Here is a 72,089-nt window from a genome sequence, read left to right as displayed (position 1 = left end):
CATATAGGCATCACGTTCGAGACAAGTAAACTGATACTTTCTGGATCTACTACTATTACTCCACACATCGACCACTATCCAGCATGCATCTAGTGTATTGAGTTCATGACGAACATAGTAATGCCTTCAGCAAGATAACATGATGTAGAGGGATAATCTCAAACCAATAATCCAAGAGAGAGAATAAGCCATCTAGTTACTAGCTATGGACCCGTAGGTCTATGGTGAACTACTCACGCATCATCAAGAACGTGGCCCAGATGGGATCTTGCGGAGACAGAAGCTTCCGGCGGTGGAAAAGTACTTCCGATGATCTCCTGATTTTTTCTGCGATTTTAGGGAATATATAGGCACAAAACCTAGGGCAGAGGTGGCCGAGGTAGCCCACAAGCCAGGGATGCGCGGGCCCCCTGGCCACGCCATGAGGGCTTGTGGGGTCCCTGTAGGCCCCCTGCCATGATTCTCCGGGTTCCCGATCTTTTTTTGTTTCAGAAAAATCTTTTTGGCCGTTTCATTCCGTTTGGACTCCATTCAAAATCCTCCTATGAAAGGGGTCAAAAACATGGAAAAAACAGGAACTGGCACTTGGCAATGAGTTAATAAGTTAGTCCCAAAAAATATAAAAAAAGCCATGCGAAACATCTAAAGTTTGACAAGATAAAAGCATGAAACCATAAAAAATTATAGATACGTTGGAGACGTATCAATGATCTCCTGATTTTTCTGGGATTTTAGGGAATTTGTAGGCGCAAAACCTAGGGCAGAGGTGGCCTAGGGAGCCCAGAAGCCAGGGAGGCGCAAGCCCCCTCGCCGCGCCATGTGGGCTTGTGGGGTCCCTGCAGGCCCCGTGCCCTGATTCTCCGGTTCCCGATCTTTTTCTGTTTCGGAAAAAATCTTTTTGGCAGTTCATTCCATTTGGACTCCGTTCAAAATCCTGCTCTGAAAGGGGTCAAAAACATGGTAAAAATAGGAACTGGCACTTGGCACTGAGTTAATAAGTTAGTCCCAAAAAATATAAAAAAAGGCATGCAAAACATCCAAAGTTTGACAAGATAATAGCATGAAACCATCAAATATTATAGATACGTTGGAGACGTATCAGTGGTCTAAAATGTGGTGGCACTTCATAAATGACATCCCAACCTTTGAGATTTGGATCAGTTTGGCAGGCCCACGGTAGATAGAAAATTTGTGTCGCCTGTTGAGCCGTAATATAGACATCGGGAACATCTAAGTGGGTGTTCTGGTTTATTTCGACTAGTCCTATATGTTCATGAGTCCTTCTAGTCTCCCTCAGCTCAAACCAATAAGATTTGAAGACTACGACGACCGGTGGGTTTTCACCATAGAATAGAAGTTCATAAATTGCTTCAACTCTTCCATAATACTCGGTGGCTCCTTCACCGATAGCAGAGACAGAACAATTTGTAGTCTTTAGGTCGGGCATAGATAGCTCTTTGCCAAAGGTACGAAAGTGATACCCGTTGATGTTGTATTTGTCAAATGAATGGACCTTATAGTCAAAACCATTAGCGACTTGTCTCAACTCGGCGTCCATAGACTCTGCATCAGCCTACAAGTTTAATGGATGCATTAGCCGCAAATTATACCAAGAAATCAAATGGACCATTAATGGTAATTAATTACCCTTTGTTTGAACGCAGAGATGAAACCGGGATAGTTGCCTCCATGCTTTGCGAGAAGCTCATACTCTTCGATAGAATCGTTCTCGATGACTGCTCCATCCGAGAATTCGGTGACGTATTGACTATATCAAATATCCGAAAATAAGTGTAGTTGAAAGGAATTAGAAGTTGCGGAACAATAATTTACGGAGAACTTACTCGATGTACGGCCGCACTTCTGTTTGGTTGGTGAAGATATACAATGAAATGGTCCGCCATTCTTCGACATCCAACAACTTCCCTTGCGAAGCACCGGATGGTGCGAGCTTCCCTTTGAATAGGCTTCGGGTTATGAAAACGATGATTTTTGGCTTCGTAGTGTGATGTCACGAAGTTTGCCACCTCCTCAGTAATGAATGCCTCGGCCATGGATGCTTCAATTCTACGTTTATTTTTACACTTAGCTCGAAGCCTCTTCTACATCCTCTCAGTTGATTAGCACCATCGATTTTGAACGGTCCCCCCAATCTTGCCTCGGTCACGAGATGCAAAATCAAATGTTGCATTGGATTAAAGAAGCCCGGTGGAAAGAGCTTTTCTAATTTGCAGATCAACTCCGCCGTCAACTCTTCCATTTCATCTAGCATGCCAGGCGATAGTTCTTTCGCACAAAGAGAATGGAAGAAATAGCTCAGCTCTGCCAGTACTATCCATTCATCCTAAGGGATAAAGCCACGCAACATCACCGACATTACCCACTCAATCCATATGTGCCAATCATGACTCTTGAGACCAAATATTTCCAATTTCTCAAGACTCGCTCCCCTCTTTAGATTCGAAGCATACCCATCGGGGAACATCAACCACATTTTCACCCACAATAACATTTCCCTCATAGCTGGCCTTTCAAGATTGAACCATGCCTTTGGCTTCGCTATGCTTTGCTTTCCTTTCCATTGACGCAAGTTTTGTAACGGTCTATCACATAGAGCCTCCAGGTCGATTATAGCCTTAGGATTATCTTTTGACTTCCCCTCTAGGCCGAACAATGTACCAAAAATGGCCTCCACAATATTCTTTTTAGTGTGCATCACGGTGATGTTGTGTGGGCAAAGGAGGTCTTTGAAGTAAGGCAAATCCCATAAGCATGACTTGTGAGTCCAGGCATGTTCCGTATTATACCCTTTGAAGTATCCTGCACGCAAAGGATCAGGATCGAGAGCATTTAACTGATCAAGGGTCTGTTGGCCTATCAACGCAGCTGGTGCAGTGTTTTTGACAACTCTACCTTTGATGAAATTCTTCTTGTCTTTTCTGAACTTATGGCCAGGATCCAGGAATTGTCTATGCATGTTCAAGCAAGAGAACTTGCGACCAGCCTGCAGCCAACAGAACTAAAGAGTTGCCTTGCATGTGGTGCACGGGAACCTTCCATGCGCACACCAGCCAGCGAATAGTGCAAACGTCGGATAATCATGCGTCGAGTACATGTACCACACATGCATTTTGAAATTTGTTTTGGTAGTGGCGTCGTGGGTCTTGATCCCATTATCCCAGGCTTCTTGCAACTCATCCTTAAGCGGCTGCATGTACACATTCATATTCTTCCCCGGATAGTTGGGCCCTGGAATTATCAACATCAGGAAAAATTTCTTTATTTTCATAATCTCTCCGGGTGGGAAATTGAGTGGAATGACAAATACATGACAAAAACTGTATTGTGCTACCATCATACCATACGCATTGAACCCATCCGTGCTGATGGAAACTCTAGGATGCCTTGGATCTTCCGATTTATCCTTATGTAATGCATCGAAGTGCCTCCACACAAAACCATCTAAAGTGTATACCAGCATCTTGTTCCCATCCCATCTAGTTCGGTTCTTTTGCCCAATTTGTGCCATGTCATCTGTCTAGCCGTCTCTTCGACCATGAAAATACATTAAAGTCTTGGTACGATTGGCAGATACCGAAGAACACTAATGGGGGTTTTAGTCTGATTCTTCTCACCCATACCGTTATCTACAACAATATACCTGGAAGAATTGCAAATGGGGCAATAGTTCAAGGCCGCATACTCAAGCCTAAATAAGGCACATCCATTCTCACAGGCATGTATCTTCTCATAGGGCATCTTAAGTACACGGAGGATTTTCTCTGACTGGTACAGGTTTGCAGGCAGTACATGGCCTTTGGGTAGTAAGCATCCAAATATCGTCATCATCGCGTCGTAGCATTCTCTACCTAGGTTGAATTGAGCCTTCAGAGCCATTACTTGCATGATGGCATCCAGCTGACAAAGCTCAGTCTTCTCGTGGAGAGGACGTTTTGAAGACTCCAACATTTCATAGAAGGCCTTTGCAGATTCCTCCATATCATCGTCCGAATCCCGAGCATCATCAAAGTCTTGCACCATGTCTTCGATCCCGGTACCATGCTCTTCGGTGCGATGACGAATCAACTCAGCTCTGGTATGTTGGTCAGACTCACCGTGAAAAGTCCACACCGTATAATTAGGCGTAAAACCCCACTTCTGCAGGTGTTTACCCATTTCAAACTCTATCTGCTTTTTCCAGTTGTCGCAGTTGGGACAGGGGCACCATGTTTTTTGCTGGCCATTTGCAAATGCGGCTCTCACAAACCCCCTGGTTTTTGTTAACCATTCATTGGTCATGTCTTTCTGACTAGGGTGACCAGTGTACATCCAAGCACGATCACTCATGTCGCCTAGCTACCTATGGGCGCACAAGAAATAAATATATAATTCATCATCTATATTCATCCGCTAATCAAGTTTGTCAGTTTTATTACGTCCATGCAACCTACACGCTAATAGGTAAAGATTGGTCCTAATCCCACCCGAGTATGTGTAGATTGGGTTCGTTTTCCCATGCGCTGCTCCAGGTGCGACGCAGAATTTCGGCACCGCATCCCCGTTGTTCTCCTGATACACGTCTCAGCAATAAGCAGAGAGGATGTGTACCCGGAGAACAACTGGGAGGCACTGATGAAATTCCGCATCGGATCCGGAGCACAGCATACGGGAAAACGAACCCAATCTACACATACTCGGGTAGTCCATGGATAACGTTGGACAATTCGAAAGGATGGTAGTTATAAATATGCAAAGACATGCATATTTATAGATCTTGCCCTTTCGAACGGGAGACGCATACTGGTCACACATACTCATGACTGAAGAAACCTATAGCTAGCAAGTTTCATTGGCACGAAGACCGAAACATAGCAAATTAAGGGGGTATTAGGAGAAGTCATTTGTGCTCACTAACGAACGCAGGGGCGGAGCTCGTCCAACGCACGTGGAGGTCGTCGAACAACTGCACATTGAAATTCACCTGATCAACACAAATATGATGGTTTTATAATTAACATAATCAGAAAATATGTGACCTAACTCATAATTTACAAAACAATGACCCCGTCAGCCTCGGGGGTTAGTGGCGTCGGTAGTCGGGTGTCGGTGTCGTCGGGGGTCGAGGGTCACTGGCGTCGGGGTCGGGGGTCTTTTCGGTCAACAAGTGGCCGAAGCGGTGTCGGGGGTCGGTGTTGGGGGTCAGTGGCGTCGGGGGTTGGGGGTAGGGGGTCAGGGGTCTAGGGTCAGTGGCGTCGGGGGTCGAGGGTAGAGGGTCAGTGGCGTCGGGGGTCGAGGATCAGTGGCGTCGGGGGTCGGGGGTCGGTAGTTTTGGGGGTCGGGAGTCGGGGGTCAGTCGCGTCAGTTGTAGGGGGTCGGGGGTCGGGGGTCGGGTGTCAGTGCCATCGGTTGTCGGGGGTTGGGGGTCGGTGGCGTCTGGCGGCGGGGGTCGGGGGTCAATCGCGTCGGGGGTCGGCCACTACTTATTCTACTTTTCCTTCTTCTCCTTCATCTTATTCTTCCTCCTTCTACTTATTCTTCCTAGCACTAAACCTAGCACTAAAGCTAGCACTAACCTAATCTTATCTAAGACTAAACCTAGCACTAAACTACATACATAATATAATCTAACAATTAAACAGTAAAAAGAAGAAAACAAAACAAAAACAAAAAAAAGAAGAAAAAACAAACCGGAGGGTGCCGGGGTGGCAGGGTGTGAAGGATGGTGGCGGCCGGAGGGAGCAGATGGGAGGGGCGGCTGCCGGGAGGGGGTGGGAGGAGGGCGGCAGCCGGGAGAGAGGTGGGAGGAGGGCGGCGGCCGGGCGGGAGGTGGGAGGAGGGCGGCGACCGAAGGGAGCAGGTGTGAGGGGACGACGGCCGGGAGGGAGGTGGAGCTGGGCAATGGGCACATGGGGAGGGGCTCGTCGGTGCGAGGGAGGTGGAGCTTGGCGGCGGCCGCGAGGGAGCAGGTGGAAGGGTGGCGGTGACGCAGGTGGCTGGGTGAGAGAGAGAGAGAGGAGGGTGGAGCGGGCGAGAGAGAGAGAGAGGGGGTTGGGGGTGGGAGCGTAGGCCGTTAGGAGCAGGTGTGAGGGGAGCCCTTTGCCGTCTGGGTGCAGACGACAAAGAGGTGCGGGGGGGGGGGGGGGGGGGTAGAAAACGGCTGTTAGGAGCGCACGGGGCGCACCTCTTTGCCGTTTGCCGTGGTTTTTTTGCCGTCCGCCGACGGACGACAAAGAGCTAGCACCTCTTTGTCGTCTGCCTTTGGTCTCTTTGGTGTCTGCTAGTAGACGGCAAATAGAAGGCAGATGTCAAACAATCTCTATGCTATCTGCCTTCTCTTTGCTGTGTGCCACTTGTAAGCTGACGGCAAATGTCTTCTTTGCCGACAGGGGGCGGATGGCAAAGACTAGGCCCATGGCAAATTTCCTTTTTCCAGTAGTCCTTGCGTGTTTAACTTCTTGATTAAGTCCTTGGTGTACTTGGTTTGAGAGATAAACGTAGCTTCTCTCGTTTGTTTGATTTGCAAACAAATGAAGAATTTCAGCTCACACATCATGGACATCTCATACTTCTCGGATATCAACCTTCCAAATTTCTCAGTAAAATGTGGGTTAGTAGATCCAAAGATAATATCATCCACATAAATTTGGCACACGAATAGTTTGCCATTAACCCTTTCTGGTGAACAAGGTTGCATGAATTTTTCCAATACAAAACCCTTTTCAATGAGAAACTTTGTTAGGAATTTGTACCAAGCTCGAGGGGCTTGTTTAATACCATATAAAGTTTTATGAAGTTTATAAACATGATTAGGTTTCTTAGGGTTCACAAAGCCGTCAAGTTGTTTGACATAAACTTCCACATCAATTTCACCATTTATAAAAGCACTTTTGAGATCCGTTTGCTAAAGAGTAATATCATGGTGATTAGCATAAGTGAGAAGAATTTGAATGGCTTCAAGTCTAGCAAAGAGGGCATAGGTCTCACCGTAGTCCATACCTTCGACTTGCGTGTAACCTTGAGCTACGAGACATGCCTTCTTGCTTACTACTTGGCCATCTTCATATTGCTTGTTATGAAACACCCATTTTGTACCAATGATGTTGTGCTCGTGCTTGAGTTTCTCCACGAGTATCCAAACTTCATTCCTCTCGAAGTTGTGTAGCCCTTCATGCATTGCGTTCACTCAATCCTGGTCTTGAAGTGGTTATTGTACCTTCATAGGCTCAATGCTAGAGATAAATGAGTAATGCTCACAAAAATTAGCTAAATAAGTTTTAGAGCAAGTGATTCTCCCGATTTATATGTCATCAAAGATTTGGTTAAGTGTGTTCTCGAAATCGCGATAGTTTTCATGTTGGATGGTGGAGCTTGCTCCTCATCATATTCTTCTTTGTTCTCGTTGAGGGTATCATCTCCTTGAGGTGGTGGTGAATAAGTTTGAGGTGGATCATCACGATGTACTTCTTCCTCTTCTTCATCATGTCGTGTACCACTTCTGGATGCCTCCATGTGTTTTTGTGGTTCCCCTTGACACGTAGTAGGAGTTGCCACTGGTGTTGATGAAGTACTTTCCTTCACCTCCTTGGGACGAATCTTGCCGATGGACAAGTCTTGAATGGCTTCTAAAGGTTCCTTATCTCCTATATCATTTGCCAATCGTTTGACTTGCGAACCATTAGATTCATCAAACTTCACATCTATTGTCTCTTCAACTTTTCGAGCGAAGTTGTCATAGACAAGACAAGTGTGAGAGTTTGATCCGTAACCAAGTAGAAAACCTTCGTGTGATTTAGGAGAAAATCTGGAATGACAATGCTTATACAAAACGTAGCACTTTGAGCCGAATACCCAAGAAGTATATGTCGGGCCCCTGGGACCGGAGGTACCCAAGCCCGTCGACCTGCGGCCACACGCGCGATGCGCTATGCATGCCTAATTCGGCCCAATGATGGGCCCATCAAGCAAGACCCTCACGAGGGCCCTCAGCTCGCGAGGGAGGCGCAAGGGAATCGATGCTAAGGACCCCATGGAGAAGCACCCTGCCAACGTGTGTCCTGAGGCCGCCCCTGAGGCCCTCGTAGTGAAGACTAGTCACAGGAAACCGGGTGGGGTCGCACAGCCCTATGCCCTCACATGGGCGATGTAAGCCACACAGGTGGCGCAAGGGCGGTGCCAGCAAGCATGGACAGAGAGGCATTCCTCTTTGGTGCTACGAGAACAAAGCCAGCCGGCGGGTTCCCAAAGTAGCCCCCAAAGGTTTCCTACTTGGTGCAAGAGGACCAAGGTTGGGTGCCCTCCAGGACGGAGGTGACCCCCAAGCCCACTAGCACGTCATGGCAAAGAGCTTTAGCAGGCAAAGACCACCTTTTAAGGGTAGGCTACAGTTCTGTCCCCTTTCAAAATGGTCTCTGTGGCAACCGTTCTCGCCAAGTGTATTTTTGGGGAAGAGGACCAAGGCTTGTATAAGAGGGAGGTCTGGCTTTTGTATTTAAGGGCATCCACCAACTCCATTAAGGCAAGAACCACCCTCTTTTTGTACTCGTCTTCCACCTCAAGCAATCCAAACAAGCAGGAGTAGGTTTTTACACCGCAAGGTGGCCTGAACTTGGGTAAACTGCGCAAGTGTTCTTGTTCATCTTCCTTAGCTTGAGCCATCGGAGAGTCGCGATGAGGTTGAGAGGCCAAAAAGGGTAGCAGAGCGAGCGCACCCTAGTGTTCGGACCATTCTGGGTTTGTGGAGCACCGATTCCGATATTTGGCGCGCCAAGTAGGGGTGCGCAGCCATTCTCCGACTTCGGTTTTGCTTCGGCTTCACCGACCCCATTGCCGACACCCATCGTCTACGCATCAAGCACACGGCCGCTCGAGTCACTTGAGCCTCGCAGGTAGGCTGATGTGGTCGCCGCCACCTCACCAACGATGAAGCCACCGTGTTCACTGACCCTGCTGCCTGAGAGCGCCGGGCTTCCTCCTTGCGCCCTCTTAAGCGGTGGGACGGCAGCCACACCGTACCCCTCTCTCTCACATCGGAATCATACAGGCGAACGCTCAAGTCGTGCTGGTCAGGGTGCACAGGCCTCTCCGCCACCAATCGGCGGACGCCATCACCGGAGGGGCCAGGGTCCCCCCTCCACCGCCTTGCTGCTCCCTGCTGTGCGCGGGGGGTGTGGAGCACGGCGCCCAGCGCATTTGCCCGGACGGGTGTCGGCGTGATACGCCCCAGCTGGCAGAGGCACCACGGCGGGCGAGCGACAAATCACAGTGGCGTGTATCCTAGGCAGAGCCTAGGCACCAGACGCTGGCGGACACTCCAAGGCATCCTTTTGTGGGGCGAGTGCGGCCCTCGGGAGGGTGCGAACGTGTGGGGCTCCCAAGGATCATTCACCTACCTGACGGGCATTGCACGACATCACCTTCAACGCGGGGGATCACCCCAAGTTAATGGTTGCCACGGGCGCTCTCCCAATGGTGTGTGCCCCCACCATCAGCAATGTCGTTGCCACCAAGACCCTCATTGATGGGGGCGTCGGGCTCAACATCCTCAACGTCACGAGCTTTGAGGCGCTTGACATGCCTTACGGCCGGCTGAAGCTCACCGGGCCCTTCTTTGGGGTGGTCGGTAAGACTACAGCCCGCCCTCGGGAGATCTGTTGTTGTTGGCGCTGGAATCCCATGAAGGCAATTGGACCACTGAGTTCAAAGCCAACCTGCTTTGCAGCGACCGCCCCGCGAAAGAGGAGGGAGCAGTGGATGTCATTCTGCAGGCCACCGCTAACTTCATGCGGAAGGGGTGTTGTACCACACGCGACACAACAACGTCTTGTTGCGGTGCATATTGGAGCAGCAAGGGAGCGAGCTGCTCGCCGACATCCACGGTGGGGACTGTGGTCACCACTCCTCGTTGCACACCTTCGTTGGTAAGGTGTTTCGCAGTGGCTTCTACTGGCCCATAGAGCACTACGATGCCATCGAGGTGGTCTGATCTTGCAAGACATGCCAGTTCCATGGCAAGAAGATCCATGAGACCTCACAGGGGCTACAGACAATTCTGCTCTCCTATCCCTTTGCGGTATGGGGGCTGGACATACTGGACCGTTTCCTCGAATGGCTGACAGATATCGCTACCTCTACATCACCGTCAACAAATTCACCTAGTGGACAGAGGTCAAGGCCGTTTGTGCCATCTCGGCCGGCTCGACCGTCAAGTTTATCAAAGGCCTCGTATGTCCATTCGGCATCCTCAACCGCATCATCACCAACAACGGGTCCCTATTCACAAGTAGTCTCTTTAAGTCATATGGCACAAACCTTGGTACAAAGATATGCTACACCTCCGTAGCACCCGTGCAGCAACAGGCAAGATGAGCGCGCCAACACCGAGGTTCTCATGGCCGTCAAGACTAGGAGCTTCCAGAGGAAGCTTGAGGCGTGCAAAAAGGGCTGGCTCGATGAGCTACAGTGTGTGTTGTGGTCCATCCGTACCACCATGACTAAGCCCACCGACGAGGCCCCCTTCTTCCTTGTGTACGGGGCTGAGGTGGTCCTCCCCCCAGAGCTTAAGTATGGTTCCCTGCGGGTGTTGGCATTTAACAAGGCACATCAAGCCAACTTGTGGGAAGCCGACCTCCTGCTCCTCGAGAAGGCTTGCCGCTGGGCCGCCCTTCATGCCACGAGATACCAGCAAGCCTTGCAGCACTACCATAGCCGTCGCATCTGCCTCCTCCCCCTAGAAGTCGGAGATCTTGTCATGTGGAGGGTTCTCTCCAGTGGGCCTTCACAAGCTCTCCCGATGCGGGAGGCCCCTTCAAGATCGCCCATGTCTCCACACGTGGCGCCGCACACCTGGAGATGGAGGGAGGGAGGCCCCTTTACAATCACCCATGTCTCTAGGCCTGGTGCCGCGTGCCTAGAGATGGAGGGTCGGAGGCCCATTCAGGACCGCCCATATTTCCAGGCTTGGCGCCGCGTGCCTGTAGATGGAGGGTGGGAGGCCCTTTTAGGAACACCCATATCTCCAGGCTTGGCGCTGCATGGGTGGAGACGAAAGGAGGGAGGCCCCTTCAAGATCGCCCATGTCTCCAGGCCTGACACCATGCCGTGGAGATGGAGGGTGGGAGGCCCCTTCAGGATCACCCATGTATCCACGCGTGGCGCCGTGCGCGTGGAGATGGAGGGTGTGTAAACCCCACATTTTTAAAATTTGATTTCTTTGAATTTTGAGTTGTTTTAAAATGGAATTAATTTTTTTCTTTGATAAAGGCTCTTGGGGTTCATTCAAAACCTCTTTAAGAGAATCTTTTGAGCTTTTTTGCACTACATGTCTGGTTTAAAAAGGATTTTTGTTTGCCTCTTTTCAAAATGATTTGGTTTGAAACTTCTATTAATTATCTTAACAAACCCTTGGAATAAATTTCCATGAGTTCGCTTGTCCACCTTCTTCACATATTTTCCTATCCTCCATCCCTTCTGATCTCTAGCCTATGACACCTCTCCATCATCCAGGTTTTCATCATAGATGATTTCTCCAAGCTTTAGAAGAGTGTAAACCACCCTACATATTTTATTTCCACTAAAAGGGTGATGTGTAATCTGTTTTGACCCTAGAAAATTTTCAAAGCAACTTAAGGTTTCCTTTGGACTTTGAGACCCAAACTCCTATGCTTTTGAGACCTCAGTAACCTAAACCCATTTCACCAAAAACATTGGGTTCACAAGTTCGGAAATTTCAAATTTGATTTGACTCAAGTTTGATCAAAATATTCTGTTTATATTAAAAATTTGTGTTAAACATCCCCAAAAAATTATGAAAAATTGCAGACTGTCTCTGCACACAATGAGAGGCCATCTCATAAAATTTGATCTCCAAACACCTAATCCACGTGCCTATTTCAATTAATCAAGCACGTGGTGCGCATTGGCCATAGTCCGTGAAACTGGTTCAATCAAAGTTCAAAGCTTCCCTGATTCAGTGTTGTCGCCTCGTTAATCTTAACAGTATCAGCGGGGATCCCTCGCCCGTGTGCTCGAGCCTATCCACCCGTTGCACGCTCCTTTGGACGCATGCTGGCGTCGGTGCTGAGCTGGGCTGAGCGAGCCAGCTCTGGCAGCAGCTCCATGAGCGACTCCTGCGACCACTAGAGCCTCCTACTACAACCCTCGCCTTTTCGGCACCGCCCATCACCCATGTGAGCTCCGCGTGTCCCTTGCCTGCAGTGCGCATCATGTTTGCCGTCGCCACACCCCGGGCACCGCAAAGCACGCATTGTGTTGCTGCTATGCGCAGAGAGAACCGCAACGTCGAGCCGCGTCCTGCACCAATGATTGATTAAACTTTGACCGAAAATAGAGTCCCTACACTAAGTAGGTACAAACCCGACCACCTAACCACCTGATTTAGCCCTTGGATCACCAGAATTGATCGCCGGAGTTAAGCTCCACAACACCCCTCTAGGGCTTAAATAAATAGAGCCCCTCCATTGCTACCGAACCCCTCATCAGCTTCACCTCCTCCTTCCCTCCCTCCGAAACCTTGCCCAAGCTAGAGAAGGGCCTCAGAGAGGTCTTCTTCTCCAACTCCGGCCATTTCGATCTGCTCCTTTTATCGACGGCGTTCGAGCAAGGTAAGCATAGAGGTGAGCCCCCGAGCCTCTCAGTAGTTCCCTGGTGAACTTCTCTTCCTAAGCCGCTCTCCAATTTTGTCACACACCATTCCTTTGGTGAGATTCGGTGGTGACCGACTCCGTCGTCTGCCGGAGCTAGCTCACCGTCAACATAGAGCACCCTTTTTAGTCCAATCCACCTCTCACCAACGTGCGGGAACTCGCTGAGTCCATAGGTGACCTCAGCTTTCCCTTCCCCTTGTTCCATAGCCGCCGGCGACCATCGTACGCCTCTGGCGACGGTGAGATTCAAACCTGACAGGGTAGGACCCCCTCGTTAAAGTTCAATTCTTTTGGGAATCATTTTCTTTGAAGGCGCCTTCTCCAGAAGTTGTTTTATTGCGTGTTGGCTCATAACCCCTCGGGTGCTTTGAGTTTTCTCAGACTAGCCCGTGGAAAGATTTTGTTTTATTACACAAAGGTCCCTGATCTTGTGTTGATAATAACTATTAATCTATAACAGCTTTTGAGTTAATTCTTTTTGCAAAATCTTTCTCTGAGGGTCTAGTTTATTTTAAGATTTATTTGAAAATTGTTTGCATAGATTATATAGGCCTTAGATCTTACAAGGGTGTATGTTGTATGACGTAGATTCCGACGAAGGAAACGTCGACGTTAACCTCACCGAGCTTGATCCGGACTACGTGGAACCACGCAAACACGTTTGGAATTTTTTATGTGTTGCTTGCTCACTCACAAAAAATTAATATTCATCCATTGCGTAAATCAAGCATATTGCATCCCTCATAAACAAAGTCAAGCTATGGCTATGACAAGTTATGGTTGTGAGAGGAAGTGGATAACCTACTCATGCGAAACGTGATAGGTTGTGGCTTGGTCATGACAAGTGAATGACAGTGACAGAAAGAATGTAATAACTCCAGTATCGACCAAGATCGAGTCTTGTCAGTGTGTTACTTTCCTTATCGTGCTGCCACAGTTTCCTAGATGAGGATTCTGTATAGTCAGTCGTAGGCCTGTTATCACTTACACACCAAGTAGTGGGGCCGGGATGAAGGTATTTATGGCCCTAGACTAAATCCAGTCATCCGGCCAGGGGTCATTGGTTTTTCCGGTCTAGGACAGAGAGGGAGGCCATTCCCTTGTAGGGCGCCGTATAAATTTGATCCCATGCTAATCGAGGTCGGAGCCTCCCCGTCTTATGGTTTTTTTCCTGGCAGCGTAGTCCGGGTGAAGCCGGGATACACGTGGGTAAAAATTGGTGTGTACTTATTCTGAGCGTCTGCTTCTAAAAGACCGTACGTGGAATTAGTCATATTGACTATCGGGAACCTGTGAGCTATGGGTAAAGAGTACAGCCTTTGCAGAGTTAAAACTATTCGAGTAGTTGTGCACACAGTTAAGGACGGTCGTCGGGCAGGTCAAGTGTCGGTCTTAGAGTTGGTCCCTCGAGCACAAATATGGTCGAAAGGTGATGGTATGGACATCTAACGATGTTGTGGAAAAACTTTATTATTAAATATTTGGTTCTAAAATTATCATGAAGGTTGGTTGTACCACCCGGTTAATCCTTTAACTATTTTATGCCTTTTTTGTGGAATGAAACGGGAATCTTCTGGAGCATCGGTCTCGGGCTGTCATAATTGTCCTACACTAACAAGATATCTCACCCCGAGATCTAAGAATGAAAGGGGAAGAGAAAGTGCAAGAGAAATAGGTAAACTTAGTTGCTTCTTTGACAAACAAGTGAAACCAATGACTCTTAAGGTTGCAAAGAAATGAAGAATGATATGAGAAACAAGGAAGAATTCACACAAAATTTCGGCAGCACTTCGATAGGAAAACGGGAAAAAATTTAATAAGAGGGAAAGATCTTGAAAAGATTCACAACAAACCAACTAAATTGAATAAGCAAGGAGAGAGCATGATCTTGATAGGACAAGATGATAGATTGAAGAGAGCAAAATCACAACAACTCCTCAACAAGAGAATAGATACTAGATCATTGAGGAGAAAGAAAGAAGAAGAAAATGAGAACTACTATCAAAATTGAATTAAGAAGCACACCACAAAGGAGGATTGAATGGAGTTGTTGTGGAAACCAACAATGAAAGACCAACCTTGTTATGGGCTTATGGAAACCATCCCAACTAATGAGGTGACAACCAGCCACTAACAGAAACAAGGATTGGGAGCAACAAGATATGCATAACTTCTTACACCAAGAGGATATATTGAGAACTTGGGTCAACGATAATCACCATAATAGCAACAATCCTTAGACAAAGCTTTAGGTGAAGTCTAAACCAAGATAGCTCAATGAAGAAGTCATGGGTTGAAATATCTCATGATCAAAGAATCGGTGGGTTCAATTATCTCAATCTTGAAACAAACTTATTTCTTCGAGACTCCTCCACTAGCAAGAATGTTATAACACTACCTCAATGGATAAAGGAAAAGAAAAGATGGAGAAGTTGAGATAAGAATTGATATCATGAGCCACTCCGTAAGAAGAATTGAAATCGATATGAAACAAGAATAAGGATTATGTTATGCTTATCCTTCATCAAGTTAAATTGATAACAATCACAGATTTAGCATACCACTTATTCTTCTTGGAAGATTGAGGAGAGATATAAGCACAAACTTGAAGAAGTCTTGAAGGAGACACCGGAAAGAATTGAAATGAATGGGGATAACAATACTAAATGGAGATACATGAGAATGAAGAGATCATGCGCCACCTGAGAGAAAAACTTCAGTAAGGCACCGGAAAGAATTGAGAGACAAACGAAGAGACAACAATTGAGAAGAATTAGAGAATGAAAGCTGAGAACGAGGAAATCTTCTGAAATGATGGCCTTGGGAGGATCAAGAAATGAAAATAACTCGGAAATGCACCGGATAGATATGGAAGGAATTAATCATGATTGGAAACAATTGGAAAGAATAGCACCAAGCTGAAAGGACAATCTCACAAGGATGAAGCAAGATTTGAGAGAAACACTCCTTCGACTTCCAAGCTGAGAAAGATGGCAAGAAGCACCATCAAGAATTACTGAGACACTCCGGAATAATGAATAAGAAAAAGTTGAGCCAACGAAGGAAATAATTGAATAAATCTTGAAGAAGGAATATGACTGATGGAAATCATTCTTACGTCATACTTGAAAGAATAGAGATCTCCGAAAAAGATTAGAAGAGCCAGATAAGATAGTGGAAAAGCCTGTGGGTTATGGGCCCACTCAAAAGAAACACCTTTGAAACAATTGATTACCAAAAGAGAGAGATTGCACCGGTAACAATGAAAACTTACAGAGGTGAGACCCTCGAAATAATTGAAAGGATTGAAAACAAGAAAATTCTGAGAATCTTCAACACACCAGATAGAATGGAGAGGGATGAACAAATAAGAAAGGATTGAATGATAATTTCCCACACAAAATCATTATAGGAAGAAATGGATATGATGAACACCAAAAGTTTGAATTGAATCCATCGGAGAAGAAAATAAGAATGAAGAAAGATGCACACGAAACTCCTGAGAATCTTCACAATGAATCACCGGATAAGAGAGAAAGAAAAAATAGCGGAAGCAATAAGGAAAAGAAAGACACTTGGATGACAATTTATTCACTCAAGAAAAGGGCGGGAGGGTAGGGGAAACGAAGACAACTTGTGACACATGAGATGAACTCCGAAAGAAATGAGGGATTGATCTTGTAAAATTGGAGATGATTGAATTAACTTGAAGAGAACCACTCTGGTTAAAAAATAATTGTCATGACAACTCCGGTTGAGAAGAATTGAAAAGACAACTTGATTGAGAAAAACAATTTGCATTCCCATAAAAATAAGAGAGCACCTCTTGGAAAGATATGAAATCACCATCTGACATTGAAGCAACTCGAATTACCATACTCCAACAGAACAAAGGATGATACTTACAACACAAGCCAGAACAGATTCATGACAGAGATTTCGTCCGATATTTTCGTGGATAGGATCGCACGGGCTCGATCCTACAGTAGCCATCATGTACGAGGCAGTGCACACGACATACGAAATGTCCTCGAGTCATAGGAAGCTACAAGGACTCTTTAAGACACAACGTGAACCGTTGTAAGACGACTGTAAATAAATGAATCCACTAGATGTCGAACCCCAACCTCACATCATGCATATGTTGGAAGATTGTCCTATAAGTAAGTACTTGAATTCCCACCTAAGAACTCCCAAAATTTCTGGACATGCAATCGGGTCCACGGATACATGGAGTAAAATCCATCACTCAACTCATAGCAATAACACTAACGTCTAGTGTATCACATCCGTCAACACATAACCAGAGACCTCGGAAACTCATCTATTATAGACCCTTGTAATCACAATGATACCAAGTATGGTGCTACCCCCGAACTGTCTGCACCAGTACTAGGGATTTCGAGGTTATCTCGCCACTACTAGTATTGAAGCAATGTCGAACATCCTTCGTCCTGAGATACTAAGAAATCTGAATGATAACGATGTGTTCAAGAATCCCCTGGAGCACAACTCCCCGGAATAAAATCAACGTAGCAGGAGGCACCATGACAAAACTCTGTCACATCGACATCATATAGATTCCAAAAATATCCATGTGATCCTAAATTTTTTTGAGTGAGAAGAGGAGTAGGATTAAAATTGTTATGTAAAGATTCCTCCCAAGAGCATAGAAGAGGAGAAAAATGAATCCTACTCTTCGATATATAACTAGACTCAAAGCAGTTTTTCACTAGACTCCACTCGGCCAAGTTCGATCAATCAATGGGGTTCCTAGGTCGGTACTCCTCTGATACCAACTTGTAACTCCCAAGATGCGGTCCTATCCTTATTTTGGTGTGAGCGCCTTGACAGGGATATAAATGTATCTCGTCGTTTTGCAAGAATGGATACGTTACAAGTACATGTACTAAAAAGAAGAGTATAAAGAGTTGGCTTGCACTCGCCACGAGCTACATTAGAGTCACATCAGTACAATACTTACAATCATCATGAAGAAGAGTAGGGTCCGACTACGGATGAAAACAAACAATAAAAGAACAACACCTATGTCACGCCCAATATGCGATCCTATCCTCAGTTCGGCACGAGGGCCTTGTCAGGGATAGAAGCGCATCTCGTCGTTTTGCAAGAATGGATATCGTTACAAGTACATGTACTGAAAAGAAGAGATATGTAGAATTTTCTTACACTCGCCACAAGCTACATCAGAGTCACATCAGTACAATACATAACCATCATCAATAAGAGCAGGGTCCGACTATGGATGAAAACAAACGAGAAAAGAAGAATGGCGTCCGTCCTTGCTATCCTAGGATGCCGGCCTAGAACCCATCCTAGATCGATGACGAATAAGAAGAAGCAACTCCATATGAACAATCAACGCGCTCGCTCAAGTAACTTTTACCTGTACCTGCAACTGGTGTTGTAGTCATCTATGAGCCACAGGGGACTCAACAATCTCATTTCCAAAGGTATCAAGATAAGCAAAGCTTAATGGGTGAGGTAAGGTTAAGTGGTGAGGTTGCAGCAGCGGCTAAGCATATATTTGGTGGCTAAACTTACGAGCACAAGAAATAAGAGGGAGAAGATCTACGCATAGCGGGCGTGACTACTGATGACCAAATGAATGATCCTGAACACGTACCTACGTCAGACATAACCCCACCGTGTCCTCGATCGGAGAAGGAACTCATGAAAGAGACAGTCACGGTTACGCACTCAGTTGGCATATTTTAATTAAGTTAACTTCAAGTTATCTAGAACGAGGGTTAAGCAAAGTTTCAACGTTGCCACATAACCGCGGGCACGACTTTCCGAAAAGGTTTAACCCTGCAGGGGTGCTCCAACTAGTCCATCACACATTACCACAAGCCGCATAGAAATCCTCGATCACGAAGCTCGCAATCTCGTCGGACTCCTTTGTGGCAAATCTCAACTCTGAGATTCCCCAAAGCATCACCGGAATCGTGATGCACAAGATATCTTGTCAAAGGTAAAACTAAGCCAGCAAGGCCGCCCGACGTGTCCACGATCCCGATAGGAGCCGCGTATCTCGTTCTCAGGACACGACGGATGTGAAAGCCTATAGCTACCAAACCTCGAGTTGCCTTGTGGTGGCCCCACTGTCTGCCCATTTTGGACCAACACTCATGAGGAGCACCGGACCGGGGGTTGAATTAATTATCCTCGGGGTCCGAAAAGTCCCTATGCAATTTTATTAGGTTATTAGGCAAATGTAGTACCAAAATTGGGCCTTGCCAAACCAGCTTCAATCTAAAACGAATTATGAAGGGGTCCCCATAACAACCCCAATCGTGTTAGGAGCGCTCAAATATGGAACATAACACCGGTAGCCGAAACTAAGGGGGCAAAGGTGGAACAAAACACCAGGCTAGAAAGGCCGAGCCTTCCACCTTTTACCAAGTATATAGGTCCATTAAATTAAATAGCATTAATATGGTGATATAACAAGGAACCCGTGTTATCACATGGAAGCAACTGCACCTGCAACTAGCAATCCTAACACATGGTTAAGCAAGCAGTAACATAGCCAATCAGTGGTTGGCTAGGTTGTGAACAGGTTGAAGGTTTCATGGCATTGTTGAGAGGCTAATATTTAACAGGTGGTAGGCAACGAGACATAAGGATAGACACTTAAAACTAGCATCGCAATGATGGTAATGGTTTCTGGGGAAATGGTCATCTTGCCTGAGATCCCGCTTGGAAGAAGAACGACTCCGTCTAGCAGACACGCTTGCGGAACTCTATCGAGACGAAGGAAACCGGAAACAAAATCAACAAACGATATTCACCACAAGATGCACAACACATATGATGCATGAACAGCTGAACATGCAAGACATGGTATGACAATTCATCCAATCAAACACTACACATTAAGTGAAGTTCAATATGCAATGAGTTGCATATTGACGAAACTTCATGTTAAATTATTTAGTTCTATCCCGATTAGATACACGACAATATTAAACGTGGTTAAACATGGCAAGAGGTGAAACGTAATTAAACTACCTATCTAGGCACTATAAATGAGGTCGGAAATGACATATAACATCTCCGAGATGACCTCAGATGTTAATTTACAATTCTGTCCAGATCTGAACTAACACGTTTAATTAATTGTTAAATAGAAAAACAAATAGGTTCACGTGATTCTACGCGTCGTTACAAGCAGTTTACACATAGGGAACATATCCAACGGACCTACGGTTCAAAACATACGAGCACCGCAAGATGTGATGGCATGAATGCAATATGTGTGCAACGACAGTCACAAGCATTCCAAAAAACACAACCAACAAGCAAATATGAAACTACACGAGATTCTAAGCAAGTTTCATACATGGCACGATCAAATCGGAGCAACGGTGCAACAACTACGAACTAAACAAGAAATGACTACAATCTGCCAAAATCAGCCACATAGCATTTTCTACACCCCCCAACTACGAGCTACACAATTCCAATATGCTCAACCAAGGCATGAGACGAGAGAGGGCAAGAAGCACTGCAACATACAACTAACAACAGCTAGCATGGACGCGTGGATCACTAGGAAAAGAAGTCACAAAATGGCTTCTCACACACTATTTCAGACTTAGTGAAAATAACAGTTTATGAAACTGCAGATTTCGATCTGAATGCATATTAACAGCGGCAAAACCATAATCTATAGGACTCCAAATGGCATGGAAATTCACAGCATGCTAGAGAATCCTAAAGTCTACAACTAACTCCATTGCATTAACCTCAAAAGAGCTACAGATCACAAGATAAATTCATGCAAAGACAACAACAAAATATAACAGATTTCAGCATCTCTAAAACAACACTATTTCTAGCAAGTAAAGAACAAGAAAACCACACCTAAACATGGATTTCTAATGCAACCAAAATTACCAGGGGCTAGCATACATATCCAAGGGCAAAACTCTAATGGACAACTAACTCATATCAAGCACGGAATAAATCCCACGAAATAAACAAAGGGGCATCACGGCAAAATATCACACGAACTAACTTGCTCAAAAGCTAAAACTAAATGCACAGTTAAATCCTATGGATTTTCTACCCCGAAAACATACATAACATGAGGGGTTGCAAAATAAAATCAACACCACACGTATATGCGGGAATAAGTCCACGACACGGTAAAATAACAACCCTACGTGAAAAAATACCAACAACCACTCTAAAATACATGGCAAAGGTGTTCCTAAAACATGAACATTTTATCTACGGTATTCGGGCAATCCGGACACGCACGAGAAAATAAATACGGGACGTATCCTATTGGAACAACACGTAAAACTTTGCATTTGGCGCGTCAAACTACTTCAAACAATTATGCTAGTTGCAAAATCGTGATCTATGCGAAAAGCTACACAAGATCCATATACAACTCGCCTCGATCCGACACACTGTTAAAAAGATACGAACGTTTTAATATCGTCTATTTTTGTGGAAGTTAATTAATTCTGAAAAATTCCTAAATAACTAGCGGGCCAAACTGGGGGCGCAAGTTACTATCTAGCGCCTAGTGCGCGATTTAGGTGACAGAGGGGGCCTCACCTTTGCGGGCTTCGGCCCAAGCGACGAGGGGATTGATACGTCTCCAACGTATCTACTTTTCCAAACTCTTTTGCCCTTGTTTTGGACTATAATTTGCATGATTTGAATGGAACTAACCTGGACTGATGCTGTTTTCAGCAGAATTGCTTTGGTGCAGAAATCAAAGTTCTCCAAACATCCTGAAAATTTACGGGGAGCAGTTTTGGAAAATATCAAAAATATCTACGCCAAGTTCCACCTCAGGGGGTGGGCCAGTGGGCCACAAGCCCCTGCTCTGCCACCACCCACCTGGTGTCGGTGGGCACGCTTGTGGGGCCCACAGGCACCTGCCGCCCCCAATTCCAACTCTATAAGTTTCCTTTCGTCCCAGAAAAAATAAAAAGAGAAGTTTTCGTCGCGTTTTCGATGCGGAGGTGCCGCCACCACCTGTTCTTCATCTGGATGGCAGATCTGGAGTCCGTCTTGGGCTCCGGAGAGGGGAAATCGTCGCCATCATCATCATCGACCGTCTTCCCTCTCCAATTCCATGAAGCTCTTCGTCTTTCGTGAGTAATCTATTCATAGGCTTGTTGGGCAGTGATGAGTAGGATGAGATCTATCATGTAATCTAGTTAGTTTTGATGGGGTTTGATCCCTAGTATCCACTATGTTCTGGTTTTGATGTTGCTACTACTTTTCCATGCTTAATGCTTGTCACTAGAGCCCGAGTGCCATGATTTCAGATCTGAAATTATTATGTCGTCACCAATATATGTGTGTTTTAGATCCGATCTTGCAAGTTGTAGTTACCTACTATGTGTTATGATCTGGCAACCCGGAGTGACAATAACCGGAACCACTCCCGGTGATGACCACAGTTTGAGGAGTTCATGTGTTCACCAATTGCTAATGTGTTGGTCCGGTTCTTTATTAAAAGGAGAACCTTAATATCCCGTAGTTTCCTTTTGGACCCCACTGCCACGGGAGGGATGGACAATAGATGTCATGCAAGTTCTTTTCCCTAAGCATGTATGACGACACACGGAATGCATGCCTACATCACATTGACGAACGGGAGCTAGCCACATATCTCTCCATGTTATAGCTGTTGCCTGATGAATATCATCCAAACAAATCACCGACCCATTGCCTACGAGTTTGTCCTACTGTTGCTACTGCTGTTACTTGTCTTGCTCTACTGCTCCTACTACTGTTGCTACTGGTGTTACTTGTCTTGCTCTGCTGCTACTACTGTCGCTACTGCTGTTACTTGTCTTGCTCTGCTGCTACTGTTGCTACTACTATCGCTTGCTACTGTTGCTACTTGCTATTGCTGTCACTACTGCTGTTCCATGCAACTACTATTGCTCGTTACACTTCTGCTACCTGCTACATTGTTGGTTCACCTACTGTTGACGGGAATTGACAACTTCCGTCAACGCGGCAACGAAGGCGCCATTGATACAATTGATAGGACTAGTCTGCCGTCAACAGATTGTTTCTGACACCGTTGTTATCATACTACTTTGTTGTTACTACTGTGCTTGCAGATACTAATCTTTCAGGTGTGGTTGAATCCGACAAATTCAGCTGCTAATACTCGAGAGTATTCTCTCACCTCCTTTAGGCGATCTACAAATTTGGGTCGAATACTCTACCCTCGAAAATTGCATCGAACCCACACACTGGTGGGCCGTCAACAACATTCTTCTAGTTTCATTATCGGGGAGTGCTATCAGCATTCTTCTGGTGCCGTTGCAGGAGAAGGTTCGTTGTCATAAGCATTCGTCTAGCTAACGCCAGGGATTGCACGATCAGGGGTCGGTCGCAACCTGGGCTGGGGAGGCCGATCTGGGCGGCGGCCCACCTAGCGTTGGCCCACGCGGGCGAGGCCACGGCGTCCCGTCATGCTCCTTTGCGCACGGGGCTTCCAGCAGCCATGGAGGTGGCCGCCGGTGGCGAGGGCGGCCGGCCAAGGCGCGGAGGCGGCTGGGAGGCGGCGGATCCGGGCGGATCCGGGGCGGCAGGTCCCATTCCCGCCGGTGGCGGCTCGAGGCGGTGGCCGGACGAGGAAATCGGGCACGCTTCCATGGTGGTTTCCCGCGGGACACACAGAGAGAGAAGAAGAGTGAGAGGGAGGCCGAGATGAGAGGAGGGGATGGGGAGGAAGAGGGCGAAGCTCCGGCGTGTGCTGGGGCCTGGTCGCGGTTGCTCCAGCAAAGCGCTCCGGTGGTGTTTCCGGCGAGCGGCGGCGCAGGCAGGAGGTGCTGGCCGACGGGAAGGTGCGGTGAGGCGAAGCTGCGGGGAGGCATTGGAGGCGGCTTGCGAGCGGCAGCGCGGATGGGCCTGCCCTGGCCCGATCTGGGCTCGGCGGGCCCACAGAGGCTGGGGCTGGTGGGAGGAGAGAGAGACGTGGGATTAGGGTTTCGGGGGTAGGTGGTGCGGATTTCGAGGAGAGGGACAGAGACTGATAAAAAATGCATGGGGGTCCTATTTATAGACAAAGGGGGGGCTAGATTTAGCGAAATTTCGTTCCGGATCCAACCGCGCGGTCGGATTCGAATAATTCCGAACGCGGGAATGCTTAAGTGGCCGTGTAGAGTAGTTAACCGGAGAAGAGAGGGAAAACGGGCGACCCGGCAACGCGAATTTAAAACACCGGAAGACATCCGACGAATAACCAAAGACGGTGTCGCTACAGTCAACCGTTCGGGTACCAGACGGACTCCGATTGCGACGAAATTCGACAGGTGGCCTACCTATATTAAAATAAGACCGCACGTCAAATTCCAACCCAATAAAAGAAAGTTTTCAACACACTTTCAAAAACAAGATTTGACGGTGAAGCAGGCGCGTGCGTGAGTGGTCGGGCTCAGAACGGACAACGACGAGAACCAGTAAAACTAACAACGGATGCAAGTTTTGAAAATAGGCGGAAACGGAATGCTGATGCAATGCAAATGATGCGCATCATGCGATGATGATGCGACAAATAAAATAAATCACATGAAGAAAACGGAATACCAGGGGAATCTTCTCGAACGTTGGTCTCGGGCTGTCACAACTCTCCTACACTACAAGAGGATCTCGCCCCGAGATCCAAAAATGAAAGGGGGAGAGGATGAGCAAGAACAAGAGGTAAAAATTTAGTCGCTTCTTTGACAAACGAGTGAAACCAACAATCCTTGAAGGTTGCAACGAGATTAAGAATAATATGAGAAACAAGCAAGAATTCACGGAAAATTTCGGCAACACTTCGGTAGGAAAAAGGGACAAAAAAATTCGATAAGATCGGAGAAATAGACAATATTCATAACAAACAACTAAATAGAACAAGGGAACACCATGATCTTGATAGAACAACATGATTGACCCAAAAGAGCAACAACACAATCCCTCCGGAACAAGAGAATAAAACTAGATCATAGGGATCAAAGAAAGAATAAGAGAATGACAACTACTATCACAAGAATCTTGAAGAACACCTGAGAGTGGATAGAAACCTTGATGAACCACCATGAAGGACCTCCGTATACAAATAAATGATGCAAAGGTGTGAAGGATGAAAGAATAAGATTGAAGCCTTGCAAAGACTTCGATGAAGCTTCACTAGGAGATACTTGAGAAAACTTGGAACTCCGTAAAAGAAAAGATAAGAACACTTGAGAAAAAGGAATTGATATCATGAGCCACTCCCGAAGAAGAATTCAGATTACTATGAACAAGAATAAGAATTATGTTATGCTTATCCTTCATCAAGTTTGATTGATGACAAGCAACGGATTTAGCATACAACTTATTAATCTAGAAATGATTGAGGAGATATTAGAGCACAAACTTATAGAAGTCTTGATCAAACACCGGTAAGAATTGGATTGAATGGCAATACCAAGAATTAAAGGAGACACATGAGAATGAAGAGATCATGAGCCACCTAATAGAAAAAAGTAGAACAAGGCACGAGAATAATTGAGAGACGAACAAAGAGACAACAATTGAGATTAATTGAGGATGAAAGCTGAAAGCTAAGAACGAACAAAATCTTCTGGATGATGGCCTTCGGAGGATCGAGAATGAAAACAACTCAGAACACCACCAAGAATAACTGAGACACTCCGGAATAATGAAGAATGAAAGGTTGAGCCAAATATGAGAACTAATTCAAATGGATCTTCAAGAAATAATATGAGTGATGAAATTCATACTTACGTCATAGTTGAAAAGAACAAGATAACTCTGGAAGAACCACAGGAGTGAGAAAAGATCCTGGGAAAGAACATGTGGTTTATGGGCCGACTCAAAAGAAACCACCGTTGAAAAGATTGTCAGGAAGAGAGATAATGCACCGATATAAAGAAAACTTGATGAGGTTGAGCACCTCGAAATAAATGAAAGGATTGAAAACAAGAAACTAAGATATCTTCAACACTCCGGATAGAAAAGCGAGGAATGACAACAACAAGACTAGATAAGAATTTCCAACACAGGAAATAATTTAAAGGATGACAAGGGTATGATGAACACGGATAACTGAATTGAATTCACCAGAAAAGATGAAAAAATTGAATAAGATGAACACGAAGCTTCTGAGAATCTTCACAATGAATCACCGGCTACGAAAGGAAGAAGAGATAGGGGAAGCATCACTGAAAATAAAGGTACTTGAATGAAGACTGAAACATTGAAGAAAAGGGTGGGAGGGCGGGGAAAAACAAAGACAACTTGGGACAGATGAGACAAACTCCGGTAAGAATTGATAGAATGATCTGCAAATATTGGAGAGGATTGAATTCACTTGAAGAGAAGCACACCGGTTGGAAAAGAATTGACAAGACGGCTCGGGTTGAAAAGGAATTGATATGACAATTAATAGAGCAAAAGGATTTGCACTCTCATAAGAATAAGAGACCACCACTTAGGAAAGATCTGAAATCACCACTTGACATCGAAGCAACTGAATTACCATGTTCTAACAAAACAAGGGATGAGCCTTGCAAATTGGCCAGAACAAACTCATGAGATAGATTTTCGTTCGATATTTTCGTGGACAGGATCGCACGTGCTCGATCCTTACAGTAGCCATAAAGTGAAAGGGAGTGCACCCGACATACGAAGCGTCCTCGAGTCATAGCAAGCTACAAGGACTCTTTAAGACAAAGCGAGAACCGCTGTAAGACGACCGTGAACAAACGAATCCACTAGATGTCGAACCCCAACCTAACATCATGCATTTGTTGGAATATTGTCCTATAAGTAACTACTTGAATTCCCACCTAAGAACTCCCGAAATTTCTGGTCATGCAATCTGGTACACGGATACAAGGAGTAATATTTCACACAACTCCTATACTAACCCATCCAATGTATCACATCCGTCAACACATAACCAGAATCTCGGACCTTCATCTACTACACACCCTCGTGATCACAACGATACAAACTATGATAGTACTCCCAAACAATCTGCACCAGTACTGGGGACATCGGGGTTATCTCGCCACTACTAGTATTGAAGCAATTAAGTACATCCTTCGTTCTGTGATACAAAGAAATCTGAATGATATCGATGTGCTCGAGAATCCCCTGGAGCTCAACTCACCGGAAGAAATCAAGTCAGATAGGAGGAACCAAGACAGAACTCCGTCACATCGACGTCATATAGATTCCAAAAATATACGCATGATCCTAAAACAATTGAGTGAGAAGAGGAGTAGAATTAAAATATTACGTCAAGATTCATCACCAGAGCATAGAAGAGGAGAAAAAAGATACCTACTCTCCGATATATAACTAGACTCAAAGGAGTTTTTCACTAGACACGACTCGGCCAAGTTCGATCAATCAAGGGGGCTTCTAGGTCGGTACTGCTTTGATACCAACTTGTCATGCCCAAGATGCGATCCTATCCACAATTTGGCACGAGGGCCTCGTCAGGGATAGAAGCGCATCTCGTCGTTTCGCAAGAACGAATATCATTACAAGTACATGTACTGAAAAGAAGAGATATATAGAATTGGCTTACACTCGCCACAAGCTAAATCAGAGTCACATCAGTACAATACATAACCATCATGAATAAGAGCAGGGTCCGACTACGGACGAAAACAAACGAGTAAAGAAGAACGACGTCCATCCTTGCTATCCCAAGCTGCCGGCCTGGAACCCAGCCTAGATGATGAAGAAGAAGAAGAATCAACTCCAAATGAACAATCAACAGGCTCGCGTCAAATAACTTTTATCTGTACCTGCAACTGGTGTTATAGTAATCTGTGAGCCACAAGGGACTCAGCAATCTCTTTTCCAAAGGTATCAAGACTAGCAAAGCTTAATGGGTGAGATAGTTAAGTGGTGAGGTTGCAGCAGCGGATAAGCATATATTTGGTGGCTAAACTTACAAGGACAACAAATAAGAGGGAGAAGATCTACGCATAGCGGACGTGACTACTGATGACCAAATGAATGATCCTGAACACCTACCTACGTCAGACATGACCCCACCGTGTCCTCGATCGAAGAAGGAACTCACGAAAGAGAGTCACGGTTACACACTCAGTTGGCATATTTTAATTAAGTTAACTTCAAGTTATCTAGAACGAGTGTTAAACAAAGTTTCTATGTTGCCACATAACCGCGGGCAAGACTTTCCGAAAAGATTTAACCCTGCAGGGGTGCTCCAACTAGTCTATCACAAATTACCAAAAGCCGCATAGAAATCCTTGATCACGAAGCTCGCAATCTCGTTGGACTCCTTAGTGGAAAACCTCAACTCTGAGATTACCCAAATCATCACCGGAATCCTGATGCACAAGATATCTCGTCAAAGGTAAAACTAATCCACCAAGGCCGCCCGACGTGTCGACGATCCCGATAGGATCTGCATATCTCGTTCTCAGGACATGACAGATGTGAAAGCCTACAGGTACCAAACCTCGAGTTCCCCCATGGTGGCCCCGCAGTCTGCACATTTTGGACCAACACTCATGAGGAGCACTGTCCCGGGGGTTGAATTAATTATCCTCGGGGTCCGGAAAGTCTCTATGCCATTTTATTAGGTTATTAGGCAAATGTAGTACCAAAGTTGGGCCTTGCCAGACCAGCTTTAATCTAAAATGAATTATCAAGGGGGTCCCATAACAACCCCGATCGTGTTAGGAGCGCTCAAATATGCAACATAACACCGGTAGCCGAAACTAAGGGGACAAAGGTGGAACAAAACACCAGGCTAGAAAGCCGACCTTCCACCTTTTACCAAGTATATAGGTCCATTAAATTAAATAGCATTAATATGGTGATATAACAAGGAACCCATGTTATCACATGGAAGCAACTGATCCTGCAACTAGCAACGCTAACACATGCTTAAGCAAGCAGTAACATAGCCAATCAGTGGTTTGCTAGGTTGTGAACAGGTTGAAGGTTTCATGGCATTGTTAAGAGGCCGATATTTAACAGGTGGTAGGCAACGAGACATAATGATAGAAACGTAAAACTAGCATGCCAATTATAGTAATGGTATCTTGGGAAATGGTCATCTTGCCTGAGATCCCGCTTGGAAGAAGAACGACTCCGTGTAGCAGATGAGCTGACGTAGTCGAACGGGTCCTCACATTCCGACACGCTTGCGGAACTCTATCGAGATGAAGGAAACCGGAAACAAGAATCAACACACGATACTCACCACACGACATTCACCACACGATGCACAACACATATGATGCATGAACAGCAGAACATGCAAGACATGGCATGACAATTCACCCAATCAAACACTACACATTAAGTGAAGTTCAATATGCAACGAGTTGCATATTGACGAAACTTCAAATTAAAATATTTAGTTCTATCCCAATTAGATACACGACAATATTAAAAGTGGTTAAACATGGCAAGAGGCACTTTAAATGAGGTCAGAAATGACATATAGCATCTCCGAGATGACCTCACATGTTAATTTACAATTCTGTCGAGATCTGAACTAACACGTTTAATTAGTTGTTAAAGAGCAAAACCAATAGCTTCACGTGATTCCACGCATCGTTACAAGAAATTTACACATAGGGAACATCTCCAACGGAGCTACGGTTCAAAAGATACGACCACCGCAAGATGTGATGGCATGAAGCAATATGTGTGCAACGACAGTCACAAGCATTCCAAAACACACAACCAGCAAGAAAATATGAAACTACACGAGATTCTAAGAAAGTTTCACATAGGGCACGATCAAATCGGAGCAACGGTTCAACAACTACGAGCTAAACAAGAAATGACTACAATCTGCCAAAATCAGCCACATAGGATTTTCTACACCCCACAAGTACGAGCTACACAACTCCACTATGCTCAACCAAGGCATGAGACGAGAGAGGGCAAGAAGCACTACAACATACAGCTAACAACACCTACCATGGATCACTAGGAAAAGAAATCACAAAATGGCTTCTCACACACTATTTCAGACTTAGTGAAAATAACAGTTTATGAAACTGGAGTTTTCAATCTAAAGGCATATTGATAGCAGCAAAACCATAAGGTACAGGACTCCAAATGGCATGAAAATTCACAGCATGCTAGAGAATCCTAAAGTCTACAACTAACTCCATTGCATCAACCTCAAAAGAGGTGCAGATCACAAGATAAACTCATGCAAAGACATCGACAAAATATAACGGATTTTAGAGTTTGAAATATTTAAGCATCTCTAAAACAACACTATTTCCTAGCAAGTAAAGAACAAGCAAACAACACCAAAACATGGATTACTATTGCAACCAAAATTAACAGGGGCTAGCGTACATATCCAAGGGCAAAACTCTAATTGACAATTAACTCATATCAAGCACGGAATAAATCCCACGAAATAAACAAAAGGGCATCACGACAAAATATCATGCAAACTAACTTGCTCAAAAGCTAAAACTGAATGCACAGTTAAATCCTATGGATTTTTCTACCCCGAAAACATACATAACATGAGGGGTTGCAAAATAAAATCAACACCACATGTATATGCGGGAATAAGTCCACGACACGGTAAATAACTAGCTAGTAAACCCTACGTGCAAAAATATCAACAACCAATCTAAAATACATGAAAAAGGGGTTCCTAAAACATGAACATTTTTATCTACGACATTCAGGCAATTTGGACACGCACGAGAAAATAAATACGGGACGTATCCTATTGGAACATCACATAAAACTACGGATTTTGCGCATCAGATTACTTCAAACAATTATGCAAGTTGCAAAATCGTGATCTACGCGAAAAGCTGGACAAGATCCATATACAACTCGCCTCGATCCGACACACGGTTAAAAAGATACGAACGTTTTAATATCGTCTATTTTTCTGGGATTTAATTAATTCCGAAAGATTCCTAAATAACTAACGGGCCGAACTGGGGGCGCAAGTTACTATTTAGCGCCTAGTGCATGATTTAGGCGACAGAGCGGGCCTCACCTTTGCGGGCTTCAGCCCAGGAGAGGAGGGGGTCGGTCGCGGCCTGGGCCGGGGAGGCCGATCTGGGCGGCGGCCCACCTGGCGTTGGCCTACGCAGGCGAGGCCATGGCGTCTCGTCGTGCTCCTTTGCGCACGGGGCTTCCAGCAGCCATGGAGGCGGCGGCCGATGGCGCGGGCGGCCGGCCAAGGCACGGAGGCGGCCGGGAGGCGGGGCGGGCGGTCCCATTCCCGTCAGTGGCGGCTCGAGGCGGTGGTCGGACGAGGAGATCGGGCGTGCTTCCATGGTGGTTTCATGCGGGACAGATAGACAGAAGAAGAGTGAGAGGTAGGCCGAGATGAGAGGAGGGGATGGGGATGAAGAGGGCGAAGCTCCGGCCTGTACTGGGGCCTGGTCGCGGCTGCTCTTGCGAAGCGCTCCGGCGGTGCTTCCGGCGAGCGGTGCTACGTCTCAAACAACATCGCCAGAAATTGACACGTTGACGGAGATTAGGCTTGCATTGGTTTTTCCCTTGAAGAGGAAAGGGTGATGCAGCACAGGAGCAGTAAGTATTTCCCTCAGTTTGAGAACCAAGGTATCAATCCAGAAGGAGGGTCTCATCAAGTCCAGAGTACCTGCGCAAACACAAACAAGCTTGCACCCAACACTTCAAAGGGGTTGTCAATCCCTTCAAGATTGTTTGCAAAGTTAGATCTGAAGGCGGAAAGTGCAACGAGATAAAAAGGTGTAAGCCTGAAAAATGGTGTGGAGTAGACCCTCGGGGCCATAGTGTTCACTAGAGGCTTCTCTCAAAATAGTAAGTATTACGGTGGGTGAACAAATTACTGTCGAGCAATTGATAGAACCGCGCAAAGTCATGACGATATCTAAGGCAATGATCTAGCATATATGCATCACATCCGAGACAAGTAGACCGATACTTTCTGCATCTACTACTATTACTCCACACATCGACCGCTATACAGCATGCATCTAGTGTATTGAGTTCATGACGAACAGAGTAACGCTTTAAGAAAGATGACATGATGTAGAGGGATAATCTAAAACCAATGATGAAAACCCCATCTTTCTACCCTTGATGAAAACAACACGATACGTGCCTCGCTACCCCTTGTATCACTGGGTGAGGTCGCCGCACGGTATGAACCCAAAACCAAGCACTTCTCCCAATGCAAGAATCATAGATCTAGTTGGCCAAACAAAACCCACAACTCGAAGAGAATTACAAGGATATGAAATCATGCATAAGAGAGATAAGAAGAAACTCAAATAAGATTCATAGATAATCTGATCATAAATCCACAATTCATCGGATCTTGACAAACACACCATAAAACAAGGTTACATCGGATAGATCTCCATGAAGATCATGGAGAACTTTGTATTGAAGATCCAAGAGAGAGAAGAAGCCATCTAGTTACTAGCTATGGACTCGTAGGTCTATGGTGAACTACTCACACATCATCGGAGAGGTCATGGTGTTGATGGAGAAGCCTTCCGTGCCCGAATCCCCCTTCAGCAGGGCACCATGACGTGCCCAGATGGGATCTTGCGGAGACAGAAGCTTGGGGCGGCGGAAAAGTGATTACGATGCTCCCCTGATTTTTTTGGGAATATTTGGGAATTTATAGGCGCAAGATCTAGGTCAGGGGACCTCTAGGGGGCCCACAAGCCTGCATTGCGCGGCCCCCCTGGCCGCGAGGTGGGGGGTTGTGGGGCCCCTGGGGCTCTTCTGGCTTGGCCCCCAAGCTCTCCGTTCTTCTTCCGTTCCAGAAAAAATATTTTCGGGGATTTTCTTCTGTTTGGACTACGATTTAAAATCTCCTCTGAAAGGGGTCAAAAACATGGAAAAAACAGGAACTGGCACTTGGCACTTGACAAGATAATAGCATGAAACCATCAAAAATTATAGATACGTTGGAGACGTATCAAGCGGCGGCCGGAGGCGGGGCCGTCGGGGTATAGGCGGCAGCTCGGGCAGGAGGTGCTGGCCGACGGGAAGGTGCAGTGAGGCGAAGCAGCGGGGAGGCGCTAGTGGCGGCTAGGGCTGGTGGGAGGAATGAGAGAGAGGTGGAATTAGGGTTTCAGGGGTAGGTGGCGCGGATTTCGAGGAGAGGGAGAGAGACTGCTAAAAAATGCATCGGGGTCCTACTTATAGACAAAGGGGGGGGGTAGGTTTAGCGAAATTTCTTCCCGGATCCAACCGCGCGGTCGGATTCGAACAATTCCGAACGCGGGAACGGTTAAGTGGCTGTGTAGAGTAGTTAACCAGAGACGAGAGGGAAAATGGGCGACCCGGCTACGCGAATTTAAAACACCGGAAGACGTTCGACGAATAACCGAAGACGGTGCCGCTACGGTTGACCGTTCGGGTACCAAACGGACTCCGATTGCGACGAAATTCGACAGGTGGCCTACCTATATTAAAATAAGACCGCACGTCAAATTCCAACCCAATCAGAGAAAGTTTTCAACACACTTTTAAAAACAAGATTTGACGATACCGTGGACGCGTGTGTGACTCGTCGGGCTCAGAACGGACAACGACGAGAACCGGTAAAACTAACAACGGATGCAAGTTTTGAAAACAGGCGGCAACGGAATGCCGAAGCAATGCAGATAATGCGCATGATGCAATGATGATGCGACAAATAAAATAAATCACACGATGAAAACGGAATAGAAGGGGAATCTTCTGGAACGTCGGTCTCGGGCTGTCATAGCCTGTCCTTGCTATACTAGACTGCGAGCGTGGAACCCATCCTATCGACCAAGGAAAAGAGGACGAAACTCCAAATGAACAATCATCACGCTCACGTCAAAGTAACTCCTTACCTGTACCTGCAACTAGTGTTGTAGTAATCTATGAGCCACAAGGGGACTCAACAATCTCATTTCCAAAGGTATCAAGACTAGCAAAGCTTAATGGGTGAGGCATGGTTAAGTGGTGAGGCTGCAGCAAGCGACTAAGCATTTATTTGAGGTGGCCAACTTACGAGTACAAGAATGAAAGAGGGGGATGATCTACGCATTGCGGATGTGAACTACCGATGATCAAACGAATGATCCTGAACACCTACTTACGTCATACATAACCCCACCGTGTCCTCGATCGAGAAGGAGCTCACGAAAGCGACATTCACGGTTATGCACTCAGTTGGCATATTTCAATTAAGCTTACTTCAAGTAATCTAGAACCGTATGTTAAAGAAATTTTCCACATTGCCACATAACCGCGGGCATGGATTTCTGCAAGATTTAACCCTGCAGGGGTGATTCAACTAGTCCATCACAAACTACCATACAAAGCGAAGGAATGACCTCGATCAGGGAACCCCGTGATCTCCTTAGGTTCCTATTGGCAAACCTCAACCTCGAGATAACCCAAAGCATCCTCGGAATCCCTCGCACAAGATGCTCGAGAAAGGCAAAACAAATCCAGCAAGGCCGCACGACGTGTCGACAAACCTGGTAGGAGCCGTGTATCTTGTTCTCAGGACACGACCGGATGGGACTAGCTATGGGTAAAACCAAACCTCGATTTTCCTCGCGGTGGCCCCGCACGCAGCCTATTTGGGACCAACACCATCAGCACTGGCCCCCCTGTATTATGTTAAATTACTCCTCGGGTTCATGGCGCCCTATGTTTTTCAGTATTAACAGAATTATTATGTTGGGACAATATAGTACCAATGTTGGGCCTTGCCAGACGAGCTTTATGCCAAAACGAGAATCTAGGGGTCCCCATAACAACCCCAAGCATGTTAGGAGCGCTCATTTATGGAACATAACACCAGTAGTTGAAACTAAGGTGACAAAGGTGGAATAAAACACCAGTCTAGAAAGACCGAGCCTTCCACCTTTTACCAAGTATATAGGTGCATTAAATTAAATAGCATCAATATGGTGATATAACAAGGAACCCTTGTTGGCAAATGGAAGCAACTGCACCTGCAACTAGCAACGCTATCCAAATGGTTAAGCAAGCGGTAACATAGCCAATCAGTGGTGGCTAGGTTGTGAACAGGTTGAAGGTTTTTCATGACAACGTTGAGAGGCTGATATTTCACGGGTGGTAGGCAGCGAGACATAACGATATAAATGAAACAACTAGCATGGAAACGATAGTAATGGTATCTAGGGTAATGATCATCTTGCCTGAGATCCTGCTTGGAAGAAGAATGACTTCGTGAAGCAGACGAACCAACGTAGTCGAACGGGTCCTCACATTCCGATACTCTTGCGGAACTCTATCGAGACGAAGCAAACCGAAACAACAATCAACAGATGATATTCACCACGGTACATGCACAATATGACGGACCCCCTAATATGATGCATGATCAGCTTCAAATATGCAAGGCAGGGCATGGAAATTCACATAGTCGAACGCTACACATTAAGCGAAGCTCAATATGCAAAGAATTGCATATTGATGGAACTACACATTTAATTATTTAGTTCACTCGCGTTTAGGTACACGGCTATATTAAAATGTTGTTAACATGGCAATGGGGTGAAGCACAAATTAGTCTGCCTATCTAGGCTTTTTAAATGAGGCCGGAAACGACATATAGCATCTCCGAACTGACCCCACATGTTAAATTCTAAATCTGTCTCAATTTGTCCTAATCACCTTTTAAGTTTGTTAAATGGCAAAACAAAGTGGTTCACGTGATTCTACTCATCGTTCTAGTCCATTTACATATATGCCTCATCTCCAACGGAGCTACAATTTAATAACTATGACCTAAACCATTCCTATCACGTTGACACGCAAACCAATGCAAACAGCATGCCTAACAGTTCTAAATATGCATGATAGTTGGAAACTATTATTCTATGCGAAATTCTAGCCAAGTTACATATCTAACTTGTCGCAATCCGGCGCAAGGATTAAAATCTACGGAAGTTTGAAAATATGCTCTTTTGTGAATTTAAATAAATTCGTCGGAACCTAAAAAACCTAACGGGCCGAATCTGCTTACTATTGGGCTCAACAGGGCAGCGCAAGATAACTAAATCTCCCCCAGGCGAAAATTAGAGGGGTTCGTGGGGGGCGGGGTCGGCTCACCTTGGCCTCTTGGGCCGGCTTGGTGATGGGCTCAAGCCGAGCCGGGGCTGAGGAGGCGGTGGAGGAGGCCGGCCTAGACATGTGGCCCGGCTAGACCTTGGCGCTGGGCCGGCGGCTGGCGGCTGGGCCGATGCGGGAGGCCGGCCCGCAAGGGCGACCTGGTCGTCCTCCTCCTCGCTCGTGAGCAGGAGGCAGGTGCAGTGGTGGCGCAGGGCTCCGGCCACCGGGGCGAAGGCGAGCGGCACGAAGGCGGCCATGAACATGCCGATCTAGGGCTGGGGGTACTAGATCCGGTAAGGGCTTAGAAGGCAGCGGGCTCCAGCATGGATCCGGGCTGGTGAGTTCGAGAGGAATGATCATGGTGGAGGGCGACGCGGGCGAGGCAGCCTTGGCGGGCGGCATCACGAGCACCTGCCGGGGACGGCCCGGCGAGGCACGAATGACGGCGACGGGCGATTGGAAGGCCCGGGTGAAGCTATGGAGGGTTGGGTGCCCGGGGGAGCTCGGCTCCTCCATGGCTGTGCGCTTGTGATCCGGATCGGATCGGCTGCTCCTGTGGTTGCCCAGACGTGTCCGGTTTGACCGCGGACATGTCCGGTAGGTGGGAGATTGGGTGATTCTGGGCCTTTGGATGGAGATCCAATGGTCCAGACCTGACCCAAAGATGGATTTCGGGTGAGAGAGGAGGTGGAGCTAGCAGGTGCGGTTTTCTAGGGGGTGGCTACAAAAATGGCTAGGGGAAACATTTGTGGAGTGAGAGAGGTCTCTCAATGGGTGGTTATTATATAGGGTTTCATCTATGTTGGGATGGACCTCGTCCGTCCGATCGTGATCCGATGACCACGAACGGAGGAAGTGGCTAGATGGGTCTAATGGGCTGTGGAGTTGGGATATGTAGGGATGATAGGGAAATGGTGCAGTCCATGGCGGAGTTTTCAAAATGCCGAACGTCCGACAATTAAACTAGCTATAATGCCGCTATATAATAAACGGTACGGGTATCCAACAAGCTCCGGTTGCGACGAAAATTGGCCCGTGGCCTACCTACAACATATAAAGACCGCACGCCAAGTTTCAACCCAATCCGAGAATATTTTATATGCATATTTAAAAATAATATTTTGTCGATGCCGTGGGCGCGTGCGTGTGTGGTTGGGCTCAAAACGGTCAACGACCAAAACAGAGAGAACCAGCAACTACTAATGGATGCAGGTTCAAAAACTGGCGGCAACGGGGTGCCGATGCAATGCAGATGTTGTGCATGATGTGATGATGGATGCGACACACAAACTAATCGCACGGCAGTAATGAAATAAAATGGGAATCTTCTAGAGCGTCGGTCTCGGTCTGTCACATGCGCCTCGACCGGCACGCGGTCTGACGTTCTCTGCATGGCATATCGCGGTGGAGCTGCCCCTTGGCGATGTGATGGTGGCCGCTGATGTGTTTGTCCGGTGCGTTGCCCTCGACCGAGTTCTGGTCCCTTGGGCCCCATCTGGGTTTTAGGTGGGCCGGATCGGTGCTCTAGAGGTGCTGCTTTCGGTCAGATGGAGATGTGCTCCTGCTCGGATGTGGTTTGACGGAGCCTTGACGCACCTGTTGCATCGCGGCAGAAGTGACCTAATGGGTAGGGCCTGGCTGGTCTTGAGGACCTGCGGGACTGGTATGCCGTTCCTGCTATGTCCGGTAGGCTACTGCCTTGGTGCTGGTGGAGTTCGGTCCCTCGTATGTATCTACGATACTGTTTGTCCTGGTTTCTGGCATGTGTGCACCCCCTCCTTCACACCTCACGTATTTGCTTCGGGGAGACGATGTGGGAAGCTTCTAGATCGTGTTGGCGCGGGATGGTGGTCGATATGGTGGCGGACTCCAGCATGCCCGAGGTGAAGGTTGGGATCGGGAGAAATCCCTATCGCCCCGGTTAACACCGATGCTGTGGCACCTGAGGGTGCCGTCACACCTTCCTGGAGGGCATCGGGGCTACCCTTTTCTTCTCCACGTCGGGTATCGGGGGAAACCCTTGGCAAGAGCGTCGTCATCGTCACATCCCTTCTTGGAGGTGTTGATTGGTACCAGCGATTCGGAGTCTGGGTGCTTAGTGCGAGATCGGTGGTGGGCGCAGCGATCGCGAGGCTTCTTCGCTTTTTGGTTGACCCACCGCTGTAGGCATATTTTCATTTTTTATTTTTTTGTGTTTCTTTTGGGCATGACTGTGTTGTTTCTGCCCCAGCGCCTATTGTCGGTTGTATCGGTGTTGGTTTCTTTGAAATACAAAGCGGGGGGAAACCCTTTTTCGTCAATGGGATATTAGGGCCTCCTTTTAATAGATAACTGGAACAAAGCATTAACACATAGTGAATACATGAACTCCTCAAACTACGTGAATCACCAAAAACAATCCCCATTATTGTCACCCTGGGGTATGCAGATCAACGCACATAATAGGTAACTATAACTTGCAAGATAAGATCCAAATCACTATTATATTCATGGAAACATAATTGGTTCAGATCTGAAATCATGTCACCCGGGCCCTAATGACAGGCATTAAGCATAGCAAAGTCATAGTAACATCAATCTTAGAACATAGTGGATGCTAGGGATCAAGCCCTGTCAAACTTAACTCGATTACATGATCAATCTCGTCCAATTCCACCGCTGTCCAATAAGCCTACAAAGAAATTACTCACCCCCGATGGAGAACATCATGGTGGTGTTGATGGAGAAGGGTTGGTGATGACGACGGTGATGAATCCCCCTCTATGGAGCCCCAAACGGACTCCGGATCAGCACTCTAGAGGAAGAACATGAGGCGACGGCGGCTCCATCTCGTAAAACATGATGAAAAGTTATCCCTTAGTTTTTTTCTCAAAAATATGAATTTATACGACTGGAATTAGGGTCGGAGAAGCCTCGACGGCCCCATGAGCCATCATGGCGCGGCCTGGGGGGGGTTGTTAGCTTATGCCCCCCTGACAGTTCCCCTCTAGCAGGTCTTCTCTACATAAATCCTTATAAATCCCGAAAATAATTCAAAACAAATTTCACCAGATTCCGAGAACTTTCATTTTTGAACAAATATAACACCAAGGTAGTTCGTTTGAAAATAGCGTCTGTCCGGGTTAGTTCCATTCAAATCATGCAAATTAGAGGCCAAAATCAAAGCAAAAGTATTTGGAAAAGTAGATACATTGGAGACGTATCGCACCTTGATGGCTTATGGGACCCACACGGCCCCTGCCTTATCCCTTTAGCTCACATCATCTTCTACCTCTAGAATTTTTTTCCTAGCTCTCTATTTCCCGTGTTCTTCCTCCAGAAACTGAAATTTTTGGTCTCTTTTCTCGTAAACCTTTTTCCAAAACCGTTTTGAGGAAATTGCTCCTTGGTATGTGACTCCTACATCTCTCCAATTAGTTTTTTCCTTAGTGTTTAATATTTTACATAAATTGCCGCACTTGGTGCTACAAGAATTGAGCTTGCATTTTAAATTCTTTAAGTTCCAAGTAGCATGAATGCTTGATATAGCTTCTAAGTATCCATATGAGTAGTTGCTATCACTCTCATAAAGTTTTATTCACATAATTATGTGGCTCAAAAAAATTAGAAATTTTTGCTTAGGAAGATAAGTTTCTTGAGGAGGAGTTCCACTAGAAAGCATACTTCGGGTGAATCATCGAGCGAGGGATTGATACAAAAAGCTTACATCGAGCCTCGAGCCAATCAAATAGTCATGGCTGATGCCAAATCCTGCGGATGGCCAAGCGAACAGTTCATCAGGAATGCACGTGTCAAAGAGCAATTTGACCATTTCATTCACAACGTAGGTCTCACCAACTTCCTCGCACATAAGTGTGTTCAACATTATAACCTTACCCGTACATTCACGCATGGATTTCGTTAACTCTCTACTACTTCTAGAGTTCTATTTAAGCTTTATGACAAAGCCTTTAGCATGAGCCTAGAATAACTTTCTATCACATGCAAGCTTCCACTTTGGGGTTCACTCGAGAAACCATAAAAAATGATTATAATTTGTTCCTCGAAAGCCACTGTGTTGGAGAAACTAGAGGAGGGATGCAGGCTAGGATTAGAAGCATTCAGTTTCCATCTATTCATTATTTTCCACTATTTAATGGGAAATGCATAGTAGGGAAAAAGATTGCAGTGTGTTAAGTGCTTCAGATTTGACCCTTATTCACACAACGGTGACTTGTGCACAACTTTATTACCTTGGTGCAATTGTTGCGTGAAGGTTTCATTCCAACTCTAGCAACGGAGATTTGTATGGAGGAATTTATGCCTCCCATATAGCTGCACAATTGGGAGTGTCACCTCAACCTACACACCCTATTTTGCTCGATAGATATTTATATTTTGAAGCTATGCATTCTCATGAGTTTATTGCAAATTGGGATAGGGGATGTGAGTATAACTAAATATTTGAGAAATACACGTTTAAGACTTTTATTTTGCCCGCGTCTACCCTCTTTAATTTTCAGGCTCGCAAGAGATATTACGTTCTTGAGAACAGAGTGTGGGAGTACAATGCTACAATACAGGTTGATCGCTTGGCAAAACTGGCGGCCAAGAATTCCCCAATAAGCTACCATCTCAACCACTTCCCAGACTAACACTGGTGATTACCAGCTAAGCCAAAGCCTAAGCTTGGGGAGTACGTATTTCTCACCAACATTACATTCATGTTTACACACTTTATATAAATTGTCGGTGATCAGCCTCTTTCATTGTATATCCAGGTTAGCTTTATTTTTTTCGCTTTCCTCTTGATTGTTTGGAAATCATTAGAAATCCAAAAATATTTCTAGCTTCTTTTCGGTTTACCTATCCCATTCAGTTAGTAGTAGCATTCAAAATAACCCAAAAAGACTTCCTTTTGCTTGTCGGGAGCTTTTCCGTGTAAATAGTTTTTCTTGTTCTTGTTTTCCCTTAGTTTATTCTCCTTGCTTAAGAAAAACAAAAAAAAATATTTTTGTGTGAGTTCCTCTGAACCTATTTTCCTTTCGTTAAATTATGAAAAAGGAAGACCACGATGAAAATGATGAGTGGCTCTCATATGCTTTGTTGTTGATGTAACGAAGAGCCAATATTACCATGTCTTCATTTTTGTTTAAAATTGCTCTGCAGACTCCAGCTTAGTTCACGACACCACTTCACTTCTTAGTATTATCACATCATTCGGTCGTGCAAGTGGAAGGCAATAATGACGATATTTGATGAAGTGACCCTCGCAAAGGAAACGGGTATGAAATCTTCTTGTTTGTAGTTTTTGTAAATATGTTGACTCATTCGATCTTGATTAGAGACCTGTTCGGTAATCCACCGCTCCTAGGATCTGCAGAGCAGCTGTTTTCTCACTTGAGAATATTGAACTACCGCTCCATCCGCTCCCGGAGCGGAGCCGTGGAGCGGAGTGACACAAAACGGGGCCTAGGTATATCATGAGTTAACATGTTTGTGATGAGAACTAGAGATCATAGCTTTCATGCCAAGCGTAAATAGCCCGGAGTTGATAATGATTTACCTTTTGTGTCAACATGCATTAAAATGGTTATGATGTCATATGGTAGTATGGTATTTTCATGTTAGTGTTTTAAGTGGTTTGACTTGGCCCATGTCCAAACATGTAGTTGATTCAATACCTATGCAGCCTTCATGATATTTAAATTCAGAGTGTTTATATCCTACTGATGCTTTGTCCAAACTTGATTATTTTCAATGCATATTCATGATCGTTATTGCTCTCTAGCTCGTCGCTTCCCAATCTTTTTCTATCCTCCACCTATACTAAGCGGGATTGCTGCTTGTGCATCCCAAATCCTTAAAACCATGTTATTCCACATGAGTCCACCATACCCACCTAAATGCGGTATTACCCTGCTGTTCCAAGTAAATTTTCGTGTGCCACCTCTAAATATTCAAATAAACATCTGTTTTGTGCACTCGTACCGCTCATGGAGCAACGGGGCAATCATTATCTTCCATGCTAAGTAAGTTACTCTCACGACAGGTGTTTACTTGCCGTCATCGCATGGGAGAGGTTTGTAAGAAGGATCCCCAGTCCTAGATAATCAAAATCAAATTAAAACAAAACTCCTTGGTAAAGTTGATATGTTGGAGGGCACCCGTGAATTCGGCTAGCCATGATTCTGTTTGGGAATCTCCAATGATGAGTTTAGCATGGAAGATACTGAAAACCTTTGTCGTAACATTGACAGTAAAGAACACCACACAAAACCATATTTTCAATCCTTCTTTAAAAACTTGATCTCTGGCACCTCTCCAAATCAAACCATCCTTCTGTGAAGGGCCTACCTACCTACTTTTATGTTGAGTCATCACCCTCTTACTTACAGTACCACACTAGATATCACTTATGTCATTTTTATGCATTGAGTCCATTCAATGTTGGACATGAGTATGACTACGCTCTTTTCTATTCAGAATTATAATATTTAGTCACTGCTTGAATGTCAGAGGTACTCTGCATTTATGTTTTGCGGTCTCCGAAAGGGCTAGTAAGATACCATGTCACCATATTATATCGTGATTGTTCTGAAAAATCGTTGGCATACGAGATATCTTATTATCACTTGCTAGTTGGTTATGTGTTTCCATGATTGGATATGATTCTTGAATTATTACCATAGATGTTTTCATTTAAGATTTATGTTGAAAACTTAAACACTAGCTAAGCATGTGTATAATGACTAGAACAAAAGAGTTCGTCAAAGTTTTCTTTATCACTTCCAGTTTATCAATTGAATTGCTTGAGGACAAGCAATGAGTTAAGCTCAGGGGAGTTTATACGTCTCCAACGTATCCACTTATCCAAACACTTTTGCTCTTGTTTTGGCCTCTAACATGTATGATTTGAGTGAAACTAACCCGGACTGATGCTGTTTTCAGTAGAACTATCTTGGAGTTATTTTTATGCAGAAATAAAAGTTCTCGGAATCGGGCGAAACTTTGTGTGAATTATTTCTGGAATTTATAAGGATTAATGGAGCGAAGACCTTCCCGAGAAACGTTTCCACAGGGCCACAAGCCAACAGGGCGCGCACCCCCTAGCCGCGCCCTGATGGCTTGTGGGGCCCACGTGGCTCCTCCGACCGTAATTCCAATCCTATAAAATCATTTCTCCGAAGAAAAAATCAGAGAGAAGTTTTCATCTTGTTTTCACGAGAGGAAACCGCCGCCACCTCCTGTTATTCCTCCGAATGTTTGATGTGGAGTCCGTTTGGGGCTTCGGAGAGGGGGATTCGTCGCTGTCGTTGCAACTGCAACAAAAGTCCTTCCCTCGCGCTTAGGAATTCTTCCTGTTACTTCTCTGGTTTGCGTCGGTTTTTCCCTCGAAGAGGAATGGGTGATGTAGCACAGGAGCAGTAAGTATTTCCCTCAGTTTGAGAACCAAGGTATCAATCTAGAAGGAGGGCCTCATCAAGTCCAAAGTACCTGCGCAAACACAAACAAGCTTGCACCCAACGCTTCAAAGGGGTTGTCAATCCCTTCAAGATTGTTTGCAAAGTGAGATCTGAAGGTGGAAAGTGCAACGAAGTAAAAATTGTAAGGCTGAAATATGGTGTGGAGTAGACCCTCGGGGCCATAGTGTTCACTAGAGGCTTCTCTCATAATAGAAAATATCACGGTGGGTGAACAAATTACTTTCGAGCAATTGATAGAACCGCGCAAAGTCATGACAATATCTAAGGCAATGATCTAGCATATAGGGATCACGTCCGAGACAAGTAGACCGATATTTTCTGCATCTACTACTATTACTCCACACATCGAGCGCTATCCAGCATGCATCTAGTGTATTGAGTTCATAACGAATAGAGTAACGCTTTAAGCAAGATGACATGATGTAGAAGGGCTAATCTCAAACCAATGATGAAAACCCCATCTTTTTACCCTTGATGACAACAATACGATGCGTGCCTCGCTACCCCTTCTGTCACTGGGTCAGGTCACGACACGGTATGAACCCACAACCAAGCACTTCTCCCATTGCAAGAATCATAGATCTAGTTGGCCAAACAAAACCCACAACTCGAAGAGAATTACAAGGATATGAAATCATGCATAAGAGAGATCAGAAGAAACTCAAATAAGATTCATAGATAATCTGATCATAAATCCACAATTCATCGGATCTCGACAAAAACACCGCAAAAGAAGATTACATCGGATAGATCTCCATGAAGTTCATGGAGAACTTTGTATTGAAGATCTAAGAGAGAGAAGAAGCCATCTAGTTACTAGCTATGGACCCGTAGGTCTATGGTCAACTACTCACGCATCTTCAGAGAGGTCATTGTGTTGATGAAGAAGTCCTCCGTGTCTGAATCCCCCCTCCGGCAGGGCACCAGGACGTGCCCTAGATGGGATCTTGCGGAGACATAAGCTTGCGGTGGTGGAAAAGTAATTGTGATCGTCTCTTGATTTTTTGGGAATATTTGGGAATTTATAGGCGCAAGATCTAGGTCAGGGGACCTCCAGGGGGCCCACAAGCCTGGATGGCACGGCTCCCTGGCCGCGGGATGGGGGCTTGTGGGGCCCCTGGGGCTCTTCTGGCTTGGCTCCCAAGTTCTCCGATCTTCTTCCATTCCAGAAAAAATCTTTTCGGGGATTTTCTTCCATTTGGACTCCGTTTCAAAATATCCTCTGAAAGGGGTCAAAAACATGGAAAAACAGGAACTGGCACTTGGCACTGAGTTAATAAGTTAGTCCCAAAAAATAATAAAAGGCATGCAAAACATCCAAATTTTGACAAGATAATAGCATGAAACCATCAAAAATTATAGATACGTTGTAGACGTATCAAGCATCCCCAAGCTTAACTCTTACTACTCCTCGAGTAGGGAAGTGAAAAAGAATGAATTTTTGATGTGGAATGTTACCTAGCATAGTTGTCCTTTGCAACTTATTTCACATGGCATGAATGTTCAGATCCGTAAGATTCAAAACAATAGTTTGCTATTGACATGAAAACAATCATATTTCAAGCAAACTGGCAAAGTAATCATGAACTTTCAAAATAACAAGACCAAAGAAAGTTATCCCTACAAAATCATATAGTCTGGCTATGCTCCATCATCCTCACACAACTAATGTAAATCATGCACAAAATTATCCTACAAAATCCCTACAAAGTAATTGTTTTCGCACTCTTACTTTCTCAAACTTTTTATAACTATCACGCAATACATGAGCGCGAGCCATGGATATAGCTCTATAGGTGGAATAGAGTGTGGTGGTGGTTGTGAGACAAAAAAGGAGGAGATGGTCACACTGACTCGGCATATCAATAGGCTATTTAGATGCCCATTAATAGATATCAATGTGAATGAGTAGGGATTGCCATACAAGAGATGCACTAGAGCTAAAAGTATCTGAAAGCTCAAGAGGAAAACTAGTGGGTGTGCATCCAACTTACTTGCTCACGAAGACCTAGGGCAATTTTGAGGAAGCCCATCATTGGAATATACAAGCCAAGTTATAAAAAGAAGATTCTCACTAGCATATGGTAGTGACGAAGCAAGAAGCTCTCAGTCATGAACAACATGGTGCTAACATGAAGCACAAGTGTGGAAAAAGATAGTAGCATTGTCCCTTCTCTCTTTTTCTCTCATTTCCTTTTTTTTATTTGGGCTCTTAGGCCTCTTATTTTTATCTCTTTTTGTTTTTGTTTTTTGGGCTATTTGGCCTCTTTTTTTTATTTCCTCACATGGGACAATGCTCTAATAATGATGATCATCACACTTTTTAGTTACTCAAAGCTCAAAGATCACAATGATGATGACTCCATAGGAAATGCCTCCGGCAGTGTACCGGGATGTGCAACGATCTAGTATGATCATGCAATGGAAATATGAGAGTGACGACACAAGTCATGAGACGGAACGGTGGGAGTTGCATGGCAATATATCTTTGAAAGGCTATGAAAATGCCATAGTAGGTAGGTATGGTGGCTGTTTTGAGGAAGGAATTTGGTGGGTTCATGCACCGGCGAGAGTTGCACGACACTAGAGAGGCTAGCAATGTTGGAAGGTGAAAGTGCATCTATACCATGTGCTCATATTAGTCATGAAGAACTCACATACTTATTGCAAAAGTTTTTATTAGTAATCGAAACAAGGTGCTAAACACATACTCCGAGGGGAAGGGTTGGTAGGTGTAAACCATCGCGCGATCCCGACCTCAACACAAAGGATGACAATCAATAGATCAATTATGCTCCGACTTCCTAACATAGTGCTTCACCATACGTGCATGCTTCGGGAATCACTAACTCCAACACAAGTATTTCTAGATTCACAACACCCTACAAATATAACTCTCAATATTACGGAATCCACGTCTCAAAACTAATTCAGAGGAATCAAAACTTCTCTTTCTATTCAATGCACATGGAGGTTTTTGCATCCTCTTTGGGTACCTAGCACATTTGGGACTACTTTCATAGCATAAGCCAACTACCAAATCACGCACCGCCATGCTCTAAAGATATATGTGAAGCACAAGAGCAAAAAGTATCTAGCTCAAAAGATATAAGTGAAGCACTATGAGCATTCTAGCAAAATCACGATGAGTGCATGTCTCTCTCTCTCAAAAAGGTGTGCAGCAAGGATGATTGTGACACAACAAAAAGAAAGGACTCCTAAGATACAAGACGCTCCAAGCAAAACACATATCATGTGGTGAATAAAAATATAGCTCCAAGTAATGTTACCGATGTATTGAAGACGAAAGAGGGGATGCCTTCCCGGGGCATCCCCAAGCTTAGGATTTTTTGGTGTCCTTGAATTTGTCTTGGGATGCCTTGGGCATCCCCAAGCTTGAGCTCTTTCCACTCCTTATCTCTTTGACCATGAGAACGTTACCCACAACTTGACAACTTGACAACACAAAACTTAAACAGAACTTGTGATAACATTAGTACGAGAAAACAAACTACCACTTCTTTTGGTACTGTAGCAAACTTGAGTTCCATCAATATTGATTATGGGCTACTGTATTCTCACTTTTCCATGGCTAGTACCCCCGATACTAACCATAGTTTCATCAAAACAAGCAACCAACTCAACAAAAACAGAATCTGTCAAAAACAGACCAGTCTGTAGCAATCTGTATACTTCGTATACTTCTGGTACCTCAAAAAATCTGAAAACTTACGACGGTGTGGGGAAAAATTATATCAATCACAAGCAAAAAGAATCAACTCAAAATATCTTTCTGAATAAAAATAAAAAATCATCTCATGAGTGAAAAGTCATCTTTTTCCAGCAGGATCAAACAACCATTAGCAATAGTAGTCATAAAGGTTTTGCTTGGATCAAACACAAAAAGAAACACAAAAAACACAATCAAAACAGAGTTATGAAAGTGTGGACGCAACAAAACAGAAAGAAAAAGATAAATTCATTGGGTTGCCTCCCAACGAGCGCTATTGTTTAACGCCCTTAGCTAGGCATAGGAGTGATAGAATCACGTATCGTCGTCTTTGGTGCTCAAACCATAAGTAGCCCTCATCATGGATTCAGAAGGCAATCTTATTTTCTTTCTAGGAAAGTGTTCCATGCCCTTCCTTAAAGGAAATTGAAATCTAATATTCCCTTCCTTCAAATCGATGATAGCACCAATAGTCCTTAGGAAAGGTCTACCAAGAATAATAGGGAATGTAGGATTGCAATGAATGTCAAGCACAATGAAATCCACGGGTACATAGTTCCTATTTGCAATAATAAGAACATCATTGATCCTTCCCATGGGTTTCTTGATAGTAGAATCAGTAAGATGCAAATTAAGAGAACACTCTTCAATCTCATTAAAATCCAGAATATCACATAAAGACTTTGGAATCGCAGAAACACTAGCACCCAAATCACACAAAGCATTGGACTCATAGATTTTTATTTTGATTTTGATGGTAGGTTCCCACTCATCATGAAGCTTTCTAGGGATAGAGACTTCCAATTCAAGTTTCTCTTCAAGAGCTTTTATCATAGCTTCGACGATATGATAGGTAAAGGCTTTGTTTTGGCTATAAGCGTGTGGAGAGTTCAACATGGATTGCATCAAAGAAATGCATTCAATCAAGGAGCAACTATCATAATTGAATTCCTTGAAATCCACGGTAGTAATTTCATTACTACTCAAAGTTTTAGCGTCTTCTACTCCACTTTTAATGCTTTGAGCATCAAGATAGATGGACTTCGAATCCTTGGGGTACTTTTCAACCAAAGTGGATTCATATCCAGCCCCATAATCATTAGGTTTGACACAAGAAAACAAAGATTCAATGGGAGTCACACCAAGCACTTTAAGATCTTTGTGATTCTCATCACAAGAACACGCCTTTTTAAGCCATTCATGTCTAGCACGAATTTTGGCGGTTCTTTCTTGGCTCTCAATCATGTCCAGCCCCATAATCTAATGACTTTGCTACGCTTAATGCTTGTCGCTAGGGCCCAAATTCTACGATTTAAGCTCTCAACCTATTATGTTTTCATGAATATGAGAGTGATTTGGATCCTATCTTGCAAGTTGTAGTTACCTATGACGTGTCTTTATCCACATACTCCTAGGTGACAATAATTGGGATTCTTTCTGGTGATTGTCGTAGTTTGAGGAGTTCATGTATTCACCATGTGTTAACGCTTTGTTCCTGTTATCTATTGAAAGGAGGCCTCAATATCCCTTCGTTTCTAATAGGACCCACTGCCACGGGATGGTAGGACAAAAGATGTCATGCAAGTTCTTATCGCAAGCATGTATGACTATATACGAAATACATGCCTACATTATATTGATGAATTGGTGCTAGTTCTGTGTCGCCCTAGTGTGGAACTATTATATGATCAATGTCATCTAAGTCATTATCCATCACTGATTCATGTGCCTACGCTTTACATATACTAAAGCTTGCTAAGTTAATACTATTACTACTATCATTTATTGTGCTACTAAATCCTTATTGCACACATATCCGAGTTGTGGTTGAATTAACAACTCAACTATTATGGCCAATAAATATATTTTGGATCCCCTTTTGTCGAATCAATAAATTAAGATGAAATACTGCCCGTCAAGACTGTCGCGGTCCCCTATACTTGTGCGTTATCACAACCTTGGGTCCCGACATCTTCAGCTTCAGGTATGCATAATGGGGAACAACCTTAAAGTGACCGAAGAATGTACGATCGAGAAGTGCATGATAGCCGCTGCGAAAAGGGAAAATGTCAAAGATCAAGTCTTCCCTTTGGAAGTTGTCAGGCAAATTGAACACTACGTCCAATGTTATGGTGCACGAGCAACGCTCATCAACTATAATAGCCCAAGACCAATACCCATGCTATTTTGTCACTTGATCTTGCTTGTATGCTTGGGATATATTCTTTTTTTTTGCATCATGTGTAGCATCTCCATTGCACATTTCATTTTGTTGTGATTTGTTCATGCTTGCATGTCTCTGATGTTTGTTTTGTTTTGTTTTGCATCATGTATCAACTCCATTCTTGGTGTGCTTGTTCGTATCTTATTGTCCATGTTTTTCCAACACTTAGTCCCTCCTTGATCCTTTCCTTTTTTACTTTTTCTCAATTTCCATCAAGCTTCAACAAAGTCTCCAACTAATATCTAATACAATGTCTTCTTATTCCATTTAATTTTCGAGTGGCATACTCCACTCCTTTAATTATGGCTCAAAATTTTCCCATAATTCTTTTTCTTTAGGTCAAACCACCCTTGCAAAATTCACCCCTTACGTAGTTCAATTAAAAGGGAGTTCAAATTCGAACATAATGAATTTAATTCATTACGATATGGTTTTTTACTTCCTCCATAAGTGTTCATCTTGCGCCCAAAAATCATATCTAGTATGTAGGGTGACCTCCAAAATTTTATCACATTTGGGGTTGGTTTGGTTAGGTTCCAAAGTTAGTCAAGCTTAAAATAAATTCAAACTTGTTCAAATTTATATTCTTTAAAAACCCCCAAACCTATTTTATCAATACCTCCATACTTTCTAGCACCAGGGAAATATCTCTCTTTTTCGACTTCCAACTATATCCATTTTTTATTTCTTTGTAGTGTTTCTGTAAAAGAAATAAAGAAAGAAAGAAAACATGGAGAGAGAGTGAGAAGGCCCACCCAACAAACTTTCATCCCAACTAGCTCACCAGAACCGGCTCCTCTGTTCATCTCCTACCTCATGCACAACAACTCATCCAGGTAGTCCACGTCAACACCTGAGTTGATTAGACGGCAAGGAAACATCCCCTAGCCCTATAAAACATGTCGTGGTGCCCTAGGGGTCTCATGTACCCATTCCTTGTTTCTCCTCCTTCTTCTACCACCAAGGTCAGTTCCTCGTCGCGCTTGACGTCATGTCCGACAGGAGCTCAAGCTCGTGTCCGGCATGAGCCAGCACGTCTCCAACCCTCTGCCATCGCTGGGAGGTCCATCGAGGTCCTATTTTTCTCCAGCTACTACGGGCGTGTAACCACAAGCCTGGGATCAGCCTCTTCGACATTATCTTCGGCCTCTGATTAGGTCTAAGTCGCACATCCGAACACCTTCGTCGATCAGCGCCTCCTCCCACCATCTCCGGTCACGGCCGACCTTGTTCAACTCTAGCAGCATCCTCTCCGTGAGCAGCCACTCGTCCCAGCCCTTCTATTGTTCTAGTTCATAGCCGGACCTGACGGCCACGTCGCGTATGAGGCCATGAGTGCCATGGACACGCACGACAACGAACCAAAGCGCACGTGTTGCCTCCGCACACGCTCAACCTGCACACCTATGCACCCCCTCGTGCTTCCTCTTTTCCTCATCACGCCCTTGCTCAGCTTGCTGTGGTGTGCCCTTGCATTAAATTACGCTCGCCCGCATCGCCATGGCCTCGATCCAAGCAAGAACTCAAGCTCGAGCGCCCCGTCGGTCCCAACCTTCTGTGTCTTGGCATCCCGCACGACTTCCTAATCCCGCACGTCCGTTGCTTCCTTCCATCCGTAGTTGACGCCATGTTTGCTCGCCGGCAACCCCTGCGAGCAACTCCATGTGTTCTTTGGGGGTCAATAGCTCCTATGTGACATCTTTGAGGTGAATTGGAAGGAGTGCGATGTCTTTCGTCCGAATTGCCTTGGTGCCCTCATTAGCTGTTAGGGGCTGGACCCACAACTTATCCACATAAGCGGGCCCTACTCGGCAGTGCATCTAGTTACGGTCCCCACTTGTCAGTGCATCAGGTGAAACGTGTCCTCGTGCTTGTCCGAATGGGCATCCCTGTCTGAACCTGTGTTGCTCCCTCCTCTTCGTACTCAGCGGTGAGCCGACGACAGTGAGCCGGCGGCTGTGGCGGAGCTTTTTTTCTGGGTGACAGCAGTGATGGAGCTTTCGTTCTCGGCAACGGAAATGGTGTGGTGAGTGAATACAGAAACCTGTCATGTTTGCCTCGGTGTCGAGTTATATCTCAACGCATCGCCTCTATTTCCCTCTGGTTTTGGTCGATTTGATCCAGATTTGGGTGGGGAGGAGGGGGGCTAACTGCGATGCAGCCGCCAGAGACAACAACATCCTTTCCAACCTATACGATTTGTGCCTCGTCTGCTTCCGCTAGCTCACCTCACACTGCCCCGCCATTGACAAACAGGGGTGGTGGTGCTCGGAAGTGCGAATTCAATGTGGAATTTCTTCCTTATAAGGCGAAGCTAGGTGATGGTAGCATGCGGGACATAGAGAGAGATACAATTGTGAAGTGGGAGATTGATTTTGCAGAGATTGATCCACAAGACCTACACAACATGGAAGAGAAGACCGTCAAGAATATGGTCGAAAAATTGGGGAAAGCATTTTTTGGGGTCCAGAGAATGAGGTAGCATTGTTACAGTTTGATAATTGGAAACGAGAGTGTGTTAGAATTAAGGATGGTGAAGAGATGGTTGATGAAATTGATCGACAAGATGGCTGAACAACCAAACAAATAATGTTTAATGCATACCTTGTTGATCTGAAATCAGATTCTAAGGTTGGATATGTGCTCTGAAAGTTAGCTTCACAGATGGTAGATGATGATTGGGCTTTAGAGAGGCAGATAATTCCCATGTGTACAGGTGAAGAGACAATATTATCTGAGGAGGTTGATGTAGAAGAGGGCTCTGATGGTGTTGCAAGGTTTTTTTTCTGTTGATTGGAATTCAGTAGAAATAAATGACCCAACTGGTTTAGTCATTGCACCAATGGATGACACTGAGATGGCCAAAAAATTTGGCATTCCAGTAGATGATGAAGATAAGGAGGAGAAGGATGGTGAATCTAGTATGCCTACTGATACTGATGCTACCAGAGTTAGAACTGAAGATGTGGATGGACAACTGATGCAAGATGCTGCAGATTATGTAGATGATGCACATGATGATGAGTTGGTAAATGTGTATGACAAGGAAAACCCTATTATTGCTGTGGGAAAGTTGTTCCCAAACATGGAAGAGTTTAGGATGTGTTTCAAGACTTATGCTGTCAAACATGAGTTTGATGCCAAGACTAAGTGGACTGATAGAAAGAAGTTTTATGCAAGATGTACAGGTTTTGATGGAAGTGTAAAGCCTTGCAAGTGGTACATATCTGCTAGACGCTAACCTGATGGAAGTACCACTAGGGTGAATCAAGTCCCACACAGACATACTTGTACTACAAGTTCACATAGAGTATCAACCATGACATCACAGCTTTGGATTGCAGAAAAGATCACTCCTATTTTAACCAAGAAACCAAACACTACAGCAAATAAACTTAAAGTAGACTTTGAAAAGAAATACCCTATTAAGGTGAAGTATAACATGGTGTGGAAGGCAAAACAAAAGGCAATGAAACAATTATATGGTGACTGGGCAAATACTTTTAGGATGCTTTATAATTTCAAAGAAGAGGTGGAGAAGAGGTCACCTGGCAGTGTTGTGGAGATAGATACCGAGGTAACAGAGGATGGAAGAGTCCTTTTCTATAAGTATTTTATCGCTTTAAAGCCTTGCATTGATGGCTTCAAGGAAGGGTGTCGTACATATTTGAGAATAGACTCATCATTTTTGACTGGCAAGTGGAACGGTCAATTGGCAGCTTGCAATGCTTTGGATAGACACAACTGGATTTTCCTAGTTGCTATTGGCTTGTTTCAGTCGGAGACAGAGGTCTCGTGGACCTAGTTCATGATGTAATTGAAAATATGCATAGGGCCAGTGTCACCTTTGGCAGTCCAGACAAATGCATGCAAAGGGCTAGAAAACGTATTGAAGAATGTTTTCCCCCATTGAGAGCAGAGGGAGTGCTTCGGCCATATGTGGATGAATTTGATCAAAAAATTCAGACATGAAGAATTTGGTCACATGTGGCCAGCAGAAAGATCTTACACTAAACATACACATTCATACCATTTTGGTAAGATAATGACAGCATGCCCTATGTTTGGTCGATGGGTGAACACCTACCATTCTCTATTATGGTATAGGTCAGGATTTAACACTGCCATCAAGTGTGATCATATCAACAACAACTTGGCAGAAAGTTTTAATGACAAGGTGAAGCAGTTACAAAATTTTCCTGTGCATGACATGGTTGACCAAATCAGGATCATGATCATGTGTTTATGGGAATTGAAAAGTAGGTTTGGGGCTTGTCTACAAGCGGATAAGCTTCATGTGGTGGTACAACCGGTAGTCAACAGGAGCAGAAATCTTACGCACTTATTTGTTAAAAAATCTTTTGTTTCGGGTGTTGAAGTTAGAGATACCAAAACTGGTAGAAGGCATGTTGCTAACACTGAAATGCATGATTGCACTTGTTTGGAGTGGCAACACACTTGGAAACCTTGTGATCACGCCATACTTTTCTTGGCCTCCCGACCGAAGATAAACATACACCCATATTTACACGAATATTACTCAGTAGCAAGATTCACGGCTGCATATGCAACTCCAATTCCAGCACTTACAAATCAGTCTCAGTGGCCTGAAGTGGAAATTGAATTTTCCATGTGTCCTCCCCTAACAAAAAAAGGCTGGCAGGCCTAAAGAGAGTAGATTCAAGGCATGGTTTGAGAAAGGTGGGAGTAGTAAAAAGGGCAAGGGAAAGAAGGATGGAAAGCCAAAAAGGTCCCAAAAAAGGTAACAAAAATAGATGCAAGTTGTGCCAGGAACTTGGGCACCGAAAAGGATCTCCAAAATGTTGTTACACTCCTCAAAGGCCAAAGTATGTGGGCATATGTTTGCCATGTTTAATATTTTGTTGCATTTTTCAATTACTAACCAGTTGACATGCTTTATCTTTTTAGGAGGAAACGTGCAGGTGAGCCCCTTGTTGTTGAAAATTAATGGCCAAAGAAAAAGGCAAGAGGCAATGGCTTTGGAAAAAAGAGAAGTTCTTGTGAAACAATACACATTCAACTAGACTTGGAATAGGTGGTGCAAAATGAGCAAGACTTGGATGGTGTGGTGCAAAATGAGCAAGACTTGGATGTGTCGCTGCAAGATGAGTAAGATTTTGATGTTCTGGTGCCAAGTGAAGATATGGGTACCTCTGTAGATATTCCAGCTGATGTTGTGCAAGCTGAACCTATATTGAACCTTGAGTTGCCAACTAAAGATATTCCATGTAATGTGGTGCCAACTGAGCCTATATTGGAAGTTTTGTTGCCAACCCCTGATGATATTGGGTCCGATTATACTGCAACTATTGTGGTGGAAAATAAAGCTCCTGTTCCACACAGTCAAGTGAAGAAAATGAAGAGCTTGAGTGAACTGGGTGTTGTACAATCAAAAACAAGCATTGCTAAAAAGAGGAAGAAATTGAGTGGTAGGAGGAAGCAGAAGTGAAATTTTGTTCAAACTTGTGTATTGCTACTATGGTGTTGAAATTTGTTGAAAATTTGTTAAAACTTGTGTATTACTTTGATATGATATGTATTTGTGTAATACTATTCAAGGATTCTGAATAAATTCAAGGATTCAAGGATTTGTGTAATACTATTCAAGTTTGAAACTTGTTTAAATGTTGGTCAAACTTAGATTTGAGCAAGTTTGAAATGAGCATAAAAAATTCAAAAAAACTCAAAAAATTAGACAAAAAGGAAACATGACATCTAATGTGTGTATGCAAGAGTCCATCCTAATATGGGAGCGTTTCGATAAAATATGACATACGTAACTGTAACGACTAAGATGCGGCCATTTCCTTATTTGGGGGTGAGGCCTCAAAACGGGAAAGGGACGCATACACGAGTTTCGCAAACGGGATAATCATCACATTACATAAATAAAGATTAACAAGTAGGGCATACACTTGCCATCTGTTAAGAATATATCGTAGCTTACAGACACACATTATTCCGAGTAGCAGCAAGTCCAGCTAGGAACTTAAACAGGAAAGCAGATGATCTAACACATCCCGTATGTTAGCCCACGATCACGACCACGGCCTCAGTCTTCCGGAAAGTTCACATACATACAGCCAGAGTCCTCATCGAACTCCCACTTCAGCTGGTTGTCATCAGGATCTCCCGCGTCGGGCATACCTGTACCTGTTGGGGTCTGTAGTAATCTGTGAGCCACGGGGACTCAGCAATCTAATGACCTTGGTACTGAATCTAGTCAAGTTATTAGGTGAGGACGGTGTAGTTTATGGGTTTGCAGCAACCTACGCATATATGGTGGCTAACTTACGATGATCATATAATTTATATGGTGGTCTACGCGAGCGATCGAAGACTAGATGATCACTAAGTCATCCTCAACACCTACTTACATCAAACATAACCCCACCGTGTTCCCGATCGAAAAGTGGGCTTCGAAGGAGACAGTCACGGTTACGCACACAGTTGGCAATTTTTATTCGAGTTACTTTAAGTTGTCTAGAAATGGATGTTAACAAATTATCCATGTTTGCCACATAACCGCGGGTACGGCTTTCCGAAAGATTAAACCCTACCGGGGTGCTCCAACTAGTCCATCACAAACTGCCACGGGCCGCAAAGTAATCCTCTATCACGAAACTCGTGATCTCTTCGGATTCCTTAGAGGAAATCCTCAACTTCGAGGACACCCAAAGTTTCGCCGGAATCCCTATACGCAAGATATGTCGCTAAGGTAAGACAACTCTAGCAGGAGCTCCCGGTGTTTCGACGACCCGATAGGAGCCGCGTATCTCGTTCTGAGGACAACATCGTCTATGCATAGTGAACAATGACCAAATGCCTCAAGTTTCCCTGAGGTGGCATCGCCGACTGCTAGGTGGCTGGAACAACACTCATGAGGAGCACTCGCCCGGGTTGTTGATTAAATCCTCAGGGTAGCTATTCCCTATGCAAATTATTATTAGGTGATTAGCAAATTAAAACCAAAGATGGGTCCTGCCAGACAAGCCTTAACACTACACGATTTATCAAGGAGGTCCCCATAACAACCCCGAACGTGTTAGGAGCGATCAATTATGGAATCAAACATCGGTAACCGAAACTAAGGCGGCAACAACGGAACAAATCACCCGGCAAAAGGCCAGACCTTCCGTCATTTACCAAGTATATAGGTGCATTAATTAAATTGCATATTAACATAATGATATCAAAATACTCATGTTATCACATGAGATAGCTGGCACCTGCAACTAGCAAAGCTACTCATTAGAGGTAGAGCAAGCCTACTTAGCCAAACAACATTTGCTAGGAGAGGGAGGTGTTTGGGTTTCATGGCAATGACAGGCGGCATTTATATCAAGTGGTAGGAAGCGAGCATGTATCGAAGGAAACGTGATTCTAAGCATAACAAAGCTAGATATGGTATCAAGGTCACGATCATCTTGCGTGTGATGTCTTCAGCTTGGAACTGCTCTTGATCCTCCTGCACGTACTCTCCAGAATCCACATACTCGCTCTCCGATCCCGATGCTACCCAAGATAAGGTAACAGCCAACGAACACAAACACAACATGATGCAACAAGCAATATGATGCATGTGTGAAGAAGGAAGCATGCATCACTATTCGAGTCACCTTCATATGCATTAGTTGAGTTAATTGAATTCTGGACAGAACCTCATTTTAAGTTATCTTGACATGCATGAATATGGCATGAACATGTGCATCACGAGAAAAGGATGCAAAAACATATAAAGAACGGAGCTACGGATCAACCGGAAACTACAAAACAAGATATGGAGACCTACGGTTCAAATCAACCACAAACACACTCCAATGGCACTCCCATGGCGTTACCAGGTTGTCACATGACCAAGCAACCAAATATAAGTGGAGTGGTGCATGGGAACACACCACACCATCGACAATGCCCACACAAGCTTCAAATCAACAAAAACATGCAATCTGTTTTTAACAACATCATAACAGTTTATCTACAATATTTAAAGTAGCTACAGCCATCCAAATGAGCCAAACAAGATATTAGGAAAAAGCCATCCAAAATCTCTACAACCCTGAACAACAAGTTAATACAAAGGAATCACACCTGAGCAGATCTACACGCACTAACTTGGACAAAATATCACAGATTCTAGGACTTAGTGAAAATCACAGATTTTCACCAGCTGCTTATGCTCTGAAGCATTTTGGAAGCCTCCAAAATGATATCTACAGGAAGTGTATAAGCATGAAATTTAACAGGAAGCTAGAAAAACACAGAAACTCACAAAATTTAGTTTCTTGCATAGGATGATTCCCAACACAGGAGCTAATGCAACCAAAACAACAGGGGAAGAAAATAACATCAGATTCCCAGACTTGGTGAAAATCATAGATTTCACAAATCTGTCAGTTTCAGCCAAGTGTCAAATTTCCCAAGGCACAATAGGTGCATAAAAATTCATAAAAACAAAACAAAGACCCCATGTTGTAGAGGGTTTCAACCACTACCACTACATCAAGGATTCATCCTCATAGGGTCAAGGCATCACCTAATACGAATCACTAAACACGGCATCATGACAGAAAATGACAGTTTTATGAAGTTGCTCTAAAGTGAAATCTGATTGCACCAATGGATTCCTGGGATGATTCTACCCCAAAACCATATATAATACATGGGTACTTGCATGTAACATCTAGGCACAAAGCTAGCTCGAAAAACAACCCTACAATCCCATATGACATATAGGAACAATATCACATGTAAATATAGCACAAGTAGCAACATCAACACCTACACATGCACACACACAAGCCCCACACACAACCACATCACTCCAATGTGGCAAGCATGAGGGGTTATCCCTCATGCACAAGTGCATGTGCACACTTATACACACACACATACATGCATGAGCACACACATTCACATACATGTGCTCATACACACTCAAGGACATACACTCACACACACACATCAATAGGTGCAGCATGAGGGGCTAGGAACTCTTACACATGTGCAAGTGTGCACCCACATGCACACACACACACACTCACATAGACATACACACACCCATGAGCACAAGCACTCTCTCACACACTTACTCACACTACCATGCACACACATGCACTCACACACATACATGCATACAAGCTAAGCCTTGAAGGGTAAAAAACCCCTGGTTTTGCTAAAAAAAGGACAAAGGATACTTGCTGCACAAGATAAGGAAAAGGGAAAAATGAACAAGTGGAAAACAAAATAAAATGGGGAGGCCCCTGGATTCGAGCCCAGGACCTCCCTGGTGCCACGACAGACGCCAAACCACTAGGCCAACACTTCGCTCTCGATAGAGAAGGGGAAGGGGGAAGGTTGACGCTCTCTGACGAGCACTACCACCAGCGAAAATAAAAATAAGAACCCGCGTCGCGTTGATCTGCGCAGGGGTTCAAACCAGCTGAGGTGGCGCGGTGCTACTATCCTACGGGGATCCACGACAGGGAAAACATAAAAAAAGGCGGGGCCTTGCTCTGCTTTTGCAGAGAGGCGCCGGCACGAGGCTCACCGGAGCGAGTCGTCCTACACACGTACGATGCGTCTGTGGGGTCTACTACGACCACTCTACGACCGAGAGGGACGCCTCGGCCACGAAGCAGTTGGAACTACGCCCATGCGCGTGTGCATGCATGCGCAAGCAATAGCAAGCAACGGCCGCAGCTGCATCAACCGTCCGGTGCAACCCCGGCAGGCCTAGAGCTCATGGTGAGGACGCGGCTAACAGAGAGGGGAAGCGGAGGAGAGCAGGGGCTTCTCTCACCTAGCGTTGAGAGGAGAGGGGCTCGCGGATGGAGAGGCAGAAGGGCTCGCCGACGAGGTGCTGCGGAAGCCGCCGGATTGGAAGAAGAGGAGGTCGTCGAGGACGTCGACATAGCAGCTCCCGTCGTGCGATCTCCTCGGGAACGGACCTCCCATGTCCACCGCGTGCTCCTAGTCCGATCCGCCGGCGTCGAGCTCACCAGGTTCCGGCCAAGGAGATGGGGTTGCTCGGGATCGCCCCCGATGGCACTAGTGAGAGAGAGGAGGGGGAAAATTGAACCCTAGAGCGCAGGGGGGATAAACCTGCTACTTAAATGGCCTCGGGAGGCGCGCTTGGAGCCGCAAGATAGATGGGGGGAAGGATCTGTTGCTGGCCTTGGGTCGTACAGGGGTGACGATAGCGAAGGGTAGGAGACGGACATCTCACGGTCCGCGCGAGAGGAAAGAAGAAGATGGGCCAGGGGGAAGGAGGGAGCCAGCCCACCTGCGCGTGATAACCAGAGAAGAAAAGATAAATGGGTTTTTTTTCTATTTTCCAATAAACCAAACAAAGCAATAAATACCCAGAGTAACACACGGTGTTAAAGATAAAAAGAAGATCACTTGGGGCATGAGAGAATTATGCCCAATTTAAATAAGATATTAAACTGATTTTTGGAGCAACTAAATTAAATTCAAAACATAATTTAATATGTTGTTTTTGTAAATAACACCCTATTTAACTTAAGTTTTAAAACCCCAAGTCAATGCCCCTCAACCACAAGATAACACACTAAAAGATCAACATTTTTAAAACAGGTTTTAAACATGTTAATATAGGAGCTCAAATAATAATGGAGAAGGGGTTTTGAAACCTTGTTTGAAAACACCAATGTTTGGAAAACATCATCACATCACACTAGCACTCATAAAGGATCAAAAAACATCAACACAAAGGGATTGCCATGATTGCAAAGAATGCCATGATGCAAGATGGAGACACAATACAAACCACATGAAATGATAACTCTAATAGCATGAAAACATGGTTCCAAAATAGGAAAGGTTCCCAAATATGGCAAGGGTTGCATCTGGGGCATTACAAACTCTCCCGCGCTACAAGAAGATCTCGACCCGAGATCTAGGACTAAAAGAACTGTGGAAATTCGGAATGGAGGTGATCCTCGCGCTCCCAAGTGGCCTCTTTATCGGAATGATGTGACCATTGCACCTTGAGAAACTTGATTGACTTATTGCGGGTCTTGTGCTCAGTCGTCTCAAGAACTGCTACTTGATGCTCACGGTAGGATAGGTCGGGTTGAAGGTCGATATCTTGAAGATCAACTGTGCGCTCAGGAGTCTTGAAGCATCTCCGGATCGGAGAGGCATGGAACACGTGATGCACATTTGCGAAGTTTGAAGGGAGATCTAGTTGAAAAGCAAGGTCGCATGTCTTGCCAGCAATTCTGAAAGGCCCAACAAAACGAGGAGCAAGCTTGCCTTTGATGCCAAAACACTGAGTGCCTTTCATAGGAGACACTTTGAGATAGACGAAGTCATCGAGCTCATAAGACATGTCACGATGCTTGCTATCATAGTAGCTCTTCTGACGGGACTGCGATGCGTTGAGATTATCCTGAATGATACGACACATTTCTTCTGCTTCTTCAATCAAGTCATTCCCAAAAATCTGACGCGCGCCAGTCTGTGACAAGTTGAGCGAGGTACGGCACTTCCTGCCATAGAGAATCTCAAACGGAGCTTTGCCTGAACTTGCCTGATAGCTGTTGTTATATGAAAACTCAGAAAAAGGTTGGCATTCTTCCCACTTCATGCCAAAGGAAATGACGCAGGATCTTAGCATATCCTCGAGGACCTAATTGACTCTCTCAACTTGCCCACTAGTCTAAGGATGAAAGGCTGTGATGAATCGAATCTTAGTACCCATCGCAGACAGAAATGAGTTCCAGAACTTGGAAGTAAAGATGCTTTCGCGATCCGAACAAATCAGCATTGGAACACCATGCAATGAGACTATCCTCGAAGTGTACAACTCTGCAAGCTGAGCTACCGAGATAGACTCCTTGACTGGAAGGAAATGAGCTACTTTGCTCAACTTGTTGATAACGACGAATATGGCATCGTTACCCTTCTTCGACTTCAGAAACCCGATGACAAAATCCATCTCAATATGGTCGAACTTCCACTCGGGAATGGGAAATGGATGCAAAATACCTGCTGGACATTGATGCTCTGCTTTCACCCTTCGACATACATCACATTCATTTACGAACAGAGCAATTTCACGCTTCATGCGAGTCCAGCAGAAGTTCTGTTTCAAATCCTGATACATCTTGGAACTTCCTGGATGTATCGAGAGAAGAGAGTTATGAGCTTCTTCCATGATAACCTTTCTGAGATCCCCGTTCCGAACGACAAGACGATCCTCAAATAATAATGTATCTTTGGCATGAACACTTAAGCACTTATATTTGGGAACTCCCTTTGCCAAGCCAATCTTAACTTTCTTCTCCATTGCATCAAGAAGTTGAGCTTGTCGGACCTTGTCTTCCAAGGTAGGAGAAATATGAATATTAGCAAGAAATCCCTGAGATACTAACTGAAGGTTGAGCTTTCTGAAAGATTCACAAAGATCAGGCTAGAGAGGCTTCAGAATGAGACTGTTGCACTAAGCCTTCCTGCTGAAAGCATCTGCCACGACATTGGCTTTGCCTCGAGTGTACTCAACGTTCGGATTAAAATCTTGGAGCATTTACACCCAACGAGTTTGCCGAAGATTGAGGTTAGGCTGGGTGAAGATGTACTTGAGACTCTTGTGATCGGTGAACACTTCAACCTTTCTCTCCAACAAGAGGTGTCTCCAAGTCATCAGAGCATGTACCACTTCCGGCAACTCAAGATCATGAGTGGGGTAATTCTTCTCACTTGGCTTCAACTGCCTCGAGGTATAAGCTACCACTTTATTGTCTTGCATCAACATTGCACCAAGACCTTGAAGAGAGGCCTCGCAGAACACTTGATAAGGTTTGGAGTCATCAGGAGGAACCAAGACTGGAGTAGAAGTGAGCTTCTCTTTGAGTGTGTCGAAAGCTAACTGACACTCTAGAGACCAGACATACTTCACACCCTTCTGAAGAAGACTTGAGAGAGGCTTAGCAATCTTGGAGAAATTCTCAACGAATCTTCTACAATAGCTTCAAAGCCCGATAAAGCTATGAAGCTGCTTCACATTTTGCGGAGGTTCCCACTCAACAATGGCCTGCACCTTCGACGGATCAACTTTGATGCCCTTCGCAGAGATGATGTGCCCAAGGTAGACAACTTCTTTCAACCAGAAATCACATTTGGAAAACTTAGCATAGAACTTATGCTGTCTTAGCTTCTCAAGCACAAGCCTGAGATGTTCTTCATGCTCTTCCTCAGTTTCCAAAAAGACCAGAATATCATCAAGATACAACAAGACGAACTCATTCTTGAATGCGGAGAAGATATAATTCATCATCCGACAGAAGGTCGGTGGAGAATTGGCCAGACCGAAGGACATCACCGTGTACTCATACGAGCCAAAGCTTGTTCTGAAAGCAGTCTTTGGAATGTCCTCTTCACAAATGCGAATTGGATGATAACCCATCCTGACATCAAGCTTCGAGAAGATCTTAGCCCCTTTCAATTGCTCAAACAAATCATTAATTTTAGGAAGTGGATACTTGTTTTTAATCGTCTTCTTATTCAACGGGCAGTGATCGACACAGAGTCGTTCCGTACCATCCTTCTTCTTGACGAAAAGAACTCCACAGCCCCAAGGAGATGAGCTTGGTGTGGTCAGACCCAGAAGCTCCTGCTCATAAAGTTGTTTCTTCAGCTCCGTCAGCTCTTCTGGACCCAGTTTGTACGACTGTTTACACACAGGCTCAGTACCCGGTTCAAGCTCAATTACGAACTCAACTGCTCGGTGGGAGGCATTCCTGGCAGTTCTTCCGGAAAAACATCTTCATATTCGCACACCACTGGGACTTGGAAATTGGAGAGATATCACCCTTCTCATTCAAGGAAAACAGATGGACCATGTCATCACGCGCTGCGAAGATAATCACGTCCTCCGAAGAATGAGTTAGCTTCACTTCTTTAGCTTCACAATCAATAGACGCCTTGTTCATAGCCAACCAATCCATCCCAAGGATCAAATCAATACCAGAGTTGCCAAGGATAATAGGAGAAGCCAGAAAAGCATAATCACCCATCTCGACAGAAACATCCGGAACTACCATGTGGGAATTAAAGATATTGCGAGGAGACACAATTGACAGAGACTTAGGCAACTCACGAGTTGGGAACCCATGCTTCAATGAGAAAGGCCTTGAAATGAATGAATGCGATGCACCAGAATCAAATAAAACCTTTGCAGGAACATTATTAACGAGGAGATTACCCATAAACACGTCTGAGGAGTTGTCTGCTTTAGTTGCATTCACCATATTGACTCTCGCAGACCTGGGGTTGAACTTCACTATAACATTGCTTGGAGGCTTCCCTGGAGGAGGGGCGGAAGACGCAGCTGAGAGGTGCACTTGTTGGCATAGTGACCCTTCTGCCCACACTTGTGAAAAGTAACATCTGCCGGCTAACGGAACTCCACCCGAGGATTCCCTTGCTTCTGCTGTTGAAACCTCTGCTGGAAAGCTGGGTTGGGTGGGTGGGAAGAACCACGACTACCTGATTTCTTGAACTGCTGAGTCTGCCGAGGAGGAGGAGGAGACACCAAGTATTTCTACTGCTTCGGAACCACCTGAGTTGAGGGTGACGAACTGGACTCTCTGAAACGCTTCTTCGAATTCTCCACCCTCTGCAAAGCTGCCTCAGCCCTGAGAGCCAAGTTATAGAACTTATCAAACTCATCGGGATCGTGCAAGGTGAGGGTCAGCTGCAATTTCTCTCTCAGACCACCTCTGAACTGATAGATCTTGCTCTTCTGATCTCGAATGTCTTGCAAGGCATATCGAGCCAGCTCAAGGAACTCGACGTTGTACTTGTACACAGAGGAACCACCTTGCTTCAAGCGTCTGAACTTCTCACGCATCTCTTCCACAAAGCTAGACGGGATATAGTGGGACCTGAAATCTCTGCATAACTCATCCCAACTGATCAATCTGCCACCCCTGGAGTCCTTCAACTGCTGCCACCAAACTGTTGCCTGCCCCTTGAGCTGGAACGTTGCAAACTTGACGAAGTCCTCTAGACGGACATTGCTGCACTCAAAGTGTTTGTTCATGTCCCGAATCCAGTCCTTAGCGTCAAACGATTGATCACACGACGTGAAGGTCTTCGGCTGATTTGCCAGGGATTGACTCAGAGATGCAAACTGATTACCACCATGGTTTAAATTGCCCTGCTGCTGATTTGTCCTCTCTTGCAATAGCTGGATTAACATCTGGGTGTTAGCATTTGTTGCAACCATCACCACTTGCCAAGCCTCTGCAGGAGGAGGTGGCGGCGGGGAGGAGGCGGAGGGGGTGGTGGCGAAACATCAGCACCCTCGCGACCCGGATTCGGACGAGTTGGTGGAGCCATCCGGAAGATGGACAACACATTAGACCAGAGAATAACATTTAAGGTAAAGCTGAATCAAAAGGCAAGAATATCTAAACAAGAATATTTAGCAATTGCACTCGAACAAAATAGTAAGAATGCTTCCTCAAAGTGACTGTCGACAAAATCTGATTAAAGACCACTTGCAAACCAAGTATGAGCTAGAACTGTTCGGAACAAATGTATGACAGAGATTCTATCCGATATCTTCGTGGATAAGATCGCACGGGCTCGAATTTACAGTAGCCATCCTGTGCAAGGCAGTGCACACGACTTACGAAGCTTCCCCCACTCATAGCAAGCTACAAGGACTCTTTAAGACACAACCAGAACTGCTGTAAAATATGACATACGTAACATGTAACGACTAAGATGCGGCCCTTTCCTTATTTGGGGGCGAGGCCTAAAAAGGGGAAAGGGGCGCATTTACGCGTTTCGCAAACGGGATAATCATCACATTACATAAATAAAGATTAACAAGTAGGGCATACACTTTCCATCTGTTAAGAATATATCATAGCTTACAGACACACATTATTCCGAGTAGCAGCAAGTCCAGCTATGGACTTAAACAGGAAAACAGATGATCTAACATATCCCGTATGCTAGCCCACAATCACGACCACGGCCTCAGTCTTCCGGATAGTTCACATACAGACAGCCAGAGTCCTCATCGAACTCCCACTTTAGCTGGTTGTCATCAGGATCTCCCGCGTCGGGCGTACCTGTACCTGTTGGGGTTTGTAGTAATCTTTGAGCCATGGGGACTCAACAATCTAATGACCTTGGTACTGAATCTAGTCAAGTTATTAGGTGAGGAAGGTGTAGTGTATGGGTTTGCAACAACCTAAGCATATATGGTGGCAAACTTACGATGATCAGAGTAATTTATATAGTGGTCAACGCGAGCGATCGAATACTAGATGATCACTAAGTTATCCTGAACACCTACTTACCTCAAACATAACCCCACCGTGTTCCCGATCGAAGAGTGGTCTTCGAAGGAGACAGTCATGGTTACGCACACAGTTGGCAGTTTTTATTAGAATTACTTTAAGTTGTCTAGAACCGGATGTTAACAAATTATCCATGTTTGCCACATAACCGCGGGCACGACTTTCCGAAAGATTAAACCCTGCAGGGGTGCTCCAACTAGTCCATCACAAACTGCCACGGGCCGCAAAGTAATCCTCTATCATGAAACTTGTGATCTCGTCGGATTCCTTAGAGGAAAACCTCAACTTTGAGGAGACCCAAAGTCTCACCGGAATCCCTATACACAAGATATATCGCTAAGGTAAGACAACTCTAGCAGGACCTCCCGGTGTGTCGATGACCCGATAGGAGCTGCGTATCTCTTTCTCAGGACAACACCGTCTATGCATAGTGAACAATGACCAAATGCCTCAAGTTGCCCTGACGTGGCATCGCCGACTGCTAGGTGGGTGGACCAACACTCATGAGGAGCACTGGCCCCTGTTGTTGATTAAATCCTCGGGGTAGCTATTCCCTATGGAAATTATTATTAGGTGATTAGCAAATTTAAACCAATGTTGGGTCCTACCTGACAAGCCATAACACTACACGATTTATCAAGGGGGTCCCCATAACTACCCCTAACATGTTAGGAGCGATCAGTTATGGAATCAAACACCGGTAACCGAAACTAAGGCGGCAACAATGGAATACCCGGCAAAAGGCTAGGCCTTCCGTCATTTACCAAGTATATAGGTGCATTAACTAAATAGCAGACTAACATAATGATATCAAAATACTCATGTTATCACATGAGACAGCTGGCACCTGCAACTAGCAAAGCTACTCATTAGAGGTAGAGCAAGCCTACTTAGCCAAACAACATTTGCTAGGAGAGGGAGGTGTTTGGGTTTCATGGCAATGATAGGTGGCATTTATATCAAGTGGTAGGCAGCGAGCATGCATCGAAGGAAACGTGATTCTAAGAATAACAAAGCTAGATACGGTATCAAGGTCATGATCATCTTCCTATGATGTCTTCAGCTTGGAACTCCTCTTGATCCTCCTGCACGTACTCTCCAGAATCCACGTACTCGCTCTCCGATCCCGATGCTACCCAAGATAAGATAACAACCAATGAACACCAACACAACATGATGCAACAAGCATTATGATGCATGTGTGAAGAAGGAAGCATGCATCACTATTCGAGTCACCTTCATATGCATTAGTTGAGTTAATTGAAGCCATCCAAGTGAGCCAAACAAGATATTTGGCAAAAGCCATCCAAAAGCTCTACAACCTTGAACAAGAAGTTAATACAAAGGAATCACACCTGAGCAGATCTACAGGCACTAACTTGGACAAAATATCACAGATTCTGGGACTCTGTGAAAATCATAGATTTTCACCAGCTGCTTATGCTCTGAAGCATTTTTGCAGCCTCCAAAATGATATCTACAGGAAGTGTATAAGCATGAAATTGAACAGGGAGCTAGACAAACACAAAATCCCACAAACTTTAGTTTGTTGTATGGGCTGATTCCCAATGCAGGAGCTAATGCAACCAAAACAACAGGGGAAGAAAATAACATCAGATTCCCGGACTTGGTGAAAATCATAGATTTTCACAAATCTGTCAGTTTCAGCCAAGTGTCAACTTTTACAAGGCACAATAGGTGCATACAAATTCCTAAGAACAAAACAAAGACCCCATGATGTAGAGGTGTTCACCCACTACCACTACATCAAGGATTCATCCTCATAGGGTCAAGGCATCACCTAATACAAAGCACTAAACATGGCATCATGACAGAAAATGACAGTTTTATGAAGTTTCTCTAAAGTGAAATCTGATTGCACCAATGGATTCCTGGGATGATTCTACCCCAAAAACATCTATAATACATGGGTACTTGCATGTAACATCTAGCCAACAAGGTAGCTTGAAAATCAACCCTAGAATCCAATATGACATATAGGAACAATATCACATGTAAATATAGCACAAGTAGCAACATCAACACCTACACACGCACCCACACAAGCCCCACACACAACCACATCACTCCAATGTGGCAAGGATGAGGGGTTAGCCCTCATGCACAAGTGCATGTGCACACTTATACACACACACACATGCATGAGCACACACATTCACATACATGTGCTCATACACACTCAAGGACATACACTCACACACACACACATCGATAGGTGCAACATGAGGGGCTAGGACCTCTTGTACATGTGCATGTGTGCACCCACATGCACGCACACACACACTGACATATACATACACACACCCATGAGCACAAGCACTCTCTCACACACTTACTCACACTACCATGCACACACATGCACTCACACACATACATGCATACAAGCTAAGCCTTGAAGGGATAAAACCCCCTGGTTTTGCTAAAAAAAGGAGAAAGAATACTTGCTGCACAAGACAAGGAAAAGGGAAAAAATGAACAAGGGGAAAACAAAATAAAATGGGGAGGCCCCTCGATTCGAACCCAGGACCACCCTGGTGCCACGACAGACGCCAAACCACTAGGCTAGCACTTCGCTCTCGACAGAGAAGGGGAAGGGGCAGGTTGACTCTCTCTAACGAGCACTATCACCAGTGAAAACCAAAATAAAAAGGGCCCTGCGGGGGATCGAACCCGCGTCACGTCGCTCTGCGCGCATGGGTTCAAACCAGCTCAGCTGGCGTGGTGCTACTGTCTTACGGGGATCCATGACTGGGAAAACATGAAAAAAGGCGGGGCCTTGCTCTGCTTTTGCAGAGAGGCGCTGGTGATGAGGCTCACCGCAGCAGGTCATCCTACACATGTACGATGCGTCTGCGGGGTCTACTATGGCTACTCTAAGACTACGAGAGGGACGCCTCGGCCACGAACTAGAGGAGCTATGCTCTTGCGCGAGTGCATGCATGTGCAAGCAACAGCAAGCAACGGCCGCAGCTGCATCAACCTGCCGGTGCAACTCCTGTAGGCCTTGAGCTCATGGCTCGTACACGGCTAACGGAGAGAGGAAGCGGAGGAGAGTAGGGGCTTCGTCACCTAGCGTTGAGAGGAAGGGGCCCGCGGATGGAGAGGCAGAAGGGCTCGCCGACGAGGTGTTGCAGAAGTTGCCGGAGTGGAAGAAGAGGAGGTCGTCGAGGACGTCCACGTAGCAGCTCCCATCGTGCGATCTCCTCGGGAATGGACCTCCCGTGTCCATCGTGTGCTCTTGTTCCTATCGGGGAAGCACAAATGGCGCCGATCCGCCGGCGCCGAGCTCACTAGGTTCCGGCCATGGAGATGGGGTTGCTCGGGATCGCCCCCGATGGCACCAGGGAGAGATAGGAGGGGGAAAATGGAACCCTAGAGCACAGGGGGAGACACCGACTGCTTAAATGGCCTCGGGATGCGTGCTTGGAGCCGCAAGATCGAAGGGGGGAAAGGATCGGTGGCTGTCCTTCGGTCGTATAGGGGTGACGACAGCGAGAGGAAGGAGACGGACGTCTCACGGGCCGCATGCGAGGAAAGAAGAACATGGCCAGGGGGAAGGAGGGAGCCAGCCCACCTGCGGCTGATAACCACAGAAGAAAAGATAAAAGGGTTTTTTTCTATTTTCCAATAAACCAAAGAAGGCAAAAAGAACCTAGAGTAACACAGGGTGTTAAAGATAAAAAGAAGATCACCTCGGGCATGAGGGAATTATGCCCAATTTAAATAAACTATAAAACTGATTTTTGAAGCAAGTAAATTAAATTCAAAACTGAATTTAATATGTTTTTTTGGTAAATAACACCCCACTTAACTTAAGTTTTAAAACCCCAAGTCAATGCCCCTCAACCACAAGATAACACACTAAAAGATCAATATTTTTCAAACAGGTTTTAAACAAGTTAATACATGAGCTCAAATAATAATGGAGAAGGGGTTTTGAAACCTTGTTTAAAAACACCAATGTTTGGAAAACATCATCACATCACACTAGCACTCATAAAGGATCAAACAACATCAACACAAAGGGATTGCCATGAATGCAATGAATGCCATGATGCAAGATGGAGACACAATACAAACCACATGAAATGATAACTCTAATAGCATGAAAACACGGTTCCAAAATAGGAAAGGTTCCCAAATATGGAAAGGGGTACATCTGGGGCATTACAGTAACACTAAACCCTAGCTCACTTCTCTAGAAAACCCTACAACCTTGTTCTTGATAGCCATCTTTGGGAAGGTTTTTCCATGAAAAACTCCATAGTCCAGGTTTCTTATTTTTCCTATCGAGTTAGTCACATAGAACGATGATTGGCACAAGTTTTCTATTTTTTTGATATTTTTGAATTAGTTATGCTCAACCCTAACCCTTGAAAACCATACATCCTCGTTCGTGATAGCCAAGTTTGTGAAGGCTTTTTCATGAAAAACTCTATATACCAAGTTTCTTATTTTTACTATATACTTAGTCACATAGAACGATGATCGACACAAGTTTTACATTTTTGTAATTTTTTCGAATTAGTTATGCTCAACCCTAACCGTTGAAAACCTCTCAAAACACCTCAAAACCGCCTCAAAACCCCACACCCCTCTGAGCCATTGGATCACTGTGAATGGACGGTCTGGATCAGGCACTAGGGCTACGTCACCGATCCGCGAGCTGCACTCTGGTAGGCTGATCTGTGTGGTGGTTATTTTTTTTACGTTGGATCAGAGTGAGAAGGCCAACAATGTATTGTTGGGCTTAATTAAAGCGACCCACCCGTTGGACCGATGGACACCACGCTGATCCAATTTGAAGAGGCCTAAAAAGCATGCATGCATGCGCGCGCAACCCTTCTCGGCCCGCCCTCGCAGCGTACATGCCCGACCATCGCTAGCTGCTGGATCGAGCTCATCTCTCCACGCGTTTTTAATGGCTAGTGTGGTACGTGAGCTGTTGGAAGTACTACCATGATGCCACACCTGCATGCACGGGCGGCATACGTATAGAATGAGTAGCCGTGAACCCCAACCGACGACACACAGCTGCAGCCTGGCTATTGATGCCGCTTTCGGTTTCCCATGCATGTACACACATGTAAGCTTTGCTCCCCATCGCACGTCGTTGCTTGTCTATTCTAGATGCTGCTCATCTCTCCACATGTTTTCAATGGCCAGTGTGCTATGTGAGCTGTTGGCAGTACTACCATGATGCCATACTTGCATGCACGGGCAACACACGAACAAAACGAGCAGGCGTGAACCCAGACCGACGGCACAGAGCTTGCGCGTGCTGAAACGTTGCAGCCTCGCTATTGATGTCGATTTCGGTTTCCCATGCGTGTACACAACCCCATGTACGCTCCCCTCTCCCGATGCCACTCAACACCGCCCGCGCATTACTTCCACCCGGTGTAAAACACGTCGCACTAGGGCTATTTAAGCCACCTATCATCTTCCTCCTGCTCACCCATCCTCTCCCATCAGCATCCGGACCCTCTTCATCCTCTTCTCACCACCACAAAAAACCCCAAAACCATGCCGGCACAGCCATGAACAGGTCACTATTCTACACCCGGCAAACCTTCAGCTTTCCCCCCATCTTGTCGGAGAGGCTCTACCCCGTCGAGGTGTACGTCGAGAACAAACTCCGTGTGTGGGCGATGTCAAGATGGAGGAGTGCAAGGGAATTCACCAACACCTTCCTTGCGCTCGGATTCGGCCACCTCCCTCGGGGATCTACAAGGATGTACCGAGTCGAGGAGGTCATCCACAACGGGGATGTGTTTGCTATCCTTCACACTTCACCAACTCCGTCGAGGCGTTCTACCTCCTCGATCATGTATTCTGGTGTGGCTAGGCGTTCATTTCTTTCACCACCCACAACATCTTCACGGACTACATCAACATCTTCCCGACCGTGGAGCACATGCACGCTCTACCGTACCCCATCGACAACACACCGGAGCAGCAGTGAAGGGCCCCAGGAGGAGGAGCGAGGTGGAGGAAGAGCGAGGAGGAGCAAGGAAGGCACACTATCTACCCATCAATCTATCTTTTTTATCTAAATTTATCTATCTATGTTTGTGTTATGATATTTATAAGTTGTAAGCTACGGGCTTGGTTGGCCCGAACTATCTATGTTATCTGTCTTTCTATTATTAAGTTATTGCTACTTATGGTACTATGAGTTGATCTATCTATATAAGTTGTAATGGTACTATCTATGTCATGCTCGTTTTGATCTACCCTTATCAGTTGAGATATATCGTCCTTGGTGCACCAATATCTTCCCCACCGCGGGGTGCATACACACTCTGCCGTACCCCATCGACAAAACCCCGGAGGAGCAGTGTGTTGTAAATATGCCCTAGAGGCAATGATAAATAGTTATTATTATATTTCCTGTTTAAAGATAATCGTTTATTGCCCATGCTATAATTGTATTGAATGAAAACATAGATACATGTGTGGATACATAGACAAAACAATGTCCGTAGCAAGCCTCTAGTAGGCTAGGCAGTT

This window comes from Hordeum vulgare, chromosome 4H (genome assembly GCF_904849725.1).
Source record: "Hordeum vulgare subsp. vulgare chromosome 4H, MorexV3_pseudomolecules_assembly, whole genome shotgun sequence".
NCBI classification, from domain to species: Eukaryota; Viridiplantae; Streptophyta; class Magnoliopsida; order Poales; family Poaceae; genus Hordeum; species Hordeum vulgare.
The sequence above is the reverse complement of the archived record's forward strand: the minus strand, read 5'-3'. Positions refer to the sequence as shown.